Source organism: Nicotiana sylvestris, chromosome 2, assembly GCF_000393655.2.
Source record: "Nicotiana sylvestris chromosome 2, ASM39365v2, whole genome shotgun sequence".
NCBI classification, from domain to species: Eukaryota; Viridiplantae; Streptophyta; class Magnoliopsida; order Solanales; family Solanaceae; genus Nicotiana; species Nicotiana sylvestris.
The window spans coordinates 66,609,153-66,670,453 of NC_091058.1; the positions used below are offsets into that span (position 1 = coordinate 66,609,153).

The 61,301-nt window shown below is 39.6% G+C and overlaps 3 long non-coding RNA genes across 3 annotated transcripts; all 3 read right to left on the reverse strand.

The window, feature by feature from the left end:
• Positions 1-42,784: 42,784 nt before the first annotated feature.
• Positions 42,785-44,350, reverse strand: LOC138886393 (uncharacterized). The gene is made up of 3 exons (XR_011405109.1): positions 44,263-44,350; positions 43,536-43,594; positions 42,785-42,872 (listed from the first exon to the last, which is right to left on the reverse strand). It is a non-coding gene; the product is annotated as an uncharacterized lncRNA (long non-coding RNA).
• A 5,023-nt stretch (positions 44,351-49,373) lies between these two features.
• Positions 49,374-50,940, reverse strand: LOC138886395 (uncharacterized). The gene is made up of 3 exons (XR_011405111.1): positions 50,853-50,940; positions 50,126-50,184; positions 49,374-49,461 (listed from the first exon to the last, which is right to left on the reverse strand). It is a non-coding gene; the product is annotated as an uncharacterized lncRNA (long non-coding RNA).
• Positions 50,941-56,008: 5,068 nt separating this feature from the next.
• Positions 56,009-57,575, reverse strand: LOC138886392 (uncharacterized). Its single transcript, XR_011405108.1, has 3 exons — positions 57,488-57,575; positions 56,761-56,819; positions 56,009-56,096 (listed from the first exon to the last, which is right to left on the reverse strand). It is a non-coding gene; the product is annotated as an uncharacterized lncRNA (long non-coding RNA).
• Positions 57,576-61,301: the final 3,726 nt, after the last annotated feature.

Below are 61,301 nucleotides of genomic sequence, written 5' to 3' on the forward strand. Positions count from 1 at the left end.
CCGATATTCGAAAATTTTGTGGTAATGAGAATTCTAGCTAAATAAGTATCTCCATATATAGATTTTATGTGCGGATCGGGTGGCACGCCGCCACGGATATGTCATTTGGATCGGGTTGCACGCCGCAACAGTGTGATGTTGAGTACAATCCCCTATAGCTATTTTTGTGTGTTTGTTTTCCGTTTTCTGAGGAAGGTTCATAACACTTTTTCGGTTGTCTAATTAGTTATGTGGGTTGAGTACTCCTTTCCAGAGTTCATTTTCCTTTTGTATCACATTCGAGTTGGTAGCTTGTTAGCATATTGTGGCACCATATGAGACTATTGGTCGTGTCTGGGTGGCTTATTTCCTGAACAGCTTATACTAGGTGAGACGATATTATTGGATCTAGGATCAGGGTGATCAGATTATATGCAGTATATTAAAGAAAAAATACCATTATTTGGTCGATAATAGTTGATGATTCTAGTCACGAGGAGAGGTTCAATGATTTGTTGGCTCAGCGATTTGTTATGAATTTTTACAAATCTCTTCTGTCGTGGAAGTATTGCAAGAGTTGGAACAAGGCTTATATATGCCATGAAATGCATTGTGAGCATCGGATTCGTGAAATTTTGGCTATTGTTATTAGGGGATGTTATTATGGTCATGTGAGTTATGCAGTGCATAGTGTGGATTCAGCAAAGGTATGCAATCATGTATTGTTGCATCGCATATAGATTGATACAGTGTTCGTATGATGGAAACAAGCCTGGCAAAGAATCTTAGATGTTGGAATTGGGATCTAAATCCCATTTGGCTGAGTAAAAGGGAATATCTTCATATTAGCACGAGATAATGTGCTCAACTGGATTGTAGTAGCATAGGTAGGTGCACAAGGTGTTAAACGGTGATTTTAGACAACTTCAGAACGGTTCTTAGAACGTTCGAGGACGATACATATGTTTAAGTGGGAGAGAATGTAACGACCCGACCAGTCATTTTAAGCTCTAGCGCATCATTCGACGGTTTGAGGCCATAAAAAGGTTTACTTCGAGTATTATGACTTGTATGTGTGGTTGGAAATTTAATTCGGGAAGTTCAGAGTTAATTTGGAGAGAAAATTCTCATTTTAGAAGCTTTAAGTTGCAAAAATTGACTAAGTAATGATTTTTGAGTAAACGACCTCAGAATCGGCATTTGAAGGTTCCGGCAGGTTTGTATGATGATTTTGGACTTGGGTGTATGTTCGGATCGGGTTTTGGATGACCGGGGAGCGTTTCGGTGCCTATCGTGGAAAGTTGGAATTTTGGAAGGATATCCTAAATTTGGGTTGGAGTGCATTTCAAATTAATCAATATTCGTTTGGGATTCCGAGTCCCAAAATAGCTTTATATGGTGATTCTGGTATTAGGAACGCATCCAGAAAATCCACGTAGGTCATTTTGGAGTCATTTGGCTAAAGTTAGAAATATGAAGGTTTTCGAGAAGTTTGACCTGAAGTGCACTTTTTGATAACATGGTCGAAATCTGATTTCGAAAGTTGGGGTAGGTCCGTAATGTTGAATACGACTTGTGTGCAAAATTTGAGGTCAATCGGACGTGATTTGATGGGTTTCGGCATCGAAAGTAGAAATTGAAGTTTCAAGTTCTTTAAGTTTGAATCAAAGGGTGATTTGTGATTTTAGCATTGTTTGATCTGATTTGAGGGCTCGACTAGGTTCGTATTGTGCTTTAGGACTTGTTTGTATGTGTGGTTGAGGACCCGGGGGCCTCGGGTTGATTTTGGATGGTTAACGGATCAATGTTTGAACTGAAGAGCTGCTGAAGTTTGAGGACTGCTTGTGTAATCGCACCTGCAGAGTGGGCACCGCAGGTGCGGGCCCATGGGAGCAGGAAGGGAACCGTAGAAGCGGAAAAGGACTGGAGCAGATGGAGTCGCAGGAGAGGACATTTGGGCGCACCTGTGGGTGCACAGGTTTGAAGGCGAAGGCCGCAGACGCGGAAAAAGGCGCAGGTGCGAAAAGGAACCGCATAAGCGGCTGGTGGACCGCAGAAGCGAAAGTCATTTCGGCAGAAGGGTTCTTTTAAAATCGGGATTTGGCCCATTTTCTCTCATTCTATTTTGGTTGAACGATTTTCGGGGAGCTCCAAATGGGGATTTTCATCATTTAAGTCAAGGTAAGTTATTCCAACCTCACTATAAGTTAAATACATGGATTTTATAAGGATTTAAACATGAAAATTGGTAGAAATTATGGGTTATTTGGTAGAAAACCTAAAAATTATATTCATGGATTTTGACCACGAAATTGAACATGGATTTTTTAACATGTTATATATTTGAGTTTGTGGTATTATGGTTAAAGTTTATTTTCTAAAAATTTTGGAATCCGGGCACGTGGGCCCAAGAGTGATTTTCATCGATTTTTCGATCGGGGGTAGAAATTATTGTTAATAGAATTATAATGAGTATGTGAATTTTTGGATTTTCTCATTATTTACTAGCTTTGGAGCGTCGGTCATCGGTTTGAAGTGTTGGAAAGGCTTGGGAGCTGGCTAGGGAACTTCGGAGAGAGGTAAGCCTCCTTTCTAACCTTGTAAGAGGGAATTAACCCCATAGGTGAACTAAATTATTATGTGCCTTTATTTATGGGGGCTACGTACGCACGAGGTGATGTGAGTCCATACATAGCTACTAGTTATGCCTGTGTCCGGGTAGTTTTAGGCTTACATCATGCCTTGTTGATATTGTTATTGAATTATGTTTATTGTTTGCCATGAGAAGGAGCGAGATTTAGTTTGCTTATTAAATGTTTGAAAAGGAGATGAAATTGATGAAAATTTTGGATCTTAAAAGTTTTCATTTGAACTTCATAATTTGTAAAAAAAATGGAAGAATACTATAACAACTTAAGAAATCTATGTGTAACCGCGTCGCAAATATGATCCACGAGCAGGAAAAATTCCTTAAAGTTATATTTGAACGTGTCGCAAGTATGATCCATGAGCAGGGTAATTCCTTAAACTTATATTTGACCATGTCGCAAGTATGATCCGCGGGCGGGGTAACTCCTTCTACTACTCTCATGGAGTGGGTCGATCGCATCAGCAGGTTAATAGATGCATCTATGGTTTGCGTCATTCGACCCTCGGCAGTGCACAGTTTACATTTATGTTGGATCAGGTCGTACGCCTCGGCATTTCCTATATATATTATCCTCATGGAATCGTGCGTAATATTTTGCAAGAAGTCAGTGTATCTGAGGATTTTTCCCTGAATTGAGTTATGAGAATCTCTTTGATGAAATCCACTATATCTATATATATGCTCCGATTACGGAGGGAACTTGCTAGTTGAGAGCTTGAGTAAAATTGTAAATAGGGGAATTGTACCACGTATTTTATACTTGTCTATTTCATATATTTACTCTTTTCATATTTATTCACTTCTTTATTGTACCTGATATTATTGGACCAATAGTAAGGGTCGAAGTCGACCCCTCATCATTACTTCTTCGAGGTTAGACTGGATACTTACTGGGTACGCGTTGTTTTTGTACTCATACTACACTTGATGTACATTTTTGTTATACAGGCACATGTATGTCTAGTGGCTCAGTGGGCGCAGCGGCATGGTTGATACGGAGACTTAGGTGAGCTGTTCTTATGAGATGATATGCAGTCAGAAAAGTCTCCTTCAGAGTATTCGTAGTTCGAACTTATATTCCGGACAGTTATTATATTTCATTTTATTTTCTAGTAATTGCTCATGTACTTGTGACACCGGGTTCTAGGATGTTTATATGATAATCAGTATTGAAATTGGAAAATATTATTACTTTTCTGTAAAATTCATCTTTTACTGGTTAAGTTGAAGGAAATTTATGATTTCAAAAATATTAAAATGAGAATTTAATTACCTATTTAGTGTTGGCTTGCCTGACAGTGGTGTTCGGCTCCATCACGGCCTTTAAAGTATTTTTGGGTCATGATAACATGGTATCAGAGCACTAGGTTCACTTAGGCCTTACGAGTCATGAGCAAGTCTAGTAGAGTCTTGCAGATTGGTACGGAGACGTTTGTACTTATCTTCGATCCGCTATAGGGCTATTATGAGCACTTCCCTTCTTGATTCCTCATCTTGCGATTTGATTCCTTTGAGGCTTATGCCTTTATTTCTTCCTATTCAATCTTATGCGACGTGAAGTACTTGCTATCGATTGGGAATTGATGAATCGTAATGGTACTACGGATGTGGTGCCGTATATTTCTCCCTGCGTAATTTATTGGGCTATTATCGTCGCCTTGCGAAAGTATATTTTGTCATTTCATCTCAGTAGTTGCACTTTTGAGAGATTTAAGGCTATGCCCAAGTTGCTATGATTCTCAAGAGTTGTTATCGCATTGTATTGATATGATGGTAGGATGCTTGTCTATGTATCGGGGCAGTGAATGACCTGAAAGGAGGTTTACTCAGTGCATGATTTAGAGATTCGATATTTTATTCCCAGAAGAGGAAAAGGCAATCGGACTATAAATGTTCAGGTTTGGGTTGATGGAGAACGAGACTTGGTATTTTTGAGCGTGAATATCTGTGATATGCTGTCATTGTCCTTGTTGAATACGTTAAGTTCGTCGGTGTTATGGTTTTCTTCAATTCGCCTTTAGGGAAGAGTAGCGTGAAATAGTGCCGGAAAAGCGGCTATTAGAGATCACGATATGCAATGGTTCAGGATCGAATCGGCATTCCTAGTGTTGATGGCTCGAGAAAGATGATTCTCGGAAAGGTTTAAAGTTAGTAGCGATCTATTGGTTCAAGTGCTACAGAGATAGAGTTTGATTTAAGGCAACAACTGGACGGCAAAGGATGAGGAAGGACATGTGGGAGGTGTCTTGCGGTGGTTAAACTTCTAAAAGGCCAGGTGGAAGAAGCAGAAGTCGAGTAGTTGCTTAAAGGAGATGGTTTAACTAAAGTGGGAGAGTGGCAGAGTAGCATGTGGGTTCTGTGATCGGATAGCTACACGCCTTGAGAAAAGTTTAGAGCAATTTGGGATATATGGTGGACGGTGACTAGGTCTATGGACTTAATTTTGAATATTGGCTATTATACGGGGGAGATTGGATACAACAGAAAAAAGTTGCTTGATATGAAGAAGGGTATAACATGACTTTGGATTGGAATGTTCTGTCGCACCTTTTAATTGATGTCCATGAGGAATGAACGGACTTGTACGGTTGGTGAATGATCACGGGCTCAGGAGGGATTACTGACTTGGTAGTAACTATACCTAGTGCAACGATGTTGGAACATGTCGACATGTAATTTCTACATGTGGGTTATCTCCTGTGAGCAGGTCAACGGTCCCATGGTTGACAAAGCTTCTACAAAGAATTCTACTGGCTATCTGGTGAGAGGTTGAATATGTAAATGTAGTTAGTGATTCAGAGTGTTTGTGAAATGTTAACAGAAGGAATTTCAAGGAATTTGGCGAGTTAATTGTGCAAGATCATGTCAACGATGAAGGAAGAATCTTGGTGGGTTCCAGGTTATGAAAGGGTAGCTTCAAGCTAAGTGGGAGAGCCTCACCGCCTATGATTGGATTGTATAGTTATCTACTTGTGATATTTCTAGTTTTTGGCATATTGGTAGGTTATTACGACTAAGGGAAGAGAACATCAGAGGTGATTTGAGCAAAGGATTTGAGGTATGTGTGCTATAATTGGCCTTATCAATTGTGTTCAGGCTTTGAGAAGACACAAGATTTATGTTTCGTGTAGAGGTGATTTACAAGAAAGGTGATTCAGCCGGGTGCTTCTTTGAGAGGGTGTTCATGTGCTAGCAGATCCTTGGAGTTTTATTACATTCGGGACTAAGTCAGAGTGGGTGGCTTGCAATAACGGTCCTAGTGGAGTCAAAAGTTAAATTGTGGTGCCGAAGGATTTCGAGTCCATAGTATGGTTGAGTATAGAGCTTTTGCAGCAAATTATGATAAAGGACCCTGGGGTGTGTTCTACGTTACCTCCGATCTGTGGTATAGTATAAGTGGAATGGGAGGAAATAACTTTGTATTTATAGAAGAAATATCAGAATGGGCGTACCGGTTGAAGACGTGATTATGCACACGAGGAGTGTATGAAGTGGTTCGTGGGTTTTGAGACAATGTGGTCTTGTGAAATGAGTTCACTCAAGACGAGTGCGGATTCAGTTCGTTATGTTTTGAATGGAGCTATTATTATTCCTAAGGCAAGTCTAGTGTAAATTAGAAGAAGTCGGATCGATTAGCAATGGTTGAATTCATGATGGCAATGATCAGCCCCTTCAGCATGTTGATTTACTCATGTGATTTGTGACGGTACGTGCTAGCTTTGACAGTCACCGTAATTGATTTTATTTGGAGGCTTTGAGTATTATGGCGGGTTGCGTATAGATAGATCCCGGAAGAGTTATGGTAGTTTAGACCACTACTTGAGGTTGGTATTTTCTGCGGACATTGATCGCTTCAAACTCCACACTACTAAAAAGCAGGAAGAGAGGATCGCAATAGCTTTTACCCGATATGAAGGTCAGGATCGATTTCCACAGGGAGCTAGGAATGGAGTCGAGTATCTATCTAGACTAGAAGTGTGTATTTGTTCCAAATGTCACTTCCATACATTTTTGGGTTTTTAGATTATAAACTACTATTACCAAGCTATTAATTGAAACTAGATTATGCTACGAGATAATTGTTAAGTATTATCTAATAGGAAGAAGGGCACTAGGGTCGTGACATTACCTAGGTGGCTAATTGACGGGTAGAAGTTACAAAAGTTCGATTGACATAATTGGGGCTTATGCTATAACCGTTGCACAAATTTACCCACTCTCACACCTCTCGGTAGAGAGAGTGATTTTGCCCAATTGACTCTCTCGAGACCAAACGGGTAGGCAAATTAGCTCAAGCAATTAGGGTTCAAGTGGGGTAATTACTCTCTCGAGGTTTAACCCTTTAATTATGACTATCAATTCTCTTGAGTCCATCCCAATTCCTTGTTGGATCAATTTTGGAGACTTCGGCTCTCTTTCTCAAGAAGAGCCAAGTCAACTTAGCACAAACCAATGTTTGCAACCACCAATTCATAGATTAAACTGTAAAATTGACCCAAATAACAAACACCTATAGTCAATCTAACAATAGATGGCAACACCAATCAATTACTAACACTAGGGTTGAGCCACAACCCTAGCTAATGGGTTTAGTTGCTCATACTTGAAGAAGAAAATAGAGAAATAGATGAAGAACAAGGCATATTAAATGAAAATACAAGAATCTATCGTTAACTTGAAGCTAAGATGCCAAAAATGGCTACAGATGAAGTTCCCATGAGTGCATCTAAGTTCTGGATATATCTGATGACCTAAAAATGATAAATTGTTCTATTTATACTAGGCTGGAAAAACTGGATAAAAATACCCATGCAGAGTCAGCGCGGGCCGCGTAAAATGGACCGCGGCCGCGCTAGGCTCTTGGACATTAATTCTGGGTTTTCTGACTTGGGCTCCGCGGATCGCGTAAAATGGACCGCGGCCGCGGAGGCAGCTGTCGCGGTCTACACAATAATGACCGCGGACCGCGTTAGCATTTTCCATCTCTCTGAATATCTCTTTCGCGGACCACACAAGAAGGCATTGTGGCCGCAGAACCTTCACCGCGGACTGCGCAGTGTGGATTGCGGCCGCATTGCCTGAGGCCTTGTTTTTGTCATCTATCTGAATACCTCTACCACGGGTCGCGCAGTGTGGACTGCGGTCGCGTTGCTTGAAGCCTGATCTTGCCTCCTCTCTGAATCACCTAGTGCGGTTACATTCCATTTTGTGCGGTCCGCACTAGACTTGTTTGCCCTCAGTTTACTTTGTCTTTGATACTTGAGTAGGTTTCACTCCGTTTGAGCCGATCTTTGACATTTCGTCACTTTGTCGATCAAACCTGCAATCAAGCACAACTTATGAGCCTTTTGGGACTATTTTGTAACGATTTATAATCAAAGCATAAGCAAGAAGGAGCATAAAACTCGTTAAATCTCTACTTATCAACTCCCCCAAACTTAAGCCTTTGCTTGTCCTCAGGCAAACAAAATAAGACCCACCCCCTAAAGGAAAATCCACGTATTTCCAACTATCCTAAAATAACCTCAACAAGCATCAATTGGGACTAACAATTGCCCTCAATACGAATGAATTATTAACAACATTTAAACTTTGAAAAACTATGGATCAAGTGTGACACAAGAGCATCAAGAGTTGACTCATTACATCAAAGAACTTTCTCCATTCACTTTGGCCATGGTGGAACCCAAACTCACACATCCTCAACTCTCCCTAAGCAAACCTCACTTTTAGAGTATTAGCACACAAACCGAGGTTAATGGGAATTCACTAATCTCTCTCAAGGAAACGTCACAAGTCCGGCTCTAAGTACCATATGCTTGCCCCTCATGTAAGTATCCACTAATGTAAGCGTCCTTCAACTCAAGATCATATAGGGCTTTTGAGGAGTCAATGTGAAGGCTTTTGGTTCAGGGTAGGAAAAGTTTGGTCTAAATGGGTTCCATCTTCCCTTAAGCACTTCTTTTGATTCATTTGGCACAATTCTCTTGACTCTTTGGGTATCTCACTTCTTTTTAAGGGGTTAGAGAGACGTAATGTCACTCTTTTTATTGCACTTCAAAGCATTTCTCCTTTTTCAACTTTTTCCACACCTTTTCTCTTTCTTTTTTTCTTGAATCCCTTTTTATTCTTTTTCACATTGGGCTTTCTTTTTGTCTTTTTCTTTTCTTTTCTTTTCTTTTCTTTTTCATTGCCTTCCTTTTCTTCGCTTTAGTACCTTTTACCACTTGTTCCTTCTCTCGTCTCTAACCCCCAAACTTAGACTTTTGCCATTGCACAAGGGAAGATCAGGTGCCGAAAGATGGTATATTTTAGAATGGATATAGGCTAATAGTATTGGTTCTTGAAAGAAAAAGGTTTAAGGCTCAAAAGGGTTAACTAGGGAGTATATCATTAGTGGGCTATGGAATTGTTCAACTATCATTTGGATCAAGGAGAGCCTATAATCACTTCTCAAGCCAAATTTCACTTAAAATTTCGCCTCAACAAACATTCAGGGTAAGTTCTAGACCATTGGCTCAGAACTTGGACTCACAATTAAATTTCTCACCACACAAGCTCAAAGATTGTTTAATACATAGAGTCAGGGACCCATAACAACCTTAGACACGATTTGAGCACACAATGGTCCTGAAAGACCACATGATGATTGCTTGGTAAACACAAGAGTCTCAAGGTCACGACTTTCACCATCCTAAACACAATGACTTGTCTTTGACCATTGGATCAAAGGCAACTGTGTTAGGCCCAAGTGAAGCTTTGCTTAAGGAAACCTTAACTACAAGCTACCAAAAATAGAAACAAAAGCGGACTCAAACCCTTAAGAAGGTTGTCACGCCATCCATCATCGGGAAGATCCACCCGATTCACACAATACTCCACCTTTGGTTAGAACCGTGGCATTAAGAAAACCAAAGGCTTATTGAAAGCGCCAAAAACAAAACAAAAAGCTACGATCCTATCTAAGGAACTAAAAACGAAAAAAAATTACGAAAATAGAAAATAGAATGAATGTGTACAATAGGGGATTTGAATATACAACAGGGATGAATATATACAATAATGTAACTTTATATACAGACCAAATGAAAGATAAAAAGTGCGATAAAAGTAACTAAATAAAATTATATACAGACGAAAGATGAAAATCAAAAAGACATAAAATGTAACAATATATACAGTCATCCAAAAATGTAGGGCGCACCCCATCAGATAAAAGCTGGCATTGTCCCCAATGCCAACTAAACAAATAAGCACCAAAAAGTATAAGGAAAGGATATGGGAACTCCCTAAGTTGTGTCTGTCTGCATGGGATCATCAGTGGTCCCTGGTTCCTCTGTATGCGCAGGAACCTCAGACTGGTTCCCGATCTTCTGCTGCTCAGCTGCTGGGACTAGGACCTGAACATGGACGGGTTGAATATTAGGAACATCCTATGGCTAACTGGAGGGAGCCTCCGATGGGTCCACAACTGGAGGATCGCCTTATCTGCACTAGGGAGCTTCCTCTTCTTCTTTGGAAGCCTCTGTGTCTGCTCCTGCTATGGCTCTGCTGCTGGTACTGCTGCTGGAGCTGGATCCTTAAATAGAAAGTCTAAAGGCATCCGGTCTGCCTTCAGTTTGTCCACATCTGCTCTAAGCTCCTTCACAGACTCCTTGGATGCCTGTGTTTTGCGCAGCTTCTTGTGCTCCCTGGCAAGCTCCTTCAGGGCCTTGCCATATGAATCTACTGCCTTTGCCAAGGCACCTTGAGTACTGATAATCTTTTCCAAGTTCTCCAGGATCTTTTTCAATGTATCCTCAATGGCCTATTGAAGTAGTGCTGGCTGCGGTGCCGACTAAGCCGCAATGGTAGAAGTCAAGGTAGACAACTTGGATGATGCAGCTGACATCCAGTTGTTCAAGCTATGAAGTGTCTGGCTCTGCTGGTGGGAAGTGATAGGATGGGCCTGGGAAGATGGAACCCCCGGGCCAGCTGAAATAGGGGGACCAGCAGTAGTGGAAGGTCCGGGAGGCATGTCAGTAACTGTGGAAGCGGGCTTAGTGGAGGGCTCTACTGCAACTGGCTCTTCAAACTGGCCAGTTGGGGCAGAAGCAGGCGGCTTGTAATTTTTATCCCTGCGGTTGTCTGACCCCTTTAGACTGTACCATGAAAAAGGAGCCATAGGTTTGACCTTGATGTCAAAAGGTCTCTTCTCCACCTCCAGGTCCCTGAAATACATAGTGAGGGTGCTGGGAAAAGGGTAGTTCCGGTCATGCTCAACCTCCACTGCAAAAATGACGTGAGACATCTTATTGCCCACGTTGATAGGGTATCCCGCCATAATAAATGCAACAAGAACAACCCGGGCAAGCGGAATAGTCTGATCATGGGTAGTGGGGTCGAGCCGACTGCAAACAAAATTCAACCATCCCCTAGCCTCAAAGTTAAAAGTCCTTCGAAGTATTTTGACCCCTGTTTGCAACCACTCTGGAACGATACCCGGGACTGCCAGGTATGAGTCTAACCACGAACGAACCTCCTTTCCCATTGCCAACTTTTCATTGTAAAGGGACTCATCTTCTTTGTTGAACCCATTCATTTAGTGCCTTCCCGGTAAATACCACATTTTTGTTTCGCACTTTGGTCACTATAGTGCCCTTTTAAAGATGTGGGCAACATTGCTATAAAATTCCTTGACCATGTACTCATTCACCTTCACACAATTATCTTTGAAGTGCTCCCAACCCACTCGAGCTTGAAACTATCTACGTACATTGGGGTGTAGGGGTAGAAGGTCTCTATCAATGAAGCTCCTCTTAAGAATCAACTTTCGTGTCGGCCACCATTCCCTATACTTGTGGAACGCCACCTGGCTAATGAATCTATCTTCCCAAATAGTGGGATTTCTAGTCCGGTCAACACCCCCAACCTGAGGCACACTACCCCCAGGTAACTCCCCATCTCCCTCATCACCTCTAGCACCCTCTCCAGATATTGACACTGTGGGAGAGGTAGAGTATTCATCCCCACTACCTGCCACTGAGCCCTCAGACGACCCAGAAGAAATGTTGATTGAAACTCGAGCATCGGGGGAAGAGGGAGGAGTGTCTCTATGTATAGCATTCTCCGGGTACGGGATGTATAATGGGACTAATTCTAAAGAGATCTCCCGGGAGGGCTCGTACTCACTCCCCGAGTTGTCAATGGCTCTGTCAGCCGCTTCGATTGCTTTCCTCATGTCCTTTATGTTTTTTCCATCCTGGGGAGTGAGTTTTACCATCCTTTGCTTCCCTTCCCGAGAGGAATTACCTCGGCCGGGTTGTTTCGAGCCTTTGCCTCTTTGTTTGACCATTGCCTGCAAGCATAAACATCTAGCTTTATTAGTATCAACACAGAAAGTGGAAGAGATGTGGAAAATGAATTGCAGAACAGAAGCCACAAGCTGCAGAACATGCTATAGAAACAGTGCACCGTGGCCCGCACAAAAAGGAGTGCGGCCATACTGGGGGAACCGCGGACCGCATAAAGGCGACCGCAGTTCGCACTAAGGCAAGGTATATAACACCACCTTTCTGAATCCCACCACCGCGGCCCGCACAAATTAGCACTGCGGCCACGGTGGGCCAGCGTGGACCGCACAGAATGCAATGCGGCCGCGCTAGGCGAGAGCTCAATTCCTGAAAAATCCTCATTGTGGTCCGCACAAAATGGTATCGCGGACCGCGTCAAAGCGTTGCGTACTACATAAAACGATCGCGGTCCGCGGTGGGTGCTTGGTCAAGGCATTGAGTTAGGGTTCTTGGTCTAGCTTTTTTTTTCAAATTTTCACCTAACTCTGTCCCTACTCAATTTACCTAGTTAATAATACTCCTCAGGCACACAAAACTTAATATTTAAACTAAACTAACATCAATATTGAATAATTATGGGGAAAAGAAGCCTGCACAGTTGATAGAGAATGACATAAAATGAAATTAACTAATTAAAATAACAAGAAGTGGTTGAATTGTTACCAGATATTGAGAAGGAGTGAAGAAACACAATGCAAACAAGTATAAAGAGGAGGGAAGATGAACAATGATTTTTAAGTATCTGAGAATCAATTTTTCAAAAAGGGTAATTGGTGACCTTAGAGGTCTATTTATAGAAAAGCACGTGGGACCCAGCCTCACCTACCAGCGCGGCCGCACAAAACGGACCGCGGACCACACTGGGTTTGTTCAGAAGAAGCTTGAGAAGGCAACCTCCGTGGTCCACACAAAACCGACCGCGGCCGCGGAGGTCCACCGCGGTCCGCTCTAAATGGAATGCGGCCACGGTGGAAACCATCAGAGAGCACCTCAGTTGTCCTTCACCAGTGCGGACCGCACAAAGTGCAATGCGGCCACACTGGCAACTTCAGAGACTATTCAATTTTTCCCAAAATGTTTTGCACTGTATCAACACAGTCCCTGCAACATCTCACAACCAATTAGCTCAAAAATCAATCCTACACTACAGAGAAAATGAAAACGAGAAGAAAAAGACATGGGTTGCCTCCCAAGAAGCGCCTGATTTAACATCTCGGCACGACGCATGTTACCATCACATCACTTTAGATGAAGAAGTGCCACCACATGGTTGTCATCAAATTTTCCAAGATAATGCTTGACCCGGTGCCCATTAACTCTAACAACTTCACCATTTTGGTTCCTTAGATCAAGAGCACCAAATGGGGTCACAAACACAACTTCAAATGGACCACTCCACTTTGACTTGAGCTTAACCAAAAACAAACGTAACCGGGAATTGAACAAGAGAACCATATCTCCAACCTTGAACTCCTTACCCCGAGCATATTTGTCGTGATGGTACTTCATTTTGTCCTTATACAAGGATGAACTTGAGTAGGCATAGAATCTAAACTCATCAAGCTCATTGAGTTGTTCAACACGAAGATTTGCCGCAACATCCCATTCCAAATTCAACTTCCTCAAAGCCCACATGGCCTTGTGCTCTAACTCAACTGGAAGATGACAAGCTTTTCCAAACGTCAACCGATACGAAGACATACCAATCGGAGTTTTGTAAGCCATTCGATAAGCCCATAGAGCGTCATCCAACTTTTTTGACCAATCGGTCCTATTAGCATTGACAGTTTTTGACAAGATGCTCTTAATTTCTCTGTTGGAGACTTCCACTTGACCACTAGCTTGAGGATGATAAGGGGTAGAAACCTTATGATTGACACCGTACTTGGAAAGCAATGTGTTGAAAGACTTGTTGCAAAAGTGAGACCCCCCATCACTAATAATCGCACGAGGAGTGCCAAACCTTGTGAAGATGCTCTTTTTAAGAAACGCAATAACACTCTGGGTTTCATTATTAGCCAAAGCCACGGCTTCAACCCATTTTGAGACATAATCAACCGCCACGAGAATGTAAGTATTCCCACAAGAGCTAACAAATGGACCCATGAAATCGATGCCCCAAACATCAAAGATATCCACTTCCAGAATCGTATTGAGAGGCATCTCATTCCTTTTTGAAATTTCGCCCGTTCTTTGGCACTCATCACATCTATTCACCAAATCGCCCAGATCTTTGAACAAGGTGGGCCAATAGAATCCACAACTAAGAACTTTTGAGGCGGTCCTCACCCCACCATGATGGCCACCATAGGGTGAAGAACGGCAAGCCTCTAAGATACTCAATTGTTCTTCCTCCGGGACACATCTACGAATCATACCATCCGTGCAAATCTAGAACAAGTATGGCTCATCCCAATAGAAATCCAAACAATCCCGCTTGAGCTTCTTCCTTTGGTTAGAAGAGAGCTCACACGGGATTATTCCTGTCACAAGTTAATTGGCAACATCAGCAACACATGGCATATCCTTCATTGACACCGCAAGGAGTTGTTCATCGAGAAATGAATCATTGATCTCAAGGCCGTCACAAGGCCTCCCCTCCTCCTCCAAATAGGACAAGTGGTCCGCCGCTTGATTCTCACTACCCTTCCGGTCAATAATTTCTAGATCAAAATCTTGAAAAAGTAACACCCATGTCATCAATCTTGCCTTGGAGTCTTTATTGGTCATCAAATACCTAAGGGCGGCATGGTCGGTGTGCACAATAACTTTGGCCCCCATAAGGTAAGGTCAAAACTTTTCCATAACAAACACAATAGCCAACAACTCTTTCTCGGTGACTGTATAGTTCCTTTGAGCCTCAATCATGGTCTTGCTTACGTAGTACACCGGATGAAACATCTTGTTGATTCTTTCGCCCAAAATAGCCCCAACCGCAACATCACTAGCATCACACATGAGCTCGAAAGTCAAGCTCCAATTTGGTGCGGTAATGATGTGGGTAGAAGTCAACGTGAGCTTGAGAAGCTCGAATGCTTGTATACAACTCTCGTCAAACAAGAACTTTGCATCTTTCTCTAGAAACTTGGACAAAGGGTGTACCACTTTAGAAAAATCCTTAATGAACCTCCAGTAAAAACCTGCATGCCCAAGAAAACTCCTCACCCTTTGACAAAAATAGGGAGAGGAAGCCTTGAAATCACCTCTATCTTGACTTTATCAACATTAATTCCTCGCTTCGAGATTTTGTGACCCAACACTATACCCTCTTCAACCATGAAATGGCATTTTTCCCAATTGAGTATGAGGTTTGTGTCTTCACACCTAGCCAATACTCTATCCAAATTTTTTCATACACTCATCAAAAGAATCCCCAACTACACTGAAATCATCCATGAAAACCTCCAAGATATCCTCCACCATATCGGTGAAAATAGCCATCATGCAACGTTGGAAGGTTGTCGGAGCATTACACAATCTGAAGGGCATTCGAGAGAAGGCAAATGTGCCATAGGGACATGTAAAAGTTGTCTTCTCTTGGTCTTTCGGGGCAATTAAAATTTGATTGTACCCCGAGTAACCATCCAAGAAGCAATAGAAAGCGCGCCTCTCAAGACGATCTATCATTTGGTCAAAGAATGGCATTGGGAAATGATCTTTTCGGGTCACCTTGTTTAGCTTCCGCTAGTCCATACATACTCTCCACCCAGTGACCGTGCGAGTAGGAATGAGTTCATTATTGTCATTGGCCACCACAGTCATACCACCCTTCTTCGGCACACATTGCACCGGAGAAGTCCAAGAACTGTCAGAAATAGGATAAACCACACCGGCGTCCAACAACTTGATAACCTCTTTCTTCACCACTTCTTGTATCGCCTCATTTAATTCTTTGATGATCCAATGAAGGATTTGAATCCTCCTCCAAGATGATTTTGTGCATGCAAAAATGCGGGGCTTATTCCCCAAATGACATCTAGAGTCCATCCAATTGCCCTTTTTCGCTTTTGAAGCACCGCCAAAGTGGCCTCAACCTGCATGTTAGTAAGGCAAGAAGAAAGAATAACTGGTAAAGTAGAATTTGAACCCAAGAATTCATACCTGAGGTGTGGAGGAAGTGGCTTCAACTCCAACACCGGTGGCTCCTCAATGGATGGCTTTGTTGGTAGAGTTTTCCGATTTTCAAGATCCAAAGATAGCTTCCTCGGCTCATAAGAATAAGAGCCCATCTCGGGTAGGGCATTGACAATTTCCACTCTACTAGCATCATCATTGACATCCATGTTCAAGAGCACTACTTCAAGCAGATCTTCCACATTGATCATAGCACTGGTATCATCCACAATCACTATTGTGACAAGGTCTACAAATGAGCACACCTCGGTGCTATAGGGCTACTATTTCAAATGTGGAAAATGACCTTTTCGTCTCCCACTCGGAAAGTGAGCTCACCCGCTTCAACATCAACCAATGCCTTCCCCGTTGCAAGGAAAGGTCTGCCCAAGATAATAGGAACCTCATAGTCCACCTCACAATCCAAAATCACAAAGTCAGCTGGCAATATGAATTTGTCCACCCGGACAAGCACATCATCAATAATGCCCAAAGGTCGCTTCATCGATCGATCCGCCATTTGAAGTCTCATTGAAGTTGGTCTAGGTTTCCCAATACCCAAAGTTTTGAAAACCGAGTAGGGCATCAATTGATACTAGCTCCCAAGTCACAAAGAGCTTTAGCAAAATCCGCACTCCTAATGGTGCAAGGAATGGTGAAAACACCGGGATCTTCAAGCTTCGGGGCTATTGAATGCACTATAGCACTAACCTGGTGAGTCATCTTTATAGTTTCACAATCCATAGAACGCCTCTTTGTAACCAATTCTTTCATGAATTTTGCATAGCCCGACATTTGTTTAAGTGCCTCCACTAGAGGCACATTAATAGATAAGCTCTTCATCATGTCAATGAACTTTTTAAACTAGTTATCAATCTTCTGCTTTGCAAGCCTTTGAGGATAAGGTGGAGGTGGCCTTGGCAGAGAAACCTTGGCTTTTTGCACCACCGGCTCGGACATGTCAATCACGTGTTCCCTAGACGGGTTCACCGCATCATGGGTTTCTACCTCGGCCTCACCAATATCAATCCTTACATCATTATTCATATTCTCTTCAACCACATCTTCAACAATCAAAGGTACATCAACATCCTGCAACTCAACATCTTCATCCACAACTTGCTTTTGCTTTGAGGCATTTACATCACAGCCTCTCCCACTTCTTGTTGTAACTACCATCACATGATTGTTATTTCCACCCTTTGGGTTCACTACCGTATCACTTGGTATAGCACCCTTCGGGCGAGTATTCAATGACTGAGAGATTTGGCCTAATTGCACCTCCAAGTTTCGGATATAGGTGTTTTGAGAAGCCAACTGTGCATCAGAATCTGCATTCCTCTTCATTATCTGCTCAAACATCATTTTAATTCTACCCATATCATTACCAGAAGAACTAGGACCCTGAGAAGATAAAGGGGGTGGATTGTTCGGTTGTTGGTACATTGGGGGCCTTTGAAAGCGTTGCCCCTTGTTGCCTTGGTATCCATTGTTGTTCCACCCGCCTTGATTATTATTGTTGCCCCAGTTGTTATTATTTACATTCCAGTTGCCTTGGTTGTTGTTCTGATTACCCCAATTGTTATTTTGGTTGTTGTTCCAATTGCCACCACTTTGTTGTTGATTGCCCCAATTTCCTTGGGGTCGCCATTGTTGGTTTGAAGAGTTTCCCCTATTGCCTTGATAGTTGTTGACATTTTGTACCTCTTCACTTTGGTCATCATAACCATCATTTTGACACCCATCATATTCATCAACAAATTGCTCAGAATGTTTTTGATTTTGTTGCCTCCTTTGCCTTCTCTTGTTGACAAACATACTAACACCCTCCATGGAATTCACTTGGCGAGGATTCTGAACTTGCTGCAACTGTGCCTTAGCCAATTGATTCATCGTGGTGGTAAGATCAACTATCGCTTGCTTGTGATCATGTAATTCCTTGTGCAAATGGATAACCGTAGGGTCACCTTGAGGCACGTTTGCTCTACTCTACCATGCTGAAGATGTGTCCGCCATTTCATCAAGTACATCACATGCCTCCTCATAAGAAAGTTTCATAAAATTGCCCCCGGCCAATTGGTTAACAATGCATTGATTTGTAGTATTTATGCCTCAGTAGAAGGTTTATTGGATAATGGCCTCGGTCATATCATTATTTGGGCACTCCTTCACTATCGTTCTATATCGCTCCCAAATCTCATGCAAAGGTTCCGTTGGCTCTTGCTTGAAGGCTAATATTTCATCTCGAAGTGCCCCATATGACTAGGAGAGAAGAATTTGGCAATAAACTTATCCGCCAACTCATCCCAAGTTGTGATGGAATGGTTGGGGAGTCCCTCGAGCCAATCCAATGCCTTTCCCCAAAGTGAGAACGGGAAAAGTCTCAATCTCAACGCATCCTCGGACACATTCGTCTGTTTGCTCCCCCAGAAGGTATCTACGAACCCCTTGAGATGTTTGTAGGCATTTTGATTTGCAGCACCCGTGAAGTACCCACGCTGCTCAAGTAAGGTCAACATCATATTAGTTATCTGAAAGTTGCCTGCCCGGATTCGGGATGGGACAATAGCACTTGCGTAGCCCTGCTTTGGTAATACTCTGGGAGCCACTCTTGGGGGAACCGGGGGAGGGTTTGGAATATTGTCATTTGGAATAGCATTTGCATTCCGGCCTCTCCGTTGACCTTGAGGCGCAAGAGGCAGCTCATCTTGTTCAAGATCATCTACCTCCTCCCCCGCTATCACATTTCCAAGAGGATCATTAGCGTTGTTTAAAGCCATGTTGGTGCATAAGTAATGACACAAACAAGTAAGTAACAAGGAAGGAAAGAAGAACAATGTACAAAACTAACTAAATAGATAGCCAAAACCGTTAGCTCCCCGGCAATGGCGCCAAAAAGTGATCGCTTCAAACTCCACACTACTAAAAAGTAGGAAGAGAGGGTCGCAATAGCTTTTACCTGATATGAGGGTCGGGATCGATTTCCACAGGGAGCTAGGAATGGAGTCGAGTATCTATCTAGACTAGAAGTGTGTATTTGTTCCAAATGTCACTTCCATACATTTTTGGGTTTTTAGATTATATACTACTATTACCAAGCTATTAATTGAAACTAGATTATTCTACAAGATAATTGTTAAGTTGTATCTAATGGGAAGAAGGGCACTAGGGTCGTGGCATTACCTAGGTGGCTGATTGATGGGTAGAAGTTACTAAAGTTCGATTGACATAATTGGGGCTTATGCTATAACCATTGCAAAATTTTACCCACTCTCACACCTCTCGGTAAAGAGAGTGATTTTGCCCAATTGACTCTCTCGAGACCAAACGGGTAGGCAAATTAGCTCAAGCAACTTGGGTTCAAGTGGGGTAATTACTCTCTCGAGGTTTAACCCTTTAATTGGGATTATTAATTCTCTTGAGTCCATCTCAATTCCTTGTTGGGTTAATTTTGGAGACTTGAGCTCTCTTTCTCAAGAAGAGCCAAGTCAACTTAGCACAAACCAATGTTTGCAACCACCAATTCATAGATTAAACCGTAAAATTGACCCAAATAACAAACACCCATATTCAATCTAACAATAGATGGAAACACCCATCAATTACTCACACTAGGGTTGAGCCACAACCCTAGCTAATGGGTTTAGCTGCTCATTGAAGAAGAAAATAGAGAAATAGATGAAGAACAAGGCATATAAATTAAATGCTAAATGAAAATACAAGAATCTATCATTAACTTGAAGCTAAGATGCCAAAAATGGCTACAGATGCAGTTCTCACTAGTGAAGCTAAGTTTTAGATATATCTGATGACCTAAAAATGATTAATTGTTCTATTTATACTAGGCTAGAAAAATTGGACAAAAATACCCCTGTGGGGTCAGCACGGGCTGCGTAAAATGGACCGTGGCCGCGCTAGGCTTTGGGACATTAATTTTGGGTTCTCTGACTTAGGCTCCGCGAATCGCGTATAATGGACCGCGGCCGTGGAGGCAGCTGTCGTGGTCCGCACAACAATGACCGTGGACCGCATTAGCATTTTCCATCTCTCTGAATATCTCTTCCGTAGATCGCGCACTGTAGACTGCGGCCGCATTGCTTGAGGCCCTATTTTTGTCATCTCTCTGAATACCTCTACCATGGACCGCACAAAAAGGTAGTGCGGCCACGGAACTTTCACCGTGGGCCGCGTAGTATGGACTGCGACCGCGTTTCTCGAAGCCTGATCTTGCCATCTCTCTGAATCACCTAGTGCGGACGCATTCCATTTTGTGCGGTCTGCACTAGGCTTGTTTGCCCTCAGTTTACTTTGTCTTTGATACTTGAGTAGGTTTCACTCCGTTTGAGCCGATCTTTGACACTTCATCACTTTGTCGATCAAACCTACAATCAAGCACAACTTATGAGCCTTTTGGGACTATTTTGTAACGATTTATAATCAAAGCATAAGCAAGAAGGAGCATAAAACTCGTTAAAATCTCTACTTATCAGACATGACAATTCAACTACGTGTTTCCATGGTTCTCCTGAAATGCGTTAAGTGAATAATTTTTACATGAAGAAGTGTTCACCCTATTAGTGGTTTAGGAGTTATGATGAAATTCTTGTACTCTTGCGCATTGTCATGATTAAGTGTCGTAAGTAGCGTGGGAATCGGAAGTTGAGGATCAAGGTAGCAGTTCGGTATTGATAAGAATGTCACAAGCTCGGATGAGCGGGGAAGGAATCAGATGGTTGGAGCCAGCTGGTATTGTCCTTAATGTCACCTGAGATCGGTGTCTTGTGTAAGAGCCTTTGAGTATTGATTGCAGATTTTTTGATTTGCTTCACAGTGTTGTGTGGCTGGTGGAACTATGGAAGTTTTATTCCGAATTTGACGATTGTTCTTGTGTGTTATGGGGAAAAGGGGTTATTATGGACCTTTGAAAGGTTATTAGCCTAGTGTTGTGTGATTAGAATTGGCTTGAGGTCCGTGGATAGATTCAATTATGAATATGGGTTCAATATCAGGCCGGATATATTCATTTCAGCATAGCGCTCCTTATGGAGGGGTATTCGGACGTTGGATGATACCTCATCGTCGGCTATTTCATGTAATATTATATGGTGTTGTGTGAGTTATGAAATGGCGTGATAAATTTCACATGTGTTGAGATTCCGCGTAGCGATGGTGTTATGTGAGCAAGATGGCTCTTGTGATTCAGATCATATATCATACCTTAGTTGTGCTTGCATTTTGTAGCATATGACGTTATCTATCTCCCCAGAGATGGTATTATGCACTGGACGTGCTTGTGGCCAATATTTGGGTATTTTGTAGTGATGAGCATTCTAGCTCAGTAAGCATCTCCATATATATATATATTATGTACAGATCGGGTGGCACCCCGCCACGGGTATGTCGTTTGGATCAGATTGCATGCCGCAACAGTATGATGTTGAGTACAGTCCCCTATAGCTATTTTTGTGTGATTGTTTTCCATTTTCTGAGAAAGGTTCATAAAACCTTTTCGGTTGTCTAATTAGTTGTGTGGGTTGAGTAGTCCTTTCCAGAGTTCATTTTCCTTTTGTATCACATTCGAGTTGGTAGCTTGTTGGCATATTGAAGCATCATATGAGACTCTTGGTCATGTCTGGGGTGGCTTTTTTCCTGAACAACTTATACTGGGTGAGACGATATTATTGGATCTGGGATCAGCATGATCTAATCATATGCAGTATATTAAAGAGCAAATACCATTAATTGGTTCATAGTAGTTGATGATTCTATTCAAGAGGAGAGGTTCAATGATTTGTTGACTCGGCAGTTGGTTATGAATTTCTACACATTTCTTCTGTCGTGGCAGTATTGCTAGAGTTGGAACAAGGCTTATATATGCCATGAAGTGCATTGTGAGCATCGGATTCATGTAATTTCGGTTATTGTTATCAAGTGATGTTATTATGCTCATGTGAGTTATGCAGTGCATAGTGTGAATTCATCAAAGGTATGCAATCATGTATTGGTGCATCGCATAGAGATTGATACAGTGTTCGTATGACGGAAATAGGCTATCAGAGAATCTCGGATGTTAGAATTGGGCTCTAAAGCCCATTTGGCTGAGTAAAAGGGAATATCTTCAGATTAGCTCAAACAAATGTGCTCAACTAGATTGTGGTAGCACGAGTAGGTGCACGAGGTGTTAAATAGTGATTTCAGACAATTCTAGAGTAGTTCTTAGCATGTTCGAGGACGAACGTATGTTTAAGCAAGAGAGACTATAATGACCCGATCGGTCGTTTTAACCTCTAGCGCATCATTTGGCGGTTTGACGCCATGAGCAGCTTCACTTCTGGTATTATGACTTGTACGTATGGTTGGAAATTTAATTTCGGGAAGTTCAGAGTCAATTTGGAAAAAAATTATCATTTTAGAAGCTTTAAGTGGGAAAAATTAACTAATTTGTGATTTTTAAGTAAACAATGTCGGAATTGGGATTTGAAGGTTCCAGTAGGTTCGTATGATGATTTCAGACTTGGGCGTATGTTCGGATCGGATTTCGTATGACCTGGGAGTGTTTCAGCGCCTATTGTGGAAAGTTGGCATTTTGGAAGGATTTCCTGATTTTGGGTTGGAGTGCATTTCAAAGTAGTCAATATCCATTTGGTATTCCAAGTTCGGGAACAACTCTGTATGGTGATTCTAGTATGGGTGCACGTCCGGAAGTGGATTTGGAGGTCTGTAGGTCATTTTGCAATCATTTGGCTAAAGTTAGAAATTTGAAGGTTTTTAAAAAGTTTGACCGGAAGTGGACTTTTTGATATCGAGGTCAGAATCCGATTCCAGAATTTGAAGTAGGTCCGTAATGTTGAATACGACTTGTGTGCAAAATTTGAGGTCAATCGGGTGTGATTTGATGGGTTTCGGCATCGAAAGTAGAAATTGAAGTTTCAAGTTCTTTAAGTTTGAATTGGAGGGTGATTCATGATTTTAGCATTGTTTGATGTGATTTGAGGGCTCGACTAAGTTTGTATGGTACTTTAGAATATGTTGGTATGTTTGATTGAGGTCTCGGGGGCCTTGAGTTGATCTCGGATGGTTAATGGATCAAGGTTTGAAGTGAAGAGCTGCTGAAGTTTGAGGACTATTGGTGTAATCGTACCTGCGGAGTAGGCACCGCAGGTGCGAGCCCGCAGGAGCGGGAAGGGAGCCGCAGAAGCGGAAAAGGACTAAAGTAGGGGGGAGTCGCAGGAATGGACATTTGGGCGCACCTACGGGCACGCAGCTGGTGCGAAGAAGGCGCCACAAATGTGAAAGTAGTCAGGGCAGAAGGGTTCTTTTAAAATCAGGATTTGGCCCATTTTCTCTCATTCTCTCTTGGTTGAACGATTTTTGGGAGCTCCAAATGGGGATTTTCATCATTCAAGTCAAGCCAAGTTATTCACACCTCACTATAAGTTAAATACATGGATTTTATAAGGATTTAAACATGAAAATTGGTAGAAACTATGGGGTATTAGGTAGAAAACCTAGAAGTTATATTCTTGGATTTTGACCACGAAATTTGACATGGAATTTGGAATAAGTTATATATTTGAATTTGTTGTGTTATGGTTAAAGTTTATTTTCAAAAAAATTCGGAATCCGGGAACGTGGGCCCGAGGGTGATTGTTATCGACTTTTCGATTGGGGGTAGAAATTATTGTTAATAGTATTATAATGAGTATATGAGTATATATTTATGGATTTTCTCATTATTTACTAGCTTTGGAGCATCAGGTATCGGTTTGAAGTGTCGGAAAGGCTTAGAAGCCAGCTAGGGAACTTCGTAGCGAGGTAAGTCTCCCTTCTAACCTTGTAAGAGGGAATTAACCCCATAGGTGAACTAAATTAATATGTACCTTTATTTGTGGGGGCTACGTATGCACGAGGTGATGAGAGTCCATACGTAGCTACTAGCTATGCCTATGTCCGGGTAGTTTTAGGCTTACATCATGCCTTGTTGATCGGGTGGCACGCCTCCACGGGTATGTCGTTTGGATTGGGTTGCACGCTGCAACAGTGTGATGTTAAGTACAATCCCCTATAGATATTTTTGTGTGTTTGATTTCCATTTTCTGAGGAAGGTTCATAACACTTTTTCGGTTGTCTAATTAGTTGCGTGGGTTGAGTAGTCCTTTCCAGTATTTGTTTTCCTTTTGTATCACACTCGAGTTGGTAGCTTGTTGGCACATTGTGGCATCATATGAGACTCTTGGTCATGTCTGGGGTGGCTTTTTTCCTGAACAACTTATACTGGGTGAGACGATATTATTGGATCTGGGATCAGCATGATCTAATCATATGCAGTATATTAAAGAGCAAATACCATTAATTGGTTCATAGTAGTTGATGATTCTATTCAAGAGGAGAGGTTCAATGATTTGTTGACTCGGCAGTTGGTTATGAATTTCTACACATCTCTTCTGTCGTGGCAGTATTGTAAGAGTTGGAACAAGGCTTATATATGCCATGAAGTGCATTGTGAGCATCGAATTCGTGAAATTTCGGCTATTGTTATCAAGTGATGTTATTATGCTCATGTGAGTTATGCAGTGCATAGTGTGGATTCATCAAAGGTATGCAATCATGTATTGGTGCATCGCATAGAGATTGATACAGTGTTCGTAAGACGGAAATAGGCTGTCAGAGAATCCTGGATGTTAGAATTGGGCTCTAAAGCCCATTTGGCTGAGTAAAAGGGAATATCTTCAGATTAGCTCAAACAAATGTGCTCAACTGGATTGTGGTAGCACGAGTAGGTGCACGAGGTGTTAAATAGTGATTTCAGACAATTCTAGAGTAGTTCTTAGCATGTTCGAAGACGAACGTATGTTTAAGCAGGAGAGACTATAATGACCCGACCGGTCGTTTTAACCTCTAGCACATCATTTGGCGGTTTGACGCCATGAGCAGCTTCACTTCTGGTATTATGACTTGTACTTGTGGTCGGAAATTTAATTTCGGGAAGTTCGGAGTTAATTTGGAAAGAGTTCTCATTTCAGAAACTTTAAGTTGGAAAAATTGACTAAGTTGTGATTTTTGAGTAACGACCTCAAAATCGGGATTTGAAGGTTCCAACAGGTTCGTATGATGATTTCGGGCTTGGGCATATGTTCGGATCGGGTTTTGGACGACCCGAGAGCGTTTCGGCCCTATTGTGGAAAGTTGGCATTTTGGAAGGATTTCCTAAATTTGGGTTGGAGTGCTTTTCAAAGTAATCAATATCCGTTAGGGATTTCAAGTCCGAGAATTGCTCTGTATGATCATTCTGGTATTGGGAGCTCATTCGGAAGTAGATTTGGAGGTCTGTGGGTCATTTTGGAGTTATTTTGGCTAAAGTTAGAAATTTGAAGGTTTTCGAGAAGTTTGACCTGAAGTGGACCTTTTGATATTAGGGTCGGAATCCGATTTCAAAAGTTGGAGTAGTCCATAATGTCGAATACGACTTGTGTGCAAAATTTGAGGTAAATCGGACGTGATTTGATGGGTTTCGTCATTGAAAGTAGAAATTGAAGTTTCAAGTTCTTTAAGTTTGAATTGGAGCGTGGTTCGTGATTTTAGCGTTATTTGATGTGATTTGAGGGCTCGATGTGCTTTAGGACTTTTTGGTATGTTTGGTTTAGTTCCCAGGGGCCTCGGTTGATTTCGGATGGTTAACGGATCAAGGTTTGAAGTGAAGAGCTGCTGAAGTTTGAGGACTGATGGTGTAATCGCACCTGCGGAGTGGGCACCGCAGGTGCGAGCTCGCAGAAGCAGGAAGGGAGCCGCAGAAATGGAAAAGGACTGGAGCAGGGGGAGTCACAAGAGCGGACATTTGGGCGCAGCTGCGGGCACGCAGGTGTGAAGGCGAAGGCCACAGAAGCGGAAAAGGGCACAGGTGCTCAGAAGCGGCTAGTGGACCACAGATGGGAAAATTGTCTAGGTAGAAGGGCTTTTTTAAAATCGGGATTTGGCCCATTTTCTCTCATTCTCTCTTGGTTGGATGATTTTTGGGGAGCTCCAAATGGGTATTTTCATCATTCAAGTCAAGGTAAGTTATTCCCACCCCACTATAAGTTAAATACATGGATTTTATAAGGATTTAAACATAAAAATTGGTAGAAATTGTGGGGGTTTTGGTAAAAAACCTAGAAATTATATTCTTGGATTTTGACCATGAAATTGGACATGGAATTTGGAATAAGTTATATATTTGAGTTCTTGGTGTTATGGTAAAGTTTATTTTCTAAAATTTTCGGAATCAGGGCACGTGGGCCCCAGGGTGATTTTTATCGACTTTTCGATCGGGGGTTGAAATTGTTGTAAACAGGATTATAATGAGTATGTGAGTATATATTTATGGATTTTCTCATTGTTTGCTTGCGTTGGAGCATCGGGCATCGGTTTGAATTGTTGGAAAGGCTTGGGAGCCAGCTAGGGAACTTCGGAGCGAGGTAAGTCTCCTTTCTAACCTTGTAAGAGAGAATTAACCCCATAGGTGAACTTAATTAATATGTTCCTTTATTTGTGGGGGCTACCTATGCACGAGGTGACGAGAGTCTGTACGTAGCTACTATCTATGCCTATGTCCGGGTAGTTTTAGGCTTATATCATGCCTTGTTGATATTGTTATTGATTTATGTTTATTGTTTGCCTTGAGAATGAGCAAGATATAGTTTGCTTATTAAATGTTTGAAAAGGAATTGAAATTGATGAAAATTTGGGATCTTAAAAGTTCTCATTTGAACTTCGTATTTTGTAAAAGAATGGAAGAATACTATAATAACTTAAAAAATCTATGGGTAACCGCGTCGCAAGTATGATCCGCGAGCGGGGAAATTCCTTAAATTATATTTGACCACATCGCAAGTATGATCCGCAAGCAGGGTAATTCTTTAAACTTATATTTGACCCCGTCGCAAGTATGATCCGCGAGCGGGGTAATCCTTCTACTACTCTCATAGGAGCGGGCCGGTCGCCTCGGCAGGTTAATAGATTCATCTATGGTTCGCATCGTTCGACCCTCGGCGGTGCATAGCTTACTTTAATATTGGATCGGGTCGTACGCCTCGGAATTTCCTATATTTATTATACTCAAGGAATCGTGCGTAATATTTGGCAAGAAGTCAGTGTATCTGAGGGTTTTTCCCTGAATTGAGTTATGACAATCTCTTTGATGAAATCCATTATATCTATAAATATGCTCCGATTACGGAGGGAACTTGCTAGTTGAGAGCTTGAGTAAAATTGTAAAGAGGGGAACTAAACCACGTATTTTATACTTGTCTATTTCATATATTTACTCTAATCATATTTATTCACTTCTTTACTGTACCTGATATTATTGGACCACTAGTAAGTGTCGAAGTCGACCCCTCGTCACTACTTCTTCGAGGTTAGACTGGATACTTACTAGGTACGCGTTATTTTTGTACTCATACTACACTTGCTGTTTATTTTTGTTGTACAGGCACATGTATGTCCAGTGGCCTAGTGGGCGTAGCAGCATGGTTGATACAGAGACTTAGGTGAGCTGCATCTTATGAGACGATCGACAGCCAGCAAAGTCTCCTTCAGAGTATCCATATCTTCTCTTCTGTCTGAATTTGTATTCCGGATAGTTATTGTATTTTATTTTATTTTCTAGTAATTACTCATGCCATTGTGATACCAAGTTCTTGGATGATTATGGGATAATCAGTATTGAAATTGGAAAATATTATTATTATTCTGGAAAATTCATCTTTTACTGGTTAAATTGAAGGAAATTTATGATTTCAAAAATATTAAAATGAGAATTTAATTAACTATTTAGTGTTGGCTTGCCTAACAGTGGTGTCCAGCGCCATCATGATGTTTAAAGGATTTTTGGGTCGTGACAACGTCATTCATAACTTCTCATACACATTGACATAGAGATGTACTTTCTTCATGCCATCCGATAATAAAACATTTACTTGTTGAAAAGATTTGGGGAGAAAATCACAGTTTTACAAACTTACTCATATTTTGATAATTTCGGTAAAAGATTTGGCTTTTCACTAGCATACTTGAAAAGCTTTCCTATTTTTCGGAACTATGAATGAGTTGAGCATTTTGTTTTTGAGTATTACTTGTACTTCTTTAGTTATATTGTTTTAAGTTGTTATTGGCTATTGGTGTTGGAGTCTGATATTTGTCCAAGCTCGTCACTACTTTCAACCTATGGTTAGGTGTGTCACTTATTGAGTACATGGGTCAGTTGTACTCATACGATACTTCTGCACCTTGCATGTAGATGTTGGATGCGGATGTTGCTGTGTATGGCGGGAATTGGATTTGAAGATGTACCTGCGTTCCGGTCATTGCTGCCTCTTGTCCCTGGTAGCTTTAGAATTTTTAATCTGTTCATATATATCTCAACAGATGATGTATTTATTTCATACCAGCTTTGTAAACTCTAAATTTTAGAAGCTCATGATTGTACTACCAATCCTTGTGGTATGTATAAATGTTCAGTTATTTCATAAATTATTTTCTCGGTAAATCACATTAATTTGGGTTGTTTTTAATTGGCTTACCTTGTGAGTTGGATTAGGTGTCATCATGACTAATTGGATTTTTGGGTTGTGACACCTTCCCTTCTACTAGTGATGCCTTACTCCTATCTCACGACATTTTGGAGATTTCTCCTTATATAAAAGATAAATAGACAATGCATAACCTTATTACACTGAAGTGAATGACTATACTACGACTATCATATGGACCACTCTTGTATTGATCCACTGTATAACCTTGAAAAACATGTTTCATCTCTCGCATCTCGACAAATCCAGTCCAATAAGGCACTCCTCTAATTGGTGGTGGCAAAATGGTTTTAAAAAATAGTTAACCACCTATATTATTCACTAAAAAATGGGTTGGATAATGAAAATTTTGAAAAACAAGTCAAAATATGGATAAGAACCATACTATCCATTTAGAAAATGGATAAGAACCATACTAGTGGGTTTAACTTTTACATTTGAAAAATCTCAAATAGGGGGTTTCTCAAGTTTGGGAGACTAGAAATTCCCCCAAAAGTGATTATATTCAAGAAGTCATGGATAATATGGTTACCCGTATTATTCGCTGGTTAACCCTATTTTTATCCGTATTAAATATGGATCGGGTCGAATAATTAATTTATTTATTCATCACCCATTTTTGACCAATCCCATATCCGACCTGATCCGCCCCTTTGCCACCCCTACCTCTAACGATGGAGTTTCTTTAAAGTAGATAGATGATAAAACAAGCCACTGAGACGGGTGCGAGTGTGACAACTAGTAGAGTATATTGAAATCTATTAGGAGTATTTTATTAAGAAAAAACTAAAATATTGCGCGATAAGGTTCGATTCAATTGGTTTTCAAAGAATCACTAACACTCCTAGTGTATTCAGGTATGACAAATATTATAACGACCCGACCGGTCGCTTTGAGATCTAGTACATTGTTCGGCGGCTTGAGGCCTTGGGTAGCTTCACTTCAGATATTATGATGTGTACGTGTGATTGGAGTTGAATTTTAGGAACTTCAGAGTTGATTTGGATGGAAAATTCTAATTTCGAAAGCTTTAAGTTGGAAAAATTGACTAAGGTTTGACTTTTAAGTAAACGACCTCAGGATTTGAAGGTTCTAATAGGTTCGTATGATATTTCGGACTTGGGCGTATGTTTGGATTGAGTATCGGGTGGTCCGGGAGCATTTCGATGCTTGTTGTATAAAGTTGGCATTTTGGAAGTTCTAGAATTTCTTAAGTTGGTTTGAAGTGGATTTTGATATTATTGATGTCTGCTTGGAGTACCGAGCCTTGTAATAGGTTCGTATCGTGATTTGTGACTTGTGCGCAAAGTTTGGCATCATTCCGGAATGTTTTTATAGGGTTGATGATTTGGTACAATTTAAGGCCTTGAGCAGGTCCATGTTATGTTATAGAACTTGCGGTGTGATTGGACAGGGTCCCGGGGGCCTCGGGTTTGTTTTGAAATGGTTTCAGACCAAGTTCGGATGAAATATTGTTGCTGGTTTTGCTGGTGGTGGTGGTGTCGTTCATGAACGCAGAGGGAGGGACGTGTTCGCAAAGAAGGTGTTGGACTAGAGGCCTTTTTTCCAACGCGTTTGCGATAAGACAGTCGCATTCGCGAAGGTTTAGGCAGTTGTGCCACGCGTTCGTGAAGGCCTTGTCGCGTTCGCGTAAGAGGAGTTGGCCTGGCAGGGGAGATTGGATTTTGCGTTTGCAAAGGCGCGTCCGCTTCCTCGATGGGCAAGTTGGTGAAGCTTCGCGTTTGCGAGCTCTATATTGTGTTCGCATGGAGGAACTAGAGGGCAGAAGCTGGTTGTGATTCGCGAATGCAAGAGACTTGTCGCGTTCACAAAGAAGGTTGGACTGGGCAGTGTGGTTTTATAAACGGGGGTTTTGGCTATTTTCATTTCATTTCCTCTATGGGCTTCGACCTTGAAGCGATTTTGGAGCACCATTTATATCGTCAATCGCAAGGTAAGTGATTCTCACCTATTGCAAGTTAAATACATGGTTTATATACGAATTTAAACATATAATTAATAGAAGTTTAGGGTTTTAGTAAAAAACCTAGAATTTGGTATTTTTGAATTTTGACCATGAAATTTGGGCATGGAATTTGGAATAAGTTATATATTTGGGTTCGTGGTGTTATGAGCATAGTTTATCTTCGAAAATTTTCCGGGCACATGGGCCCAATGGTTGTCTTTGTTGACTTTCTGAGCGAAGTTGGGAATAATTATATATTGTTAAATTATAAGTATTGGGGTATAGTTTGATTGATTTGCACGTTGTTTGACTAGTCTTGGAATGATGTCCATCGGTTTGAGGTATTAGAGAAACGTCGGGGCTGGTTTTGGAACTTCGGAGCGAGGTAAGTCTCTTATTAACCTTGTGAGGGGGAAACTATCGCTAAGTGATATTTATTGTTGTGTGCAACTAGTTGTGGGTGCTACGTACGCATGAGGTGACGAGAGTGCCTACGTAGCAAAAGCATGATTTGTCTTGGTAGGCTTAGAACTTTGTCATAAAATATTTAAATTGTTTTGATTTATCTTGCTAGTTTAATTAATTGAAATTTTAACTAAAAATAGGTTTGGAAACAAATAAATATATTAGGCCAAGCTTTATCACCTTGAGTTGTTTCCAAGATATTTGAGAAATGTAAAGTGTATTTATTATTTTGCTCATGTACTATATTGTAAACACGTGTCTTGTAATTCGGTATCTTCCTTCCTTTCTTATGGAGTGGGTCGAATATCTCGGAAGTATATAGATGCATATGTGGTTCGTGTCGCACGACCTTCGGCAGCGTAAATATTATTCGGGATCGGGCCGAACGACCTCAACAGAATCGTGTGTGATATCGCTAGTAGTCCAAATATTCTTGAGATAAACCTTCCACTGATGCACGGCATTTTATGGTACTTCTTATTTATTTGGTAATGGCACTTGGCATCTTCTGAGATATTATGGTAAAATACAAGATCGAGAAATTTGCGCTTTAAAAGAAATAATTGAAAAATTATGAAATTACAAATTTACTACATTACTGCCGTGCACTTCATATCTGTAATGAATTATAGTACTATTTTATTGGACTTCTAGTAAGTGTCGATGTCGACCCCTCGTCACTACTTCTCCGGGTTTAGGCTAGATACTTACTTAGTACGCATTGATTTACGTACTCATGTTGCACTTCTGCACTAAATGTGCTAGATCTGATAGGTTCATTTGGTAATCACCTTGGCGCGTAGGCGCATCTGTAGAGGAGACTATATGTGAGTTGCAATTCAGGCTACGCATCGCAGTTCGCCAAGTCTCCATTGTACTATTTATTTTATCATGTCTTTACATTCTGGACAGATGTTGTATCATCACTATACTCCTTAGAAAATGTTCATGCGCTTATGACACCAAATTTTGGGGGTTCCTACGGGTTGTTCGCCATTGTAATTGCATATTTATTTTCATCTTACCCTGAAAATTATATTTTTTAAACCATTAAATTAATGGAGATTATGATTTCGAAAGTAATAAAATGAGTAAATAAATTGATAAATCAATGTTGGCTTGCCTGACAGCGGTGTTAGGTGCCATCACGACCTATTGTGGATTTTGGGTCGTGAAAGTTTGATATCAGAGCGTTAGGTTCACTTAGGTCTCACGAGCTATGAGAAAGTTTAGCAGAGTCTCCCGGATCGGTACGGAGACGTATGTACTTATCTTCGAGAGGCTACAGGGCTTTTAGGAGCACTTCCCTTCTTGATTCCTCATCGTGCGATTGATTCATTTGAGGCTTATGCCTTTATTTTCTTCCTACTCATTCTTATACGATGTTCAGTGCTCGTGTCAATTGGTCATCGAGGAGTTGTATTGGTACTACAGATGTGGAGCATAATGTTTCTCCTTGCGCATTTGAGTAAGTTATTATCGTATTCTAGCAGAAGGATGTTCTGTCATTTCATCTCGGTAGTTGTATTTTCAATTATTTTGAGGTTATGCACAGATTGCTATGATGTTCAGACGTTGTTATCACACACTATTGGTGTAATGGTTGGGTACATGTCTATGTGTCGAGGTAGTGAATGACTGGAAATGAGTGTTTCTTAGTGCATGATTTAAAGGTTCAATATTTAAATCCAGTGGAGGAAAGGTTATCAGTCTATGAATGCTCAGGCTTTGGTTGATGGAGTAGCGAGACTTGATATTCCCGAGTGTGGTGTCATCGTACTTGTTGGAACACATTAAGGTTCGTCGGTGTTATGGTCGTAGGGTGTTGTGAAATGATGCCAGAGGAGCAGTTGTCAGAGATAGTGGTATGTAGAGGTCTAGAATCGAATTGGTACTTCTAATGTTGATGGCTCGAGAAAGACAATCTTCAAGGAGGTTTAGAGTTTGTAGCAACTCCTTTGTTTAGGTGCTGCAGGTATGGATTTTATTTGAGGCGATATTCAGGCAGTGAAGTATGAGTAAGGGCATGGCGGTAGGTGTCTCGCGGTGGTTTAATTACTAGCAGGTCAAGTGTGAAAAGCAGAGGTCGAGAAGTTGCTCAAGGAAGGTGGTTTAACCGAAGTGGGAGTGGCAAAGTAGTATATGGATTTTGTGGTAGGATAGCCACATGCCTTAAGCGAAGTTTAGAGCGACTTGGGAATTATAATGGACAGTGACCAGTCCATAAATGCCTTTTGGGATGGTGGCTATTGCATTAAGGAACGTTGAATATAGCAGGAAAGAGTTTGCTCGAAATAAAAAGGGGTGTGGAACTTGATTATCATTGGGATGCAACATGACTTAAAGTTTGGGATGTATGGTCGCACTTTTAGTTGATGTCAATGAGGAACAAACAAACTTGTACAGATGGCGAACGAGGATGGGCTCAGGAGGGGTTTGCGGATTTTCGTGGTAGTTGAAACCAGGGTAATATTGTTGGAAGATGTCAAAATGAAATCCCGTGGGTGGGTTATCTCCAGTGAGTGAGTTAGTGGTTGAGTGATTTTGACGAAGTCTCTATGAAGAATTCTACTTACTACTTGGCAGAAGGTCGAATTTGCGATTGTGCCTAAAAAATTGGAACGTTCATGAAAATCTTAACAAAAGGTTTGAGGTATTTGGCCGGTTAACGGCGCGAGATCAGGGTAATTGAGAAGGAGAAATCTTTGTGGGTTTTACAGTATGTGATGGTAGCTTAAAAGCTAAGTGTGAGAGCCCACCGGTTATGATTGGATCACTTGGTTGTCTGCTTGTGCGGTTTCTGGTTATCGGTACATCAGAGGATTATTTATGAATAAGGAAAGAAAACATCAGGGGCAACTCGATAAAAAAACTTCATAAGTGTGTGCTATATTTTGATTTATCAGTCCATGTCCAAGTTTTGGGAAGAATCAGGGTTTACGTTTCTTGTGGATGTGGTGTACAAGAAAGGGAACTCGGTCGGTTGTTTCCTTAAGGGGGTGTTCATGTACTAGCAGAGCGTTGGAGTTTGGTTATATACAGGACCAGGTCAGAGTGGGTGACCCTCAGCAATGGTCCTAGTGGGTTCAAGGATTAAAGCGCAGTGCTCAAGGATTTCAGGTTCGTTGTGTGGTTAAGGATCGAGTTTGTGCAGTGGAGTATGAAAGGGTCTTGAATCGTTCTATGTTATCGTTGGTGTAGACATGTGATTTTTGACTCTCCCCAAGATTTTTTATATTTTAGCATGTAAATATTTAATTTAGGCCTAATATCGTTATTTCAACTAATTTTGACTCTTTTACTTTATTTTATTACAAGAAAATGAAAATTACCAAAAAATAGTTTCATTAATGTTTTGTATTCATTTTTAATCTTGAAAAATACCAAAAATATTTTTGTTTTAATGGTTAGTCTTATTTTAATAGTTATTTGACTTAAGTAGGATTAATTAATAAATAATATCGCATTTTTAGTCTCGTTCGCGGGGAAAGAATAAAATTTAGGCTTAAACGGCCCATTTTTAAGCCTAATTTTTGGACCTAGCCTATAATTCCTAGGCTATACCCCGTAACCTAAATATAATCCTAAAACTCTAAACCTATAAAAGGAAGCTAACCTAAACGCCTAAAATCTGAAAAAGGGAGCTGAAAAATACAGAAAAAACAAAGCCTAGACTTAGGGGCAAATCTGATCCGCCGCAATAGATACGAGACCCCCCCCCCCAATGTGGGATCTTCTTCTTCAACGTTTGAATAGAGAGACCAAAACGAATGGCCTGCCCTTCATCTTCAGCTTCATGTCATTCAACATAAGACCCCCTACCCCTATACTTCATCGTTTTCACTTCACCCCAACCCCGTCTCCGCCTAGAACACCTTTCACCGGACCAAAAACCTTAGAAAGAACCAGCACCAGGAGCGACCATCCCTAACCCCTCACCAGAAAACGTCCAGCAACTCTCTCAAACACCAAACAGTCGCAACACACCATGAAACTTACAGAGAACTTCATCCAAATGCACAGACGCATACCCTCCTGATTCCGAACAACCAGCAGCAGCCTCTCACCATCCCCGTCGTCCTCATCGTCCCATCTCTGAAATGCTCACCTGAGCACTGGCCAACTTCGCTTGAAGGAGACAAAGAAGGGGAAAACATTAGGGGAAAATGGATCGATTTGGGGGGGGTTAAAATACGGATAGAATGACGGGGTGAAATGGCACCTTAGTTTGGTTTCTGATTCTTTTCTTTGACTTTTCATTTAGAACTTTGATATAAAAATAAGAAAACCAGTCCAATTTGATTTCAATTCGACTTCAAACTAGAAAATACACAAAAACATTTCAGTTTTCATTTGTGGTCCTCAATTTGAGTTTAGTTGAAATTCAGGATCGGTTGTTGTTGGTGGTCTCAATGTTGGGGTTCGATTGCTGCCCAGTCGAGGTTGTCGTCCGTTAGTTTCGATTTGAATGTCGTGCAAGAATTCAATCTAAGATCATCCATCCTATTGGTTTTTGTGTTTAATAATATCAATTAAGGTTCAATTCTTCCTTCATCTACTCATTTTATTCTACCTTAATGTTAATTGTTTGTTTAGTGATATGATCCCGTTGTTTGTGTAGTTATTTTTCATAATTTTGAATTTGTTCGCTTAGTTATATCCTCGTGTTTACTCGAATTGGTTATAGCTGAATATGATTTTGCTACAGTATAGAAATTGGGTTGCTATTCATCAACCGAACTACGTCAAATTAGATAAAAGGGGCTCGGGTGTGTATTTCGTGTGGCCCTTCCATAATTTTGAATAATAATAATAAAATAAACATGTTGCAAACCCGGGTGTGCATTTCATGTGACCCGACTTCTAATTTCCAATAAGGCTAAATAGAACGTGTCGTGAATCACGGGTGCATTTTATATAGCGTGGTTTGTGATGTGTTTTAAATAACCTTCAAATAATTCCTTAAATAAATAAAAGCTGTTTTAAAGTTAAAAAGGCACATAGGTTTAAAAGTGTTTTAAAATTAGATAATTAGGCCGATAATAATAGTTAAGCGACCGTGCTCGAACCACGGAACCCGGGAATGCCTAACACCTTCTCCCGGGTTAACAGAATTCCTTACTCGGATTTCTGTGTTCGTGGACTGTAAAATAGAGTCAAATTTCCTTGATTTGGAATTTTAAACTGGTGACTTGGGACACCATAAATTATCCCAAATGGCGACTCTGAATTTTAAATAAAATAATCCCGTTTCGATTGTCACTTAAATTGGAAAAAACTCCCTTATACCCCTCTTGGGGTGGTAAAAAGGAGGTGTGGCAGCTATGGCAACTCTACTGGGGATCATAACCCTGAACTTTTGGGTTAGGGTTCAAGAATTCTAGCTTAGAATATCTGTTATAGTTGGCTTTATTTATTATTTGATTTTTGCATGTTTGAGCCTAATATGCTAAATGTCATTTTTTACCGCTTTGATATTGTTTGAACTGTAATAAATTGTTACGAAACCCTCTTCTCTCTGAGTCTTTTAAATCATCTGGGAAGTGTTCACTTCATGTGACTTCTCTTCTGTTAGAGTCATATCCCAATTTTAGAACGAGGTTCGGACAAGTTGCAAAGCCGGTGAAGCTTTTGTATTCCCGGTACGCTGCCCCTCCCCCCGGCTCGAGCTGTCCGCTCGGGTAAGCCAGGTCTAGAACAAATAAACCCAGGTTTTTAAACCTAGTATAACATAGCCTCATGTTGGATCCCTAGTAGGAATGTTTGTTTTCATCACGTGCATTTGACTTAGGGGACTCAACACAGGGGTTGGGTCCGTCTAGGATAAGTCTACCCAAATATAAAAACTCATCCTGATGCATCCTAATGTGATACATGTTGCAATCTTCAAGAGTAAAAGGGGTTATTTGGCAGACCAATGAGCGTTGAGGATAAATGAAAAAAAAAAGAGGTTGATGTAAAAAATAAAGCAAGTAGGGCCCAGTTATGTTTTCTTTCACATTTCTTTTTAAGAAAAAGACAAAAAAAAAACGAAAATGAAAATGAAAAAATCCAAAAAAAAGAAAAAGAGTTTGCACTTTCCCCGTCATTTGTATTTTAAATAATCAAAAAAAAAGAGAAAAAGAAAATTAAAAAAGAGTTTACATGTTTCATTATTTTTCAAAAAAAAATATTTTCTCTAAATTAGTTGTGTTTTAATTCTCGCCCGTATCCAATCTGCCCGAACTACGCATACCTGATTCTCGTCTTTCGGGGAGTGATACGTAGGCAACCCACATAGGGTCCGGTCTTCCTAGTGAGTCTTAGGTTCTTGGCTTCGTGGGGTCTTAGCCAAATCTTGCATTTTTAACCACTTTAAGCCACATAGGTTAATTTTAGAAAAATAGTCACAATCATGCCTTGCATGTATCCAACAGGAAGGGTTATTGTCTCACATAGCGTTCTAGGTCTTTAACTTGTTTGGTTATAATTTTATCATACAGGTATGGATCTATTTACCAGAGTTTGAGCATGACAGAGCCCCAAGACCATCTAGTCAGGATCGCTCATTCAAGAGTGGATTAAAAGGGGATTTTCTTTTCTTTTTTTAATTTTTTGAGTATGTTTTTCTTTTTATGTCGTCTTTTACCTTCTAGTTTTGTACAGTAATGTTGAGTCTTTTGTTATTGTATTTCCTATTTTGTGTTGGAAAAAGATGTGTTATAAATCAAAAATCAAAAAAAAAAAAGAGAGATTTTGCGTTTTTATATTTTTGTTAGATGTTTTCTTTACAATATTAACTCTAGAAGTTCAAAACAAATTGTGGTTTTTCCTTAAAAATTAATATCTAGAACTCAAAATAAAAAATTACTTTTATATTTACTTTTAGTACATTAAGGCTAAAAATTCAAAAAAAAAAAAATTCTTTAGTACCTCTTTAAAAATTTTCTTTTAAGATATTAATTCTAAAAATTCAAAAAGATTTTCTTTTGAGGTTCTTCTTTGGGAAATTAATGAAAAATGAATTAAAAAAATATTCTTTTTATTTTCAGTAGAACTTTAGGATACTGTACATAGAAGAAGAAAAAACATACTTTATATGTTGTTTATCTTTAAAGTTTCTTCCTTAGGTAATCAAAAATTGAAATCCAAAAATATGTTTTTTACCTTGTTCATTTCTCGTTTCGAAATCTTTTTCAGGGATATCAAATGAAAATCTAAAATATTTTTTTTTTTGGTTTATTCTTTAGATTTCCTTCCTAAAAAAAGAATCAAAAATATTTTTTTCTTTTTCTTCTAGGGTTTTTCCTTAATAATTTCTCATAGAGTATTTGTTTCAAAAAAAAAGATATATGCTCGTTTAAGCTTGAGTTTAGAATAGGTTATAGAACATTAAGTCTATAAAATTCAAAAAAAGATTTGCTTCTTTTATTTCTCTTTTTTCATAAGAGTAGTCATTAAGGTAATAAACAAAAAAAAGAAAAAGAAAAAGAGAACGTTAGTTTGTTTACTTTATTCTCGATCTCCCCGAACTACGCAAAAATCTGATTCATGCTACGTCATGATACGTAGGCAACCTACATAGGGTTCGATCGAATTATTTTTTTATTATTTTATTAAAAGAAAAGGAAAAAAGAAAGGGAAACAAAAGGTGAAATTATGAGATGTGGAAAATGAGAGAAAAGAAAAGAGTGATAATTAAAAAAAATGGAAGGAAAATGAGCAAGCCAAGAAGTGCTAGAAAGAAGAGAAAGAAAAGATTGAAATGAATAAATTGGGATGATGCCATATGACCTTCATACCCTCGAAGTCATGTTAGAGCCGATAACTGAGACTAAGTGCATTGTATATAATGTGAGATTATCTTATGTTAAATGCCCTAACGCTAACGTGATGACTTCATTTTGTTCCATTTGTTATCTTCATTATAACAGAAGGGTGGTTGGTTTGTGGTTCTTAAAGTGGTAACTCTTCTCTACAACTTAAAGTCGAAAGGCAATGGCAGACGCCAACGGAATTGAGTTGGTTGTTACTGGTGTCCAAAAGCAATTTGTTGAACAGGGCAATGAGTTGGTTGAAGAGGTAAGGATGTTAAGACAACACATTGCGGACATGTATCAGGCTTGGATGACTGGGAAGGCATCACCCCTACCGCCACTTAGCTTCTTAGATGCTACCCTTACCCAAACTCCGGTCATAGTGCCAGATAATCCCCCATACTCTCCAGATCACCCGCTTAGCACAGCTTTCCCAACCACCCTAGTAGCTCCATCACTCATCCTCCAATTACCTTTCCCCAAAATTGTCCTCCTTTCATATCCACTATCCCCAACAATGAACACCCACTCAAAGATCATGATGCCCAATATTACCCCTCTGAGGTTGCCCACAAGGTTCCTGACTCATACAATCAGAACCCTCGGAATGAGCCTCTTGTTGACAATGAAAAGGTCACAAGAAAAGAAGGGCGAGATGAGAAATCCAGGAAGCTTAAAGGTATGGAACAGTCCTTAAGGAGCATGCAAGGATAGGAAATCAGATTAAAATGTTCCCTGATGTTCGTTTGCCTGCGGGATTTAAAATGCCAAAGTTTAACTTGTATGATGGGCGTGGAGATCCAGTAGCCCATCTGAGGGGTTATTGCAGTGAAATGAGAAGCGTTGGCGGAGAAGATGATTTGTTGATGGCATATTTCAGTGAAAGCTTGACTGGGGCAGCCTTGCAATGGTATACTCGTTAAGATACCAATAAGTGACAAGCATGGGATGACATGGCTCAAGATTTATTACGACACTTTCAGTATAATATAGACATTATCCCAGACCGCTCCTCCCTGTATCAGATGGAAAAGAAACCCAAGGAAAGTTTTAGGGAATTTTGGCTCAGTTGGAACAGACAAGTCACTCGAGTCATTCCTCCGATTGATAGAAAAGATGTTGATGAGTCCCGCCAATGACGGGATCCAGTGTGCATTCCTGTTAAACGCTTTCAGCCTCAATACTGACCCCATAAACATCCCCAAACTCCACATAATCCACCCCAATCCTCCAAACAACATCCGGCCATCTGTCCAACCACTAGGTCACTCCCCAGGGCGAGCACCAGCATCCCTGTTACGACCCAAACCGATGGGACGCGACGGGCACCCGATACCTTACTCAAACGAGCACCAACGTAATGCATCTTTCTTATTACATCATCATATACACATGGAATATGGGCCTAATAGGCCGACAAGGCCGTACAATCTTTCACGTACACGACATATGTCTACAAGCCTCTAAGAATACATAAATATCATAAAGGTCGAGACAGAGTCCCGCCATACCAAACAATATACGTCTAACTCATACTAACCAAGCAAGCAACTCCGAAGCAAGTGGAGCGCACCATCTTCTGCTGAGCTGATAGCCTACATAGAGGGCTCTCGACCTGTCTATCGGGACCTGCGGGCATGAAACGCAGCATCCCAGGAAAAAGGGACGTCAGTACGAATAATGTACTGAGTGTGTAAGGCACATAAATAAATACATAAGATACATGGAAGACATATAGAGTACATGACTCAACTTGTAAGTCTGAATAACTTTGTAAATCATAAATTATTTTTAGCGTCATGCGTATGTGCATGAATGTCATGTCGTGCATAGGTACATGTTTCATAACATCATCAGCCTCTGAGGGCATCCCATCATATCATATCGGCCACTGCGGGCAAAATCATCACTGTATACCAACTGATCAGGTGGTGGTGCGTATATAATGCCATAACCTTTCCTATATCTCATATACATATATACATACATATATACATATATATATATATATATATATATATATATATATATATATATATATATATATATATATGTATATAACGCCGTTTGAATCATATTTACATATATATGTGTATATAACGCCGTTTGAATTATATTTCGGCCACTGTAGGCAACATCATCATCATATACCAGCTGATCAGGTGGTGGTGCGTATATAACGCCATAACCTTTTCCCATAACACCGTAACATCTCGCATTTTTCCTACTTTAAAATTTCGTCTTCAGTTAATTGACGTAGGCTCGGGGATGAGATTATCTGGAGGTTAGCATATTTATGCGATTTATAACAAGCAATAACTAAGTGCCATGAAGAAAAGGGTACACGAATTAAAGAAAATGAGTTTCGTTGAAGGTTGTCGATTTGGGATAAAATACGTGTCAAGCGTTAATACCCGATAATTATAAACTAGTACCATGAAAGGTACCATATGACCACGGTAGTATAATATATAAAGTATATATGAAGTATTTTAAAAATAAATAGAATTTTAAGTAATTTGTGGTAAATTTTAAATCATGCGGGTAATTGATTAATTACCGGGTAACGGGACATTACCCAGTTAACTAATAAGTGGATAAAATTCTTTATTAAACTAACCTCCACCCCACGTGGCAAGAAGCCACAAGATTTGGAATATGACTAAGTAGTCAATTTTCCAAGTGGCTAAATGTGGTCATAACTTAACTCTGATAAGATTTTCAAATCTTTTCCTTAGAAAGAGTGCCTTGTAAAGGCTTTAAAGTCCAAAAATGCAGCCTTTGGCTTAGAAGCAAAAGACGTTAGGAAGAAACATTTTCCTTCATTAAACAATCAAACAACATTTGCATTCTTTGGTTTTAAAGAACCAAAAACATGAAAGTAGAATTATTTTGGATCATCAAATTCAATTTTTAGCCAATGTTGCATTTCAAAGAACTACCAATTTCGTTTTTGTATCTCGAGAATTTCGTCCATATTTCGTAAAAGCAGATTCGTTCAAATAATTCTGGGAACAGGTATGTTAAGGCTATCCCTTCTTTCTTTTGGCATGATCCATACGATACAAACGGAACGTGCAAATGCACAAGTTCCATTAATGACTCTATTCATAGAAGTATTAGAGATATCTATGTTCTTGAATTTTCATGTGCCATAATATTTTATCATCTGTTCATGGGTCTAAAAAAAATATGAAAGTTGAAAAGAGTTTACTTTATAATATTAGTCAGAGGAAAAATGGTCTTATGACATTCCGAATGATTTTATTGACGTACTTTCATGCATTACATTCATGTGCATTGACCCATGACTAGATGGCGTTATATACGTGTATATATGTAAATATATGTATATGGGAATCCCAAAATTCTCGTGCGCCTTCAGAATATTTTCGAGCATCCAACAATCCTAGAAAACTGGGGCATGGAGGGAAACAAAGGCAAAAAGATAATTTCACGCCCATCGGAGAATCCTATACAAGCCTGTTTGGAAATTTAAAACATTCTGGCATGATTGAGCCACTCCTCGGCTATACTCCGTATCACGACCCAAACCGAAGGGCCGCGACAGGCACCCGGTGCCTTACTCAACCGAGTACCAACGTAACATATCTTTCTTATCATGTTATCATGAGTAAATGAGCTAGAAAACTCGTCCTGAGATAACAAGAATAAAACATAAGGGAATAGTCAACATATGAAGACCCAACATGATATACAAACTAATATATGTGACATACGGGCCTATAAGGCCGACATGACCATTAGTAAACTCGAAACATAGGCCGACAAGGCCATACAATTATCCATACACCTGACATATGTCTACAAGCCTCTAAGAGTACATAAAATCATAAAGGTCGGGACAGGGCCCCGCCATATCAATCAATACATATCCAAAGCATACTGACCAAATAGGCAACTCCGGAGCAAGTGGAGTGCACCAACACCTTCGCTGAGCTGATAGCCTACTAGGAGGACTGTCAACCTATCAATCGGGACCTGCAGGCATGAAATGCAGCGTCCCCAGGCAAAAGGGACGTCAGTACGAATAAAGTACCGAGTATGTTAGGCAGGAAAGCATAAACAAGAACAGTAATGTAAAGAGAGAGATAGAGGAGATACAACCTGTAACATCAGAGTGCCTCTGGGGGTTACTGATATGAAATGCATAATACATATATATACATAAACTTTTTAAAACATTCGCCTCTGTGGGCATCATCATCATCATATCGTACCTGGCCTCAAAGAGGACTCGGTAAAAGCATACCCGACCATCATAAGGTTTGGTAGAATCGTACCGGCCACGTGGAGCTCGGTAAACCCAACTGATCAGTGGTTGCACAATAGGTGCCGTACCCGGCCGACTATAGCGCGGCTCGGTAGAGTAAAATAGATACTATATATAATGCATGCTAGACTCATGGAATCATCTTCTAAACCTTTTGGAGTGACTTAAGAACATTATGGACATCCCTACCATCAATATGAACCTTAGTAGGATTTAAGGATCATACACACTTGTTTAGAATAATTTTATAAGGAAAGAACAACATGGACAACCTTAGTTGCTAGGAGTAGAGTCATTATGAAATAGCGTATCGTTTATGTTCATTTCATTTTAGACCATGCCAAAAGAAAGAAGAAAGTGCCTTAACATACCTTAAACCCGTTGAGTCCTTAATCCCTTCCAAGCAACTCTTCAAACAAGTCAACTCAATCTATCATAGTATAAGGAGATTCAAAATCAGTGCTGAGCAAAGGCTAAGTCTATAACTTAAGCTAGTAGCTCGTTTACGTAAATTTGGGCAGCATCTCCATTGTAACAAGGGCCTCCTCCAATACCATATACCAACAACAATGACCAGAGCAATCCATCAATACATAATTATCAATATCAAGACACCATATAACCACAACAAGTCACAACTACATTACGACGAGCGGCAAACTCCGATTGGAATCCGTATACCCCTTATCAATCCTTATAGACTTCTTACTTCAACATAAAAGTATCATTAACTTGATAATGAAGTCATTAATCAATGATTCCAGCCTTATACCATATATTTATAACAACGAAAATAATCCACAACTTCAACTATCTCCAACTAGCAACTTTATTCACTAGTTCAGGTCTAGCCCATCCATTTAACTTAATCAATATCAAGATAACCTTAGGCACAAGCAAGAACACAATATACATACCTCCTACAGTAACTTCAAGTCAAAATCCAAGTTATATTCATTTTACAACAACCCTTAATAGCAATACAACACCATAGAAGTGACTTAAGCTAGTCCAAGTATTATCTTATAGTTTATCATCCTAACAACTTAACCAACATACAAGCAAGCTTAAGCACAATTAGTAGGTTGTTATACTCACCTTAGACAGCAGCAACAACTTGGAATTTCATCCAAATACAGCCCACAACAATCCTCAATGACAACACAACCTCAAAGAGGTGTTGTTCTTCACTAGAACTAAGTTTTGATGTTGAAATATGGTGTAATCACTTTGGAATCACTTCAAACCCTTGTGATATATGTTTAGGAGGGTTAGGAGAAGTTTGGAGACGAACTTTAGTTGAAAAATGAGCAAAAATAGGCGTCCAAATCGTTTATAAATTGAAGTAGGTCAACCACCGCCTAAGTGGGTCCCATTGGGAGCTGCTTGCGCGGTCTCGCGAAAATGCGAATATCTCTCTACTCCGATGTCGTATTGACAAACGGTTTAATGAGTTAGAAACTAGACTCATAGACCTTCAATTTGGTAGGTAGAACACCCCATTATTCCAAGTATATTTGGAGAAATTCTCAGATACATTTGACCTAAATTTCAGCAAATTTATGAATGTAACTTGTGATGACCTTTGCCAACTCTTGTTCCACAACTTGCTTGCCTTCAAAATGTAGAAAATGAATATCATACGACTAAAATAACTCATAGAATAACCTCCTTATCATGTTAATAACCCTAGTCTCACCCCAAAGTACATGTTATAACATTCGAAACTTGTCAACTTTCGACGAAACTTATTTTCTTCAATTGGTTTAGCTTCTAAGATTTCCAACCCTCTTGGTAATCGTTATTCATGATCTTAAATATTTGTAACCTCCAAGGTAACATTATTAACTTACTTTATTTGCTTCCAAATAGAATCTCATTTCCGAGCTTACATCAATGACTTACGATGTACTCTCACGTATGAAAACTTGGGGTGTAACATCATTCCCCCCTTTGGAACATTCGTCCTCGAATGTTGACTGATGCACTTATCAATTTCATAAACTATGGCTCTTACGAATACTTTAATGTTCATCTTGCCATCTAAGCAACAGTTTTGTGAATAAATCCAAACGCTTGGGCATTCCCCCCTTTTAGGCCTCTTTGTCACGCCATGACATGTGGTCGGAATTTTTCCAACATCGTAACATTTGCTACCTTATATCATGCAGTATGTACGACTGTGTCCTTATATGAGTGCCTAGCGACTCGTCTTCCCTTTTTCCTCCATCTTTTAGCCAATCTATAAGCCTCACCGTATGAACATATACAGAATTATGAAAAATTGTCCCTCTAGGCATCTATAGGTGTATTGATGTCTTTCGCTTGGTACTTTATCGAACTTAAGACTATTGCTATCTCTTGTTTCATAGCCTTGCATATCTATCCTTATGGATTTACTACATCTAGGCAGGTTATACTATACCATAAAACTTACTTCGTTTTATAATTACCGAGACTTGCTACCCAACTCCAGGTTACTCTCTCGCTGCTTATCCTATATGTATAAATCTAAGTCCTTTAGTGCTTCCTCATTTTTATTCATCTTAAGAATAACAAACAAATCTCATCTCATACTTTGGAACTTGTACCCATCTATTGTTTATTCACCTTAATGTTGATCTATAATCTATCACTGATAACTTGCAACCTCTTACGTAATACACTGTCACTAGGGCTCACATCTTATTGGGGAACATCTGAAGTGATTTTCCTGATCCACCTAGGGATAATACTATACTTCAATAACCATATTTCATTGCATCCAAACGCGATTCATCTTATGGGGGTATTCTAATCCCGTGCAATTAATGAAATCCCTTTCTCGTTAAATCATTACTCAATCAAAGGCCTAAGAATCATCCTCTTATCTATCACAATTACACCCTTATTCTACCGCCAGGGCAACATTCCATCTCTTCTAAATGCACCTAGTCTTAGACTCCTCTGGGTTCATTCAGGCTGTATAGAGTTTTTTATTCATATGGAAATCATCAGCTCCCTTGTTTTGATGGGTTTAATCCCGAGGACATACATATTCTCGTCACCTTCTCACTCATCTTTTCATATCCTTACTCCTATCTACCTAAAACCTTGTTGCTCTACAATACTTTACCTTAGGACCTACACCGATCTATTTATACTACTCCCAACCTTCCTTTAACTTGATAGCACCATAAATTTCCTTTTGTGCCTTCTCAGTTGTCCTTAAATGTAAGCAATTACTTTTGATGGTCGTTCTATCACTTGTTGCATGAATACTTGGCTTGTCCTTTTTGCCCACGAATACTATAATTTCTTGTACCTTATATGATCTCAAACATCACCTTTGATAGCTTCTTTTTTTACCATTCATTAGCCATGATAGGTGCCACTTTCTTATGGAGTGTATACAATATTGTAGTGAGACTGTTGTTACAGGATCATTTACTCTCTAGCTCACTATGCTTAGGTGGAAACCTTCTTCCTTATTTCCTCAACTAGTCTTTCATTGTAGTACTTAGGGAGACCTTCTGGCTCTTGTAAAGTTGCGAGCTTGATATATCGTACACCCGAAGGTAATTTTCGTTATTCTTACTTGCCTATAATAATCCTTAGTTACATAAATTTATGCCTTTGTGCTCGTAGGGTTACTTCTAAGCTCAAATTTTTATTGTCTCCTTAGTGACACTCTCTCTTATTTTCATAAACCTTTAAAAGTGGTACCTTTAATTGCCTCAACTCCTATCTGAATTTTTTTCAAATGATTGAGATCTTGTATCTGCGAGACTGAATTCATTATGCTGTAGTTCACTACATTTATCTCGTATGATCTATTGATTTATCCGTGACCTCTTGTCTAGCCATAACTGGGCTCTTCCTAAATCAACTACTAATTACTCGTTGGTCCATTCTCATATATATATATATATATATATATATATATATATTTATTCTGCATAATCCCTCTTGGGATATATCCTTTGTCTTAACTTATCTCTCACCACTGGCTCCAGATGTATCAAATGTCCATTCATACTTATTTATCAATAACATCCTGGCCGGAAACATTTACTGCCTCTCCCCGGTGTCGTGCTTGTATAATGTTCTGGATTCGCAACATATCTGCAGGAACTGAATAAATTCAACATCATCCCTTTCTCCTTTTTACCACATTCTTCCTTTACCATTCCATAGTTAACTGAACCGCTTAACTCCGACTTAATACCATATCACACCATATTCCCCCCTTCAGGGGAGTACTAAGATTTAGTACTACGACGATCTACCTATACTTGTTTTACCTTTTCATATTCGGCGTCTTTTCACATTATCAATGAACCTTAATCACCTTATGGTAACCTTCTGTACCAGGGATAACTAAATTTCTTACGCACGAAGGTGACACCTACGGTAACTGGCACATTTAGTCCCTTAAGATTAACTCTGCTCAGAGTGCTTGCTTTAGGTAAGCGACTTCCTAAATAACCTTTAAAGGTTATTCGTCTGTTGTCTATTCTATTATTGTTTGGAGCACGATCTTTGAAATTCTCACGATGTCGACCATTATCAAATCCTCCGGTCCCTAATTCATGTTCGGTTTTATCTTGTTCACCAGCCCATACTGATTTTTATTACTCTGGGGTCTAACCTTTCCTCCTGGTAATCACGTTGAAGTCACCAACTCATTTCTCGAAATAAAAATATGATTTTATGGCTTATACTCTTTTATTGCCTTAAGGCTTGTCACCTCTTGTATTTTCCTTCACTTTGACTATAGACTCTGTCATCGTGTCATATTTTGATTTACTGTTATCACCCCTATATCACATCTTACTCATGATGCTTCATTTATTTTCTTCTTATTCTCCGGATAATATTCTTTTTGTCTATCACTTTATTCTGAAAACTTCAACAAAAAGTTCTTTCCCTATAAGCTCCCCTAGCTTCATCTCATTAGAATGCCTAACATTCTTTTTTTTTACTCGGGGCTAGAGTCATACTAAGGTAAATATTTGTCCCTTCTAGGATCCCACTGCCTATATTCTGAAATTTTTGAATATTCCAGTATTCGTATCTGATTGTACTACTCTAGAGTTCACCATCTGGGTGTCTTAGAAGGATATCTTTTACCACATTTGTACCATCTTTCGGAAACATTGGTTAATGATAACAACCTATCCACAATTTTTGGGTTACTCTAACTCCAACTGGATCCTGATATCCCATCTTTCTCTTAAATAATATCTGTTAGCTCCCATAGAACATAACTGAGATGGGTGTGGCTAATTATACTTACCTCTGTTATTGATGAAGGTACCAAAATGCTTATATTTCTCTGCCTGATTTGAAAATATTGATAATCTTCATTATCCGGGTGCCTTGTACCCCTCTTCACCTTACTTCTTTTACTTGTTAAAACTTGTATCTAGCTTTTGAATCCCTCATAGATTTTCACCATATTCATGAATAGATATCCTTGCCTTAAGGCTCCTTATTAAGAAGCATACACATCTTAGTACACACACGATCTGTTGAATACCTCATATTTACTCATCATAAGTATGATGTGAAATCGAGTTCCTCTGACTCAACTCTTTCACATCCACATGTAATCTCTTACCAACTATCTTTGTGGAAGTAGGTATCGTTGTATTATGACTAAAGTCGAATTTAGGAGTTTGAATTCTTACAACTGAGCTCTACTGCACGATCTAGAGTAAGAAGAAAGAGTGACAGACCTAAATGCCCTGTAGCCTCCTGCTTATAAGTGTGGTGCACAACACACCCATAAACAAGACTCTACTAGACACGGCTTGTAGACTCCCTAGGACAGAACTGCTCTGATACCACTTCTGTCACGACCCAAACCGAAGGGCCGCGACGGGCACCCGGTGCCTTACTCAACCGAGTACCAACGTAACATATCTTTCTTATCATGTTATCATGAGTAAATGAGCTAGAAAACTCGTCCTGAGATAACAAGAATAAAACATAAGGGAATAGTCAACATATGAAGACCCAACATGATATACAAACTAATATATGTGACATACGGGCCTATAAGGCCGACATGACCATTAGTAAACTCGAAACATAGGCCGACAAGGCCATACAATTATCCATACACCTGACATATGTCTACAAGCCTCTAAGAGTACATAAAATCATAAAGGTCGGGACAGGGCCCCGCCATATCAATCAATACATATCCAAAGCATACTGACCAAATAGGCAACTCCGGAGCAAGTGGAGTGCACCAACACCTTCGCTGAGCTGATAGCCTACTAGGAGGACTGTCAACCTATCAATCGGGACCTGCAGGCATGAAATGCAGCGTCCCCAGGCAAAAGGGACGTCAGTACGAATAAAGTACCGAGTATGTTAGGCAGGAAAGCATAAACAAGAACAGTAATGTAAAGAGAGAGATAGAGGAGATACAACCTGTAACATCAGAGTGCCTCTGGGGGTTACTGATATGAAATGCATAATACATATATATACATAAACTTTTTAAAACATTCGCCTCTGTGGGCATCATCATCATCATATCGTACCTGGCCTCAAAGAGGACTCGGTAAAAGCATACCCGACCATCATAAGGTTCGGTAGAATCGTACCCGGCCACGTGGAGCTCGGTAAACCCAACTGATCAGTGGTTGCACAATAGGTGTCGTACCCGGCCGACTATAGCGCGGCTCGGTAGAGTAAAATAGATACTATATATAATGCATGCTAGACTCATGGAATCATCTTCTAAACCTTTTGGAGTGACTTAAGAACATTATGGACATCCCTACCATCAATATGAACCTTAGTAGGATTTAAGGATCATACACACTTGTTTAGAATAATTTTATAAGGAAAGAACAACATGGACAACCTTAGTTGCTAGGAGTAGAGTCATTATGAAATAGCGTATCGTTTATGTTCATTTCATTTTAGACCATGCCAAAAGAAAGAAGAAAGTGCCTTAACATACCTTAAACCCGTTGAGTCCTTAATCCCTTCCAAGCAACTCTTCAAACAAGTCAACTCAATCTATCATAGTATAAGGAGATTCAAAATCAGTGCTGAGCAAAGGCTAAGTCTATAACTTAAGCTAGTAGCTCGTTTACGTAAATTTGGGCAGCATCTCCATTGTAACAAGGGCCTCCTCCAATACCATATACCAACAACAATGACCAGAGCAATCCATCAATACATAATTATCAATATCAAGACACCATATAACCACAACAAGTCACAACTACATTACGACGAGCGGCAAACTCCGATTGGAATCCGTATACCCCTTATCAATCCTTATAGACTTCTTACTTCAACATAAAAGTATCATTAACTTGATAATGAAGTCATTAATCAATGATTCCAGCCTTATACCATATATTTATAACAACGAAAATAATCCACAACTTCAACTATCTCCAACTAGCAACTTTATTCACTAGTTCAGGTCTAGCCCATCCATTTAACTTAATCAATATCAAGATAACCTTAGGCACAAGCAAGAACACAATATACATACCTCCTACAGTAACTTCAAGTCAAAATCCAAGTTATATTCATTTTACAACAACCCTTAATAGCAATACAACACCATAGAAGTGACTTAAGCTAGTCCAAGTATTATCTTATAGTTTATCATCCTAACAACTTAACCAACATACAAGCAAGCTTAAGCACAATTAGTAGGTTGTTATACTCACCTTAGACAGCAGCAACAACTTGGAATTTCATCCAAATACAGCCCACAACAATCCTCAATGACAACACAACCTCAAAGAGGTGTTGTTCTTCACTAGAACTAAGTTTTGATGTTGAAATATGGTGTAATCACTTTGGAATCACTTCAAACCCTTGTGATATATGTTTAGGAGGGTTAGGAGAAGTTTGGAGACGAACTTTAGTTGAAAAATGAGCAAAAATAGGCGTCCAAATCGTTTATAAATTGAAGTAGGTCAACCACCGCCTAAGTGGGTCCCATTGGGAGCTGCTTGCGCGGTCTCGCGAAAATGCGAATATCTCTCTACTCCGATGTCGTATTGACAAACGGTTTAATGAGTTAGAAACTAGACTCATAGACCTTCAATTTGGTAGGTAGAACACCCCATTATTCCAAGTATATTTGGAGAAATTCTCAGATACATTTGACCTAAATTTCAGCAAATTTATGAATGTAACTTGTGATGACCTTTGCCAACTCTTGTTCCACAACTTGCTTGCCTTCAAAATGTAGAAAATGAATATCATACGACTAAAATAACTCATAGAATAACCTCCTTATCATGTTAATAACCCTAGTCTCACCCCAAAGTACATGTTATAACATTCGAAACTTGTCAACTTTCGACGAAACTTATTTTCTTCAATTGGTTTAGCTTCTAAGATTTCCAACCCTCTTGGTAATCGTTATTCATGATCTTAAATATTTGTAACCTCCAAGGTAACATTATTAACTTACTTTATTTGCTTCCAAATAGAATCTCATTTCCGAGCTTACATCAATGACTTACGATGTACTCTCACGTATGAAAACTTGGGGTGTAACATCATTCCCCCCTTTGGAACATTCGTCCTCGAATGTTGACTGATGCACTTATCAATTTCATAAACTATGGCTCTTACGAATACTTTAATGTTCATCTTGCCATCTAAGCAACAGTTTTGTGAATAAATCCAAACGCTTGGGCATTCCCCCCTTTTAGGCCTCTTTGTCACGCCATGACATGTGGTCGGAATTTTTCCAACATCGTAACATTTGCTACCTTATATCATGCAGTATGTACGACTGTGTCCTTATATGAGTGCCTAGCGACTCGTCTTCCCTTTTTCCTCCATCTTTTAGCCAATCTATAAGCCTCACCGTATGAACATATACAGAATTATGAAAAATTGTCCCTCTAGGCATCTATAGGTGTATTGATGTCTTTCGCTTGGTACTTTATCGAACTTAAGACTATTGCTATCTCTTGTTTCATAGCCTTGCATATCTATCCTTATGGATTTACTACATCTAGGCAGGTTATACTATACCATAAAACTTACTTCGTTTTATAATTACCGAGACTTGCTACCCAACTCCAGGTTACTCTCTCGCTGCTTATCCTATATGTATAAATCTAAGTCCTTTAGTGCTTCCTCATTTTTATTCATCTTAAGAATAACAAACAAATCTCATCTCATACTTTGGAACTTGTACCCATCTATTGTTTATTCACCTTAATGTTGATCTATAATCTATCACTGATAACTTGCAACCTCTTACGTAATACACTGTCACTAGGGCTCACATCTTATTGGGGAACATCTGAAGTGATTTTCCTGATCCACCTAGGGATAATACTATACTTCAATAACCATATTTCATTGCATCCAAACGCGATTCATCTTATGGGGGTATTCTAATCCCGTGCAATTAATGAAATCCCTTTCTCGTTAAATCATTACTCAATCAAAGGCCTAAGAATCATCCTCTTATCTATCACAATTACACCCTTATTCTACCGCCAGGGCAACATTCCATCTCTTCTAAATGCACCTAGTCTTAGACTCCTCTGGGTTCATTCAGGCTGTATAGAGTTTTTTATTCATATGGAAATCATCAGCTCCCTTGTTTTGATGGGTTTAATCCCGAGGACATACATATTCTCGTCACCTTCTCACTCATCTTTTCATATCCTTACTCCTATCTACCTAAAACCTTGTTGCTCTACAATACTTTACCTTAGGACCTACACCGATCTATTTATACTACTCCCAACCTTCCTTTAACTTGATAGCACCATAAATTTCCTTTTGTGCCTTCTCAGTTGTCCTTAAATGTAAGCAATTACTTTTGATGGTCGTTCTATCACTTGTTGCATGAATACTTGGCTTGTCCTTTTTGCCCACGAATACTATAATTTCTTGTACCTTATATGATCTCAAACATCACCTTTGATAGCTTCTTTTTTTACCATTCATTAGCCATGATAGGTGCCACTTTCTTATGGAGTGTATACAATATTGTAGTGAGACTGTTGTTACAGGATCATTTACTCTCTAGCTCACTATGCTTAGGTGGAAACCTTCTTCCTTATTTCCTCAACTAGTCTTTCATTGTAGTACTTAGGGAGACCTTCTGGCTCTTGTAAAGTTGCGAGCTTGATATATCGTACACCCGAAGGTAATTTTCGTTATTCTTACTTGCCTATAATAATCCTTAGTTACATAAATTTATGCCTTTGTGCTCGTAGGGTTACTTCTAAGCTCAAATTTTTATTGTCTCCTTAGTGACACTCTCTCTTATTTTCATAAACCTTTAAAAGTGGTACCTTTAATTGCCTCAACTCCTATCTGAATTTTTTTCAAATGATTGAGATCTTGTATCTGCGAGACTGAATTCATTATGCTGTAGTTCACTACATTTATCTCGTATGATCTATTGATTTATCCGTGACCTCTTGTCTAGCCATAACTGGGCTCTTCCTAAATCAACTACTAATTACTCGTTGGTCCATTCTCATATATATATATATATATATATATATATATATATATATATATATATATATATATATATATATATATATATATATATATATTTATTCTGCATAATCCCTCTTGGGATATATCCTTTGTCTTAACTTATCTCTCACCACTGGCTCCAGATGTATCAAATGTCCATTCATACTTATTTATCAATAACATCCTGGCCGGAAACATTTACTGCCTCTCCCCGGTGTCGTGCTTGTATAATGTTCTGGATTCGCAACATATCTGCCGGAACTGAATAAATTCAACATCATCCCTTTCTCCTTTTTACCACATTCTTCCTTTACCATTCCATAGTTAACTGAACCACTTAACTCCGACTTAATACCATATCACACCATATTCCCCCTTCAGGGGAGTACTAAGATTTAGTACTACGACGATCTACCTATACTTGTTTTACCTTTTCATATTCGGCGTCTTTTCACATTATCAATGAACCTTAATCACCTTATGGTAACCTTCTGTACCAGGGATAACTAAATTTCTTACGCACGAAGGTGACACCTACGGTAACTGGCACATTTAGTCCCTTAAGATTAACTCTGCTCAGAGTGCTTGCTTTAGGTAAGCGACTTCCTAAATAACCTTTAAAGGTTATTCGTCTGTTGTCTATTCTATTATTGTTTGGAGCACGATCTTTGAAATTCTCACGATGTCGACCATTATCAAATCCTCCGGTCCCTAATTCATGTTCGGTTTTATCTTGTTCACCAGCCCATACTGATTTTTATTACTCTGGGGTCTAACCTTTCCTCCTGGTAATCACGTTGAAGTCACCAACTCATTTCTCGAAATAAAAATATGATTTTATGGCTTATACTCTTTTATTGCCTTAAGGCTTGTCACCTCTTGTATTTTCCTTCACTTTGACTATAGACTCTGTCATCGTGTCATATTTTGATTTACTGTTATCACCCCTATATCACATCTTACTCATGATGCTTCATTTATTTTCTTCTTATTCTCCGGATAATATTCTTTTTGTCTATCACTTTATTCTGAAAACTTCAACAAAAAGTTCTTTCCCTATAAGCTCCCCTAGCTTCATCTCATTAGAATGCCTAACATTCTTTTTTTTTACTCGGGGCTAGAGTCATACTAAGGTAAATATTTGTCCCTTCTAGGATCCCACTGCCTATATTCTGAAATTTTTGAATATTCCAGTATTCGTATCTGATTGTACTACTCTAGAGTTCACCATCTGGGTGTCTTAGAAGGATATCTTTTACCACATTTGTACCATCTTTCGGAAACATTGGTTAATGATAACAACCTATCCACAATTTTTGGGTTACTCTAACTCCAACTGGATCCTGATATCCCATCTTTCTCTTAAATAATATCTGTTAGCTCCCATAGAACATAACTGAGATGGGTGTGGCTAATTGTACTTACCTCTGTTATTGATGAAGGTACCAAAATGCTTATATTTCTCTGCCTGATTTGAAAATATTGATAATCTTCATTATCCGGGTGCCTTGTACCCCTCTTCACCTTACTTCTTTTACTTGTTAAAACTTGTATCTAGCTTTTGAATCCCTCATAGATTTTCACCATATTCATGAATAGATATCCTTGCCTTAAGGCTCCTTATTAAGAAGCATACACATCTTAGTACACACACGATCTGTTGAATACCTCATATTTACTCATCATAAGTATGATGTGAAATCGAGTTCCTCTGACTCAACTCTTTCACATCCACATGTAATCTCTTACCAACTATCTTTGTGGAAGTAGGTATCGTTGTATTATGACTAAAGTCGAATTTAGGAGTTTGAATTCTTACAACTGAGCTCTACTGCACGATCTAGAGTAAGAAGAAAGAGTGACAGACCTAAATGCCCTGTAGCCTCCTGCTTATAAGTGTGGTGCACAACACACCCATAAACAAGACTCTACTAGACACGGCTTGTAGACTCCCTAGGACAGAACTGCTCTGATACCACTTCTGTCACGACCCAAACCGAAGGGCCGCGACGGGCACCCGGTGCCTTACTCAACCGAGTACCAACGTAACATATCTTTCTTATCATGTTATCATGAGTAAATGAGCTAGAAAACTCGTCCTGAGATAACAAGAATAAAACATAAGGGAATAGTCAACATATGAAGACCCAACATGATATACAAACTAATATATGTGACATACGGGCCTATAAGGCCGACATGACCATTAGTAAACTCGAAACATAGGCCGACAAGGCCATACAATTATCCATACACCTGACATATGTCTACAAGCCTCTAAGAGTACATAAAATCATAAAGGTCGGGACAGGGCCCCGCCATATCAATCAATACATATCCAAAGCATACTGACCAAATAGGCAACTCCGGAGCAAGTGGAGTGCACCAACACCTTCGCTGAGCTGATAGCCTACTAGGAGGACTGTCAACCTATCAATCGGGACCTGCAGGCATGAAATGCAGCGTCCCCAGGCAAAAGGGACGTCAGTACGAATAAAGTACCGAGTATGTTAGGCAGGAAAGCATAAACAAGAACAGTAATGTAAAGAGAGAGATAGAGGAGATACAACCTGTAACATCAGAGTGCCTCTGGGGGTTACTGATATGAAATGCATAATACATATATATACATAAACTTTTTAAAACATTCGCCTCTGTGGGCATCATCATCATCATATCGTACCTGGCCTCAAAGAGGACTCGGTAAAAGCATACCCGACCATCATAAGGTTCGGTAGAATCGTACCCGGCCACGTGGAGCTCGGTAAACCCAACTGATCAGTGGTTGCACAATAGGTGTCGTACCCGGCCGACTATAGCGCGGCTCGGTAGAGTAAAATAGATACTATATATAATGCATGCTAGACTCATGGAATCATCTTCTAAACCTTTTGGAGTGACTTAAGAACATTATGGACATCCCTACCATCAATATGAACCTTAGTAGGATTTAAGGATCATACACACTTGTTTAGAATAATTTTATAAGGAAAGAACAACATGGACAACCTTAGTTGCTAGGAGTAGAGTCATTATGAAATAGCGTATCGTTTATGTTCATTTCATTTTAGACCATGCCAAAAGAAAGAAGAAAGTGCCTTAACATACCTTAAACCCGTTGAGTCCTTAATCCCTTCCAAGCAACTCTTCAAACAAGTCAACTCAATCTATCATAGTATAAGGAGATTCAAAATCAGTGCTGAGCAAAGGCTAAGTCTATAACTTAAGCTAGTAGCTCGTTTACGTAAATTTGGGCAGCATCTCCATTGTAACAAGGGCCTCCTCCAATACCATATACCAACAACAATGACCAGAGCAATCCATCAATACATAATTATCAATATCAAGACACCATATAACCACAACAAGTCACAACTACATTACGACGAGCGGCAAACTCCGATTGGAATCCGTATACCCCTTATCAATCCTTATAGACTTCTTACTTCAACATAAAAGTATCATTAACTTGATAATGAAGTCATTAATCAATGATTCCAGCCTTATACCATATATTTATAACAACGAAAATAATCCACAACTTCAACTATCTCCAACTAGCAACTTTATTCACTAGTTCAGGTCTAGCCCATCCATTTAACTTAATCAATATCAAGATAACCTTAGGCACAAGCAAGAACACAATATACATACCTCCTACAGTAACTTCAAGTCAAAATCCAAGTTATATTCATTTTACAACAACCCTTAATAGCAATACAACACCATAGAAGTGACTTAAGCTAGTCCAAGTATTATCTTATAGTTTATCATCCTAACAACTTAACCAACATACAAGCAAGCTTAAGCACAATTAGTAGGTTGTTATACTCACCTTAGACAGCAGCAACAACTTGGAATTTCATCCAAATACAGCCCACAACAATCCTCAATGACAACACAACCTCAAAGAGGTGTTGTTCTTCACTAGAACTAAGTTTTGATGTTGAAATATGGTGTAATCACTTTGGAATCACTTCAAACCCTTGTGATATATGTTTAGGAGGGTTAGGAGAAGTTTGGAGACGAACTTTAGTTGAAAAATGAGCAAAAATAGGCGTCCAAATCGTTTATAAATTGAAGTAGGTCAACCACCGCCTAAGTGGGTCCCATTGGGAGCTGCTTGCGCGGTCTCGCGAAAATGCGAATATCTCTCTACTCCGATGTCGTATTGACAAACGGTTTAATGCGTTAGAAACTAGACTCGTAGACCTTCAATTTGGTAGGTAGAACACCCCATTATTCCAAGTATATTTGGAGAAATTCTCAGATACATTTGACCTAAATTTCAGCAAATTTATGAATGTAACTTGTGATGACCTTTGCCAACTCTTGTTCCACAACTTGCTTGCCTTCAAAATGTAGAAAATGAATATCATACGACTAAAATAACTCATAGAATAACCTCCTTATCATGTTAATAACCCTAGTCTCACCCCAAAGTACATGTTATAACATTCGAAACTTGTCAACTTTCGACGAAACTTATTTTCTTCAATTGGTTTAGCTTCTAAGATTTCCAACCCTCTTGGTAATCGTTATTCATGATCTTAAATATTTGTAACCTCCAAGGTAACATTATTAACTTACTTTATTTGCTTCCAAATAGAATCTCATTTCCGAGCTTACATCAATGACTTACGATGTACTCTCACGTATGAAAACTTGGGGTGTAACACTTCGGACCCATATGCAAAAGGTTTTGATCCTACTGTACGGTGCATGTACCACTCTAATTTCCAAGGGCATGGCATTGAAGATTGTCGTGCTTTGAAAAGGGAAATAGAAAGAATGATTCAAGAAGGGATAATTATGATCCAGGAAAATGACACCCAGCATATCGCGCATAATCCTTTATCTGCACATGATGATGCACACTTTGTGGGGATAATGCGTGGTGACAGGGAGCATGAGAATTCTCTTAGGAACTTGCTGACTGAAGTTAATGATATTGAAATTGGTAATGGTCATGGTCATATTGATGTGGAACTCAGTGGCTAAGACGCTGAGCTTGGTAAGTGGAAAGACGATCCTTTCTTGGTTAGCCAGGGAGGAGTCTTGGTGATTCATTTTGTTGTCATTTATGTTGTCCGGATTATTTCAGGGATGTAATCTGGATATTATCGTGTGCCTCAAACCCTTCTATCCTTTTTATTTTGCCTAGTTCGTTTAGTCGTAGTAACTCATTTAGTGTTATCTAGGTTTGTTCCAGGGTTGTACCCCAGTTTATTTTACTTGTTTTGTTGTTCAAACTCTTTCATCATCTGTATAATGCAATTTCGTATTTTCTGTTATTTCTAGTCAGTGTTTGTTTAGTTCTCTTTCCCTTTTATAGTTCTTTTCCTACTGACTCTAGTGACATGAAATGCACACGTAATTATCAGCCTAGTCTTAAAACTTAGTTTAATCAGGAAGCAATGAAACAATTTTGAAGATGATAGGGACACTTGAGGGAAATAAGTACAGATTTGGACATTTTCAGATCATTTGAAGCCCGAACCATGTGAAACTGGGGCAAATAATTTGGGAAGTTAATAGGGTGACAAGAATTCGTTAAAGGAGAGTGCATCCCGGACGATTTGAAGCGAGCAGTTTTGAGTTCAAGTGTACCTCAAGTAATAAGATAAAGTCAAGAGAGTTTGCTCCAAGCAGATAGAGGGTATCCATCGTGAAGAAGAAATCACCCAATGAGAGTTTTGTACTTGAAAAGGTACTAAAAAAGAAGAGTGGAAGGCATATCAGTGATACCAATGTCGATGTTGCAAAAGAAATGCTATGCATGATCTTCATTTTCATTTTCAAGTTGCATGTGTTATACTTGGTATTCTTAGAGATTGGGAGGCCCTCTTTCAGCTACCCAAACACTTATACCATTCGAATACCCTTTTGAGTCTGTACTGATTTCTTTGACCTCCCCTCTTTTGTAATCAAGTCGGAGTCATAAAAAGAAAAGAAGATTCATGTCCCCATAGGTTTACTTTAGAAAGTTCATTCCAAAAAGAAAATTCAAAAAAAAGAGAAAAATAGAGATAAAGAAAAAAAAAGAAGAAGAAGAAGAAGAAGGAAAAAGAAAAAAAAAGAAAAAGAAAAAGGCAAATAGTAACAAAGAGTAGTCTTGTGAACTACGTTTGACCTGATTCTTGTTACCACAAGATATGTAGGCAGCTTTACGGTTCGGTCATACAAAATAAAATATTTCATAATCACACGAAGTCGAAAGTGGGGCAGTCTTTCTTAGTAACTCTATCAAAAAAAAGAGGAATCACATTCCCTTGTTTTAGAAATTGGGGCAAAGTTTTTACAATGGATTCCAAAAGTTGTAAATAAATGTGATGATCCAAAAGGTCATCACTTGTTTTAAAAGTGAATTCTGCATTTTGAGGCATTATAAACCTCTTTCAACATCACCTCTATTTGCATGCACAGTCCGGTCGCGTAGCCGGAAAGCCATTTTGTGAAAATCTGTGGAAAATGATGAATTTTGCATTCAAAATGAGTTTAAGTTGACTTCGGTTAACATTTTTGGTAAACGGACATGGACCCATGATTGGACGGTCATAGAGGGTCCGTAGAAAAATATGGGACTTGGGCGTATGCCTGGAATCGAATTCTGAGGTCCCAAGCCCGAGAAATAAATTTTTAAAGAAAATTATTTTCTGATTGGCTATGAGATTTGGAAATAAATTGTGATTAAAACTTGATGGTATCGGCCCCGTATTTTGGTTTCGGCGCCCGGTACAGGTCTTATATGTGATTTAAGGTAAGTCTGTGAAATTTGGTAAGAAATGGACTTTAAACGACGTGAATCGAATCGTTTTTGAGAAAATTGGAAATTTGAAGTTCTTAAGAGAATTTCATGATTTTGATGCTAAATTCATAGTTGTTGATGTTATTTTAGTGATTTGAATACACGAGCGAGTCTATATGATGTTTTTAGGATGGTGTGCATGTTTGGTTTGGAGCCCCGAGGGCTCGGGTGAGTTTTGGATAGGCCACAAGGTGGATTTTGGACTTGGTGAATTGTAGGTTTTTAGCTGGTGTGATCAGGCCTGCAGGCTTCGCACTCGCAAATGCGAAGGCTGAGTCGCAAATGCAAAACAGCCCAGGCCAGCTCTTGCGAGATTTCCTTCGCAAATACGATACGCCCCTTTGGGCCTGTTATCGCAAATGTGATCCTTTATTCGCATTTCCCAACTCGCAAATGCGAGAACCCCTTCGCAAATGTGAACATAGCAGAGGTCGGGGTTCGTAATTGCGAACCCTAGTCGCAATTCCCATATCTGCAACCTGCAATTTTATAACTTAGTCGAAAATCTTTCATTTTTCACACTCTTTCAAAACCAAAACACTCTTGGGTGATTTTTCAAAGACAACTCTTCTTCCAAATCGATTGTAAGTCAATTTTTACTCATTTCCTTCAATCATTAACATCTTTTCACATGATTTCAACTCAAAATCAATGATTTTCATGGGGGAAATTGGGTGTTTTGGGTAGAACCTAGGTTTTTCAAAAACTGGGGATTTGGACCTCGATTTGAGGTCCGATTTCAAAACAAATTATGTATTTGGGTTCTTGGGGGAATGGGTAATCGGGTTTTGGTTCGAACCTGGGGTTTTGACCGTGTGGGCCCGAGGGCGATTTTTGATTT